Source organism: Paramormyrops kingsleyae, chromosome 10, assembly GCF_048594095.1.
Source record: "Paramormyrops kingsleyae isolate MSU_618 chromosome 10, PKINGS_0.4, whole genome shotgun sequence".
Lineage (NCBI taxonomy): Eukaryota > Metazoa > Chordata > Actinopteri > Osteoglossiformes > Mormyridae > Paramormyrops > Paramormyrops kingsleyae.
This window is the reverse complement of record NC_132806.1, coordinates 761,496-833,584: the sequence shown is the minus strand read 5'-3', so window position 1 is coordinate 833,584 and position 72,089 is coordinate 761,496. Positions and strand designations below refer to the sequence as shown.

General features: G+C 42.4%; 1 protein-coding gene and 2 long non-coding RNA genes across 3 annotated transcripts; 1 reads left to right on the top strand and 2 right to left on the bottom strand.

Annotated features, from left to right (window-relative positions):
- Positions 1–6,115: 6,115 nt before the first annotated feature.
- Positions 6,116–8,793, bottom strand: LOC111840027 (uncharacterized). The gene is made up of 3 exons (XR_011993399.1): positions 7,890–8,793; positions 6,699–7,318; positions 6,116–6,578 (listed from the first exon to the last, which is right to left on the bottom strand). It is a non-coding gene; the product is annotated as an uncharacterized lncRNA (long non-coding RNA).
- An 8,185-nt stretch (positions 8,794–16,978) lies between these two features.
- On the bottom strand, positions 16,979–18,615 carry LOC111840025 (uncharacterized). The gene is made up of 4 exons (XR_002837269.2): positions 17,790–18,615; positions 17,263–17,323; positions 17,115–17,165; positions 16,979–17,021 (listed from the first exon to the last, which is right to left on the bottom strand). It is a non-coding gene; the product is annotated as an uncharacterized lncRNA (long non-coding RNA).
- An 18,030-nt stretch (positions 18,616–36,645) lies between these two features.
- LOC111853640 (interleukin-13 receptor subunit alpha-2-like) lies at positions 36,646–68,609 on the top strand. The gene is made up of 10 exons (XM_072717119.1): positions 36,646–36,934; positions 37,432–37,574; positions 53,490–53,637; positions 55,374–55,476; positions 55,944–56,143; positions 57,885–58,024; positions 58,879–59,014; positions 61,847–61,946; positions 64,973–65,048; positions 65,368–68,609. The coding sequence occupies exons 1-10, from the start codon at positions 36,844–36,846 to the stop codon at positions 65,440–65,442; spliced, it is 1,212 nt and encodes a 403-aa protein (XP_072573220.1). The 5' UTR covers positions 36,646–36,843; the 3' UTR covers positions 65,443–68,609.
- The last annotated feature ends 3,480 nt before the right edge of the window (positions 68,610–72,089 follow it).

The window sequence follows — 72,089 nt, the reverse complement described above, 5'->3', positions numbered from 1 at the left end:
CTTAATAAAAGTCATTAAAATTTATATAATACCTGTACTTATTTCTAAATCATATTTATACATCTATAACATAACTATTTACAATTATTCATACTCTTTCAATGAGAAATAAAATAATTTAATTACGATAATTTGTCAAATCATTCTTTATTTATAGCCTAGCTATTATTCTTTTTAGCTAAAGAAATTCTGTACTATCGTCTCTCGCACGGTGTATCCACTGTTTTCAACTCCTTCCTCCCCATCCTCCTCCACATCTTCAGTGTTCTCCTGCTGCTCATCCTCCTCTACTTCACTGCCCTTAGATAAATTGAACAGAACTACACATGCTAGAATAATCCTGCATGCTCTGCCTGGATCCACACGAAGCTCGCCATGTAGGCAGTGGAAGCGTCGTTTTAGCTGCCCGTTGACCCGCTCAATAATTGCCTGTGTTTTACACAAGCTAAAATTGTAGCTCTCCTGTTAGAAAGAGGGAGGGGACCACATGGTACTATCGATTATTATCAATCACATTGAATAAATTGTAAATTAAGGTAAAACATGCAGCTGAACAAGGTAGGTCTATTTTACAATTTGGATACTTAGACTATACTTGCCTGAGAACTGTTGGCAGAATTTCTGAATGGTGTCATTAGCCATGAACGACACGGATAACCACTGTCCCCAAGGAGGATGCCTTTGTGCCTCCCTTCCTCAAATTCCCTTGCAAGGATGCTCTCATCCAATATTCGAGCGTCATGGGTACTGCCAGGCCATTGTGCTACAACGTTAGTTATTTTATTTTCATGATTGCAGACTAACTGTACATTGATTGAATATTGATTTTTTCTGTTAATAAACTGATCTTCGTGTTGTACCGGAGCTTGAATCCTGATGTGGGTCCCATCTATCACCCCGCACACTCTTGGGAAGCCGGCTACATTAAAAAAGTTTGTTGCTATTTCATCCTCTTCAGGTTTTGAGGGGAATTTCACCACGGTATTCAAAAGACCGGCAATGGCGTTTGAAATTCGGTGAATGACGCGGCACACCGTTGATTTGTGAACATGAAATACATCGCCTATTACAGCCTGGAACGAGCCCGTAGCATAAAACCGCAGAGCGATCATTAATTGCAACGCAGCTGGGAGAGCACAGCTTCGGTTTGTGGAGTGATCCAACTGTAGACGTTCGGACAAATCATAAATTGACTGCCGGTCAAATTTATACAGCAAAATCAATTGCTCATCATTGAGCGTATCTAAGGGATTCTCCCGGTCACGGAACACTCTTTTTGGGATGCGTTCATTTTCGTTATCTATTAGCATAAACTCCGCCATCTCGCAGTTAAGGTAAGGTTAGAGGTACCTTAATTTTTTTTCCTTAGTTTGGTTGCTAAGGTGTTTTGTGCAACCGTTAAGGGATTCCTTAAATATAAGGAGAAAAACTTAAATACTTAAGAGAAAAAATTAAGGAAACCTTAAGGGGGAGACTTAAGGGCGTTTTGTGCAACCGACTTTATTTTAAGGAGACCTTAACTCGGACTTTAAGGAAAATCTTAACTTAAGGTGTTTTGTGCAACCGGCCCCAGGTACTCGGCCGTTCGGGTGTTCTCGGCACCAGACTGGAGTCTCCGAATGCAAAAGTGACGAACATAAGAATAAACCTAAAAGTGATAAGACAAGCGCAGACAGAACATGAAAAATTAATTCGAAATCGTGGGGGATGCTTTTGGATGTTGAATAGCCGAAGAACAGTTTTAAAAACTGAGGGAATAATTTTATAAGGGGAAATAAAGGGAATGATTCTATAAGGCTGTAACTAATCAAAACGAGAACTGACTGGCGCGCCGGCAAGGTAAGGTTACCTAATCGGAACAGATAGGGGGGGCGACAGAGAACATAAGCGGCCCCTACGAATAAACCGGTGATTTGCAACTTCTCCCCGTGTCAGCTGTGAATCTCTTCTCATCCACGGACCCGGTGGAGACGGCGTACTCCAACAGAAAGTTTTAAAATAATTTTAAAAATCGTTTCGTTCTGACTTACGAATCGGTTCAACCCGTTCACTAAAAAAACCGAGTTTAAAAGACCAGAGTAAAGTTAGCAGTGGGTTCTATATGTGAAACCTGTAGAAAATGAGGCATATCATTTGATTTCACAAATTTTCTACAGGTTTCACAAGTGCCAAAGGCTATGATATGTGTAGCTTTACTCATGTCCTTTAACCACAGGCTAAAATTCAGTTGCTGGGCTCTTTGTTTTTTGAGCATTGGCATGCTCTATGTCCCACCTGCACTGAAAACAATGGATATGAGGCATATCATTTGATTTCACAAATTTTCTACAGGTTTCACAAGTGCCAAAGGCTATGATATGTGTAGTTTTACTCATGTCCTTGAACCACAGGCTCAAGTTTAGTATAGTCAATGTTCCACCTGCATAGAAAAATAATGGACATGTTACCTTATACCACTATTTACAGTTTCACGAGTGTTAGTGGGCCATGTATGTGCTTGTCATTTCTTGTAAGTATGTGCCACACTGGAATAGCATTTTAAAGTGTTTTATGTGTTTTGTAATAATCGTTTGTTGAGCTACTCCTTTTTAATATTTGGGACTTTTATTTTGAAATGTCACTGTCTATCAAAACCAAAGTGAACGCGTTAATTCACACCAGGAGCTGCATTATTTTGCTTTTTCACAATTTACTGGATATAATAATTGAATAACCAAGGTGTGCATGTGATTTCACAAACACACACGAATTTGTGAATGTGCAATTTACTTTGTTTTGTAATGTTTTAATAGGGTAAATTCAAAGATGATCTGTGAATGTCTGGCGAATATCGAATCCACTGCTAAATTTACTCCGGTGTTAAACCGAACGATTCGTTTGCGAATCGGCCATCACTAGTTGTCATTAGTCCTCTGTATTTCGTCTGTGTTTCAGTTTGTTTCCCCAGTCCGGTCATTGTATTGTCCGTCTGCGTTTTGCCTGCCTTACCTGTAATTGAACCCCGTATTCCCCAATACCCTGACGTCTGCGCCTTTGTCCCCGTTCTGTCCCCGCTCGGCACAACAATATTATTATAATTAAATGTATTAATGGTTTATTATTAATATTAAAATAATGAATAAGAAACCTATTTTAAAATGTACTTTATTATATAATAATAATTACTGTTACTGTCTATCTGTGACGCCCGGCTCGTCCGATCCTCGTGTGTGCCACGCCCCCCTCGTTACCTCGTGTTAATTCCTGATTGTATTCACCTGTCGCTAGTTTAAGTCAGTCTGTCTTGTGTATATTAGTCCACGTCTGCCTTTGTTTCCCAGATCCGTCATTGTAGTGTGTTGTTGCGTCGTAGTGTTTCATGTTTGCTGACAATAAACAGCGTTTCTCCGTATTCACGACCTGGCTCACCTGCTTCCGCACTCGCCCCGCACGGCCAGCGTCACACTATCATTGTCTAAATGTATTTTTCCTGTCTAAATACATGTATTCAGCTAGTGTAAACATGCACGATGCTATCACAGCCAATGCAAGGCTGAGACTGAAGCTTTACTCTTTGTTTCCACTCATTTCCCTGCGCATACAAGTTATCTTAGGTCGGCGTTCACGGTTTTACTTCTGAGATTCAGATCGAGCTCTATAGGTAATTTTTTTTCAAACTGGTTGCTTCGACTTTTAAGAAATTCGAGTTCTAATGAGTTCGACAACTGAGGTACCACTGTACTTAGTATACTAAGTATTTGTGACCTATCAAGTACCAGTGTTACCAATGATTTTTAATATTTTCTTCAGATATCTCCCTTTATTTAACTCTCTGGGGTCGAGTATGTCGTCGGCGACATCGTGTACTTTTCGCGTCTATTTCAGTTTATATCTCGCTGAAATCTTAATGTAGAATCATGAAAAAAAGGCTGGCTAAATCCGTAATCTGTCTTCTTTTCAAAACGTCCATTGTCGGAAGTATTAAAGTTTTTTTAATTAGGTTAAATCGGCAAAAAAGTAAACCATGTCATCTTACTTTGTTTTACCTGAATCGGGGGCGTGTAGTACCACTCTCACCCGAAGATCGCTATTCACATTCTAAATAGCTGCATTAGCGCGTATTGAAATCGCATTCGCATGGTAATTTGATGAACAGCGCAACGGTGAAACGCGATCCAGATACATCCCCTTCAGCGCCATAAAAGGGGGTTGGGGACATGGCCAGGTGACAATGGCTCATTCATACACATGAAAGTTGCTACATATTCAATGAAAGGAGCCAGAAATAGTGACATGAGTTAGGTTTTTCTTATTTATGAATGTTGCATCTACACCATTTAGTCATCTTCATGTAGCCAAGACTTTGGTGATCAGATATCTGGGATCAATACAAACTGCCAGCATTGCTTACTATGTACTTTTATAATGTTTCTGCAAGTGTTCCAAACTGCATTTTGCAATGTCTATACTTTGATGTCAAATTTCAAACTTAACAAAAATCTGACATATTTACAATATATATTAAAATAAAGATGAGTGTAATGGCAAAACAAATATATAAGAAATAATTTATTTGCCATGAATTAAGTTTATGATATTTGAAGAAATGTGTGATCATGCCCCAGTCAGTGAAAGTGTGTTTCCTACCCCTAGACCAGGGTTTCTCAACCCGGTCCTCGGGGACCACCAGACGGTCCATGTTTTTGCTCTCTCCCAATTCCCTGCCAATTGGGAGAGAGCAAAAACGTGGACCGTCTGGTGGTCCCCGAGGACTGGGTTGAGAAACCTTGCCCTAGACCCCAGAGGGTTAACAGATGTCATTTCACTTGCCAGTCATAACTGACAGTTTGACTTTTGAAATTCCATTCTTAATTCACCTGTGTCCCCTTGCATGAGGAACTAAGTTGCCACTTGTGGTTGTTCTGGTTAAACCTGTCAAAAAGGATTGTTTTCCTTTTTAGAATGAGAAGAATGCTGTGGTCAGGGAGGCATATAAAGGTTTAACTATAAAAACAAAATGGCGTTTTTTTCTGCAATGGTTAGTAGTCTAAGAATGACCGCATGATATAAAATATAAGACCTCACTGAGCCCTACTTGAGGCTCTTTGCTTCCTGGAATAGGCGCTAGGCTTCCTGTGATCCTTTACTGCAATAAGCAGTTATGATGAAAGATGTATGTTTGCATGTATGTACTGTGTGTGCGCGCGCATATATGTATAATCGTATATTAAGAAAGTTTTAGGATGCTTGCTTAATTCAGTAAAAATATTAGAAGAAACATAAATGATTTTAGTGAAATATATATAGTAGAGCTGCACGATTCTGGATAAAATGAGAATCACGATTTTTTTGGCTTGAATAAAGATCACGATTCTCTCACGATTCTGTGGAACTTTTTTATTTTAAATATTTCCCCCTGAACATTAGGTTATCAGCAGTAACATAGCAGTAAAATAAGAACATAAGAACATAAGAACTATACAAACGAGAGGAGGCCATTCGGCCCATCGAGCTCGCTTGGGGAGAACTTAACTAATAGCTCAGAGTTGTTAAAATCTTATCTAGCTCTGATTTAAAGGAACCCAAGGATTCAGCTTGCACTACGTTATCAGGAAGACTATTCCATACTCTGACTACCCGCTGTGTAAAGAAGTGCTTCCTTAAATCCAGTTTGAAATGTTCTCCCGCTAATTTCCACCTATGGCCACGAGTTCTTGTATTGGAACTAATGCTGAAGTAACTATTCGGTTGAACAGCATCCAAACCTGTTAGAATCTTATAGACCTGGATCATGTCTCATTGCCTCAGTCTCCTTTGCTTGAGGCTGAACAGATTTAGCTCAAATAACCTTTCCTCGTATGACATTCCTCTAAGACCAGGAATCATTCTTGTGGCCCTACGCTGCACCTTTTCTAAGGCCGCTATGTCCTTTTTAAGATATGGTGACCAAACCTGTACACAATATTCTAGGTGAGGTCTCACCAAGGAATTGTATAATCTTAGCATTACCTCCCTTGACTTAAACTCCACACACCTGGAGATATACCCCAACATCCTATTGGCCTTTTTTATTATTAAGACATAATACTCTTTTATTTAAATTTAAAGAAATGTAATGAAAAATAATGTAATAATGTAATGTAAAGAAAAAAAGTCACCATTAAACTTACAAAAAAAAAAACACACACAAAGGTATTATGTTAGCGTAAAGTGATTTAAAGATTCTTAGCTAGAAACACTAGCCTATCAACATTTTGTGGCTTCAGTGCAGAACGGCGACAAGAGACAATGTTGCCTCCTGTGCTGAAAACCCTTTCAGAAGGGGAACTGGTTGCAGGAATGCAAAGGTATTTCCTGGCCAGTAAAGACAATCTTGGATACTGCTCCTTGTGAGCCTTCCACCATACTAATGGATCAACTTCACTGTCAGCGTTGCTTAAGAACAGGTAAGACTGTAGCTCCATGCTGACGGATTGTTGTTGCTGTGAGGCTGGATCTGTTGGCCCTGTGTTTCTTTGTGCTGCTTTGAAGAAGCTCCCTAAGGTCTTTCGAGTCTTCTTTGCAGGACTGCTACTGCTAGTTGTAGTAGGGAGACTTTCCTGTGAAGGACAAATCATGTTTATTTAATCACAGTTTAGTCATGTTAAAAAAAATAACATATTAACAATTTAAACAATTCTGTACATTGCAATACATAGTAAATATATAGCTAGATTTACCTCAACTGTTGTTAGCTTTGACATCTCATCTTGTAGTTTGTTTTGGACAGTAGTTTTGTTATCTTCATTGACATAAGTCATCTTAAACCTGGGGTCGAGGGTTGTGGCTATGTCAAGGAGGTCTTGTGTTTTTTGGTCATGATATTTTTCCTCCAGATACCCCACAATCTTTGATTTGATTGTGCAAATAAGGTCAGAGTCATCTTCCTTAACAGCCAAAACAGAAGACTGGAAAAGGTGGAGAGCAGGTTTCACAGAAGAGACACTGACATACTGCTCTCCTGAAAGAGCATCTGTAAAGTCTGCTAGTGGGGTGAGAGTCTTGTCCACAGCCTCCAGGACCTTCAGGTCTTGCCATGTCGACAAGAGGTGCCTAGCCTTGCGGTCAGAAGACAGGACATGGGTGATGGCAGCTTGCTGCTCAAGTATTCTCCTCACCATAGCCTGCCTAGATCCCCACCTTGTCGAACACTCTGTCTTGAGCTTGCGGTCTGGTAAACAGAGTTGTTTTTGTGCCTCAGAAAGCTCCCTCTTCCTCCTCCAACTGTAGCTGAAACACCCGACAAGCTTTTTGCACAAACCCATAGCACGTTCAATTCGTGGGTCCTTCATTGCATTCTCTAGAAGAAGAAAAAATAATTTAAAAAGTCTGAAGTCTTAAACACACAAAATTGTTGCTTTGTTTCTTTTTTGCCAATTCTTTTTTGCCAAGACTTTGAATAAAATTACAATATTAATAGTGCAACACTGACTTTAAGTTTTAATAGCTTTTTTTTTTAAATAAGGTATTTTTTGGCAACACTTTACAATAAAGGCCACTTGGTTAATGGTAGTTAAAGTATTTACTAACATTAACTGCGTAAGAACAATGCTTGTACAGCATTATTAATAATAGTTAAACATTTACTAATTCATTATTCAAATTCAAAATTGTGCTTGTTAACATAGTTATGTGCTGTAAGTTAACATGAATGAATTGCATTTTCATTCACTAACGCTAAAAAACATGAATACATTTTGTAATGTTTTCATTGTTTGTTCATGTTAGTAAATACATTCTTACATTAACTATTATTATAAGCATTATAAAAATAGTACAAATGCCTTACTACTGTTTTTGAAATGGCTAAGCATTAAAAGTTAACAAAGACAATTAGAAAAGGCTATTTTCATTTTGTCTGTTAAACTCACCTATTGCAAGATGAAGCCTATGGCCAAAACACTGCAGTCGTGTCCACTCATTTACGGATGTTGCCTTTACAATGTTGCTTCCGTTGTCTGTAGTAATGCACACAAGATTCTCCTCCTCTAACTTCCAGTTTATGAGAGCATCCTTTAATCCTTGCGCCAAAGCTTCACCAGTGTGATCCTCAGGGAAAAACCCAGTTTGTAGGCAGCGACTTTTCATCTCAAAATCATCATTAATGAAATGGATCGTCATACTCATGTATGGTTCCATTGCTCTGCTGGTCCATAAATCTGAAGTTGCTGCAAAGTTGTGTACATCTCGCAATTCGGTCTCAACTGTTCCACGACATTTGTTGTACAGAGCAGGGATTGCAACGTGTGAAAAATAATTACGAGAGGGCACGCAATAGCGCTTATCAAGGGTTTGAATGATCTTTTTAAACCCGTCTTTTGCAACAGTGGTCACGGGAGCCATATCTTTAGCCAAGTGAAACGCGATTGCGTCCGTTATTTCTTTGTGTCTGGGTGAGGTTGTTGGGTACGGTGTTGCATTGAATAATGTTGCTTGAATTGACGTTTGCCTTTTCTGGCTGCAGGTACTTTGTGATTGAGCGGCTTTGTTTTTCCGTACCATTTCATACTTTTGTATATGATTACGTTTTAGGTGATCAAACAAATTTGTCGTGTTACCCTTTGGCGCAGAAACAATTGCTGAACATTCCTTGCAGTATATGGTTTGCTGAGCATCATCATCTGGTTTGAAACCGAAGTAAGCCCACACTTCGGAATAAGCGCCTTTTTTAGGTACGAAAATGTCCAGGTTGTTAACAGACTTACTTGTACATTGCTCTGCCTCACTCATTCTTCTCTGTTTAGTTTCTGTTTGTTTCGAACTCGAATGTCGCATTACTCGCATCCACTATTCTGGTGCAGGTAACAAGCACATCTGGCAGCTGCCCGCACAAAACCGCATGTGACGTCAGGCGTCATCACGCCCGCTGTGAGTGATTGCGTGTTATCTCGAAATCAGACGAGTTATGCTCGTCTCCTGTCCTTGAAAATATAATTGGCTGAATCGTATAAATGCAGGATTAAGATCGGGGGGGGGGGGGTCGAATTGAGATCGCGATCTTTTAACGATTAATTGTGCAGCTCTAATATATAGCATATTAGAAATAACCTGGAGTTTTAGGTAAAACATTAATGTCAAGTAATAATAAATTGAAACTCAAATTGTAATTCTATAATAACTGTTCTAAGTTTAAAAAGTTAGTTGTTAAGCAGTCTCATTAGGTGCTTTTTAATTAGTAACACTTTTGAAATAACATAAAACACCAAACATCCCTTTGGGAGCCAATGACTGCAATTCCAGTTAATAGCAAAGACAACCATTGAGCCCTTTTTAAAGCTGCAGTTCCTACCTCTAGTAACAGAAAATGCAGACATCGTTTTATTACTGAGTGTACATTGATTGTGTGGAGTGATGGCTCAATGGGTAGCACTGTGGCCTCACACGCCAGCGTTGGGGGTTTGAATACTGTCCCTGCTCTGTGTATACAGAGTTTGCATGTTCACCCTGTGTCATCTGGGGTTCCTCTGGACACTACAGAGACATGCAGTTAGGCTGATTTGGTCTCTAAATTGCTGGTAGTGTTTGTGGTGTGTATCTTGTGATGGTCTGGCATCCTTCCAAGGTGTACTGCAGCCCTGTGTAGCCTGTGATAGGCTCCCCTGTGACTATCTATGTAATGTTTAATGACCTGGACCGGCTTAACTTTGGACATGAATAGCCCATGTTGGTGTGAGGGAGGCTCAATAAAAATGTCCTGTGGTGTGATCCTGTAGATGCCACGCGCCCAGCGCTTCCCAGACAGCTTCCACCTGGCCCTGCAGTCCCTACTGCTGTCCATCTTGCCTCACATCACCATCCGCCACCTGGAGGTCTTCCTACTGAGATTTGTATGCCAAAAATTTGACCAAATTACAACCACAGGTGTAATGCACAGGTATAATCCAATATCACACGGAGCAGAGGAACTTAACATCCCCAGCAGGGCTGCCTGTGATGTGCTACACACCGACCTTCTGTTGGCCTTCTTTAGAACCATTTATGCATGATGACCTACGCCTGACCTCTTAAGAGCTCATTTGAGCGTATTGGCTGAAGGCAGGCTAGCAGCTGTGTGAGCATTGCTGGCTACCTGCCACAGCAGTCCACTTACAGGATGCCAAGGTGGGCAGAAATGCAGTGGAACAAGGTGAACGGCGCTGGGATCCAAAGCAGCGCTTCAAATACTTCTGCTAATTTACCTTTTGAGATAAACGTTGACCTTAATCACAAAACAAACTCACTGATGGAAATGAATAATGCTTTTGAAGAACCAGCGCTTCTATCAGATTCCTGTTTATTTGCATTTTGCGTATCGGACTTAGTCTTTGCGTGACAGGCAGCCAGCATGTTTCTTTCTTTTTCTAAGGCCGCAAAGTGAGCATTGCAGCTCTTAACAAAGGTAGGGAGATCACACATAAATCTGCAGTCATGCAGTCAACTACTTATAACTAACCTGTCAGACCAGTCAACTGATGTTTGTGTATAAGGGCATTTTTCAAACAACAAAGGTCAGGCAAGTTTCTACAAATCTCCATTTAATTACAGCTGCCGTGTCAAACTTTTGTTTTCACCTTGATTGTAAAAAATTTGATTGTAAGAAATTTTTGGATTTTATTTTGGTTGTTTTCGGAAATGGTGAAACATTGTTTTAGGTAAACAATGTTTCACCATTTCTGATGAAATTTTGTAATGTGGGTTCTTGCATTATTGTAAGGTCAGACATAGTTCCAGTGTACAAGGCAAGACTTGACCTGCTGTTGATCTGCTCAGAATGCGTGACAACACTTACACTAAGGTAAAATAACAGGGAAATTCCACTTGTGAGGTAGCAAGGGGAAGTCTGGGACTAAGGTAGATTCATTTATGCTCCCCTGACCTTCAGAACATCAGAGACCCAAAAAATAGAACAATAAAGGCACTGACAGATAAAAAAATGGCACAGTGCATGAAATGCTGAGTATATTGTTGCAGACTCTCAAGCTGCAGAAAGAATGTAGTAGTTAAGGAGGTGGACTGCCTGTCCTGGAGCCGACACCTTATCGTGATGGAGAAGTTTGCGTGTTCCAATGATCTCAGGAGCTAAGTTGCCGGGCCTTTATGCCCTTGGTAGGGTCACCCAAGGCAAACAGGTCCTGGGTGAGGAACCAGACGAAGTGCGGCTCACAAGACCCCTAATGATGAACAAAATATTGGATCCATGATTTCCCTTGTCCGGATGCGGATCACCGGGTCCCCCCCCTGGAGCTAGGCCTGGGGGTGGGGCTCGATGGCAAGCGCCTGGTGGCCAGGCCTACACCCATGGGTCCCCCCTCCAATGGGCTCACCACCTGTAGGAGGGGCCATAGGGGTCGGGTGCAGTGTGAGTTGGGCAGTGGCCGAAGGCGGGGACCTTGGCGGTCTGATCCTTGGCTGCAGAAGCTAGTTCTAGGGACATGGAATGTCACCTCTCTGGTGGGAAAGGAGCCTGAGCTGGTGCGCGAGGCTGTGAGGTTCCGACTAGATGTAGTCGGGCTCACCTCGACGCATGGCTTGGGCTCTGGAACCAGTCTCCTCGAAGGGGGTTGGACCCTCTTCCACTCTGGAGATGCTGATGGGGAGAGACGCCGAGCTGGGGTGGGCATGCTTATTGCCCCCTGGCTGGACGCCTGTACATTGGAGTTTACCGCGGTGGACGAGAGGGTAGCCTTTCTTCGCCTTCGAGTGGGGGGACATGTCCTGACTGTCGTTTGCGCTTATGCGCCAAACGGCAGTTCAGAATACCCACCCTTTTTGGAGTCCTTGGAAGGGGTGTTGGAGTGCGCTCCTCCCGGGGACACTCTTGTTCTGCTGGGGGACTTCAATGCTCACGTGGGAAATGACAGTGAGACCTGGAGGGGCGTGATTGGGAGGAACACCCCCCCCCCCCCGATCTGAACCCAAGTGGTGTTTTGTTGGTGGACTTCTGTGCTCATCATGGATTGTCGATAATGAACACCATGTTCAAGCATAAGGGTGTCCATATGTGCACTTGGCACCAGGACACCCTAGGCCGCAGTTTGATAATCGACTTTGTGGTCGTGTCATCGGACTTGCGGCCGCATGTATTGGACACTCGGGTGAGGTGAGGGGCGGAGCTGGCAACCGATCACCACCTGGTGGTGGGTTGGCTCCGCTGGTGGGAGAGGAAGCCAGTAAGACCTGGCAGACCCAAGTGTATAGTGCGGGTCTGCTGGGAACATCTGCCGGAATCCCAGTTTCAACTCCTACCTCCGGGAGAACTTCGCCCATGTCCCGTGGGAGGCAGGGGACATCGAATCCGAATGGGCCATGTTCCACGCCTCCATTGTGGAGGCGGCTGACCGGAGCTGTGACCGTAAGGTGGTCGGTGCTTGTCGCGTGGGCAATCCCTGAACCCGCTGGTGGACACTGGCAGTGAGGGATGTCGTCAAGCTGAAGAAGGAGTCCTATCGGGCCTTTTTGGCCTGTGGGACTCCAGAAGCAGCTAATGAGTACCGGGGGGGCAAGCGGAACTCGGCTTCGGCTCGGGCATCTGCTTAGGATGCCTCCTGGATGCCTCCCTGGTGAGGTATTCCGGTCATGTCCCACTGGGAGGAGGCCCCAGGGAAGACCCAGGACACGCTGGAGGGACTATGTCTCTCAGCTGGCCTGGGAGCGCCTCGGGATCCCCCCAGAGGAGCTGGAGGAAGTGGCCGGGGAGAGGGAAGTCTGGGTTTCCCTGCTGAGACTGCTGCCCCCGCGACCCGACCTCGGATAAGCGGGAGAAAATGGATTGATGGATGGGACATTAATAAAATACATGTAATGTATTTTTATTCTATTAAAGTTTAACGGCAACCATTAACACCCCCAAACCATATGTCCCCCTATCGGCAACACATGGCATAAGCATGTATGGTACCATTTGGCCAAAACTTTGGGTTACTTGACGTAATCCCTGGTTCTTTGATAACAGAGTGACGTGTTTCACTATGGGAATCACTTTGGGCGTGATGAACTACGGAAGCGCCAATGACACCACGTCCGTCTGTGATGGACAGGTCGACCTGCGACCAGGCTCTGCCCCTGCCCCATTAATGCGGTCGGCCTCCCTGACGGCTCATTCTAAAAGGATTTCTTCCCGTGCCTGCGCAAGACAGGAAGTGATGGTGAAACACCTCACTCTGTTTTCAAAGAACCAGGGATTATGTCAAGTAACCCAAAGTTCTTTTTCTAACTTTGCTCGGTGTTTCACTATGGGAGATATGGACCGCTCCCGGATTGCGCCGCAATCTCCCCAGACTGCAAACTATAAAGACGCGTAGAAAGATCAGTTCTGCAGCGTTAGCCTCCAGCCCCGCATGTGCCACGGAGGGTCCTGAGACATCCAGCCTGTAAAAACACACAAACGTGTGTGGTGTAGCCCAGCTTGCCACATGACAAATATCCTGGACTGACACCCCTTTGAACAAGGCCCAAGATGTGGCTATGTTTCTGGTAGAATGGGCCCTTAAACCCTCGGGAGGCTGAGAGCCCCTACATATATAAGCTAAATAAATAGCCTGTACAATCCAATGAGAGAGCCTCTGGCGAGACAGCGGCTTGCCCCTCCGGGGGGGAGCCCAGGACTCAAACAACTGATCGTGCTTCCTGAAGCCTGCTGTCCTGTTTATATACACATGTAGGGCCCAAACTGGACACAATGTGTTTAGCTTCTGTTCCTCAGCAGAGGAAAAAGGAGGGGGGTGGAGGGCTGTCGAGTCCACAACCTTAGGCACAAAAGCAGGATTAGGACGCAGGCACACTTTGGTAAGTCCCGGACCAAACTGCAAACAAGAAGAGCGGACAGATAGGGCCTGCAGATTGCTCACTCGCTTTGCTGTAGTCAGAGCTAAAAGCAGCACTGTCTTAAGAGAGAGATATTTGAACCCCACCCGGTCCAAATGCTCAAAAGGGTGATGAGACATGGCGCCCAGCACCAGAGACAGATCCCACAATGGGACTGACGGCTTGGAAACCGGGTGTTTCCGGCGGGCACCCTTCATGAAATGGCAGATCAGGGGGTGCTGTCCAGCCGGCTTCTCACCAAAGCCCACGTGACAGGCTGAAATCGCAGCCAGATACACTTTAACTGTGGAGAAGGCTTTCCCTTTTTCCAACAAATCCTGCAGAAAACAGAGGATTTCCACCACTGAACACTGAAAAGGAACAGTCGGCCTCAGCCCACACCAATCCTGCTGTAAAGCAAGCGAGTGGAAAAAGCCCTGGCACTCTGTATAGTGTCGATGACCGGTGGGGGCAGCCCTGCAGTGTTCAGGTTCCAGCGCTCACGGGCTAAGCCCAAAGAGCTATGTTGTCCAGGTGGGGATGGTAGATTTCCCCTCTCGCCTGTGACAGGAGATCCCGGCGTGGTGGGAGGGGCCACGGCTGACCCTTCAGCAGTTGAACTATCTCTGCCACCCAGTGTCTGGATGGCCAGAATCAATGACAGACCCTGCTCCCTTACCCTGGCTAATGTGGAGGAAATTAGACTCAGGGGAGGGAACGCATAGAGAAGGATGTTTGGCCAAGTGTGGGCTAGAGCATCCACACCCAATGGTGCATTAGCCCCAGCAGACGCAGGCAGAGTCTGTACGAAACCACTTTCCCTAACTGAAAGCAGCCGAGACATTGCATAAAAGACACTATCCTCCTCTCTGCAAACGTAACCCGATACGAGAAGAAGTCTATTCGGAGGCCCAAATATTCCGTGAGCTGCGAGGGGGTCAGACGGCTCTTTTCCATATTGATCCTGAAAACCAGATCCCTGAAATGAGTGACAACTATTTCGGAATCTGTGATCGCTTGCTCCTTTGAACGGGAGCATATTAAATAGTTGTCTATGTAGGACAATATCCTGACGCCGTTGTTTCTCAGTGGTGCCAGAGCCGCATCCACACACTTGCTGAACACCCTTGGAGCTAGCGACAATCCGAATGGGATCGACTGATACTCGTAGGCTGTGCCTCGGTATGCGAACCTGAGGAACTTCCTGTGTGCGGGATAAATATCTATGTGAAAATAGGCATCTGACAGATCGATCATCATGAACCAATCGCCTGGACGAATCGACTGACAGAGGATTCTGCGTGTCAACATCCTGAAAGTGTACTTTCGGAGGTGACTGTTCAACACACGGAGGTCCAAGATAGGGCGAAGGGAAGTGCCCTCTTTTTTTGTAATGACAAAGTAACGGGAATAAAAACCCTGTCGGCTTTCCCTTTCTGGGACAACTCTGATCGCTCGCTTGCGTAGCAAAGATGCGATCTCGTCCTCTAGGACCTGAGCTGAATTGCCGTCGGCTACTGAAACTAACACACCGTTGAACCTGGGTGGCCTCATAGCAAACTGTAGCCTGTAACCTCGAGAAATTGTGGACAAAACCCATGGGTGCGCCACACATAAACGCCACTTCATTACCTGAGCAGACAGCAGCCCCTTGAAAAGTTCTGCATCTGCGACGCCTGGTGATGATGTCACCACCACCCCGGGGGGGAGATAAACTCCAGATAGAGGAGCAAGAGCTCCCCCTGGTGATGGAGTTCGGGAAAGATTTTTTTATATCTTTTTTTCTGAACAGTGGGGAGCAAGTCGCCCTCGGCCTTTGGCCTGGCGAGAAGGGTCTGGCTGCAGACACTGTGGAGCTCCACAGTAAGCGGAAACACGTGACCTCCACAGTAGGCGGAAACACGTCACCGCCACAGTAGGCAGAAACACGTGGAGCTCCACAGTAAGCGGAAACACGTGACTTCAAATTTGAACACAGTTACGTCGCACGAGAAATGTTTTTGTGTTGTATCCCGTATTGCAATATATTGGAATAAAAAGTTAAAAAAATATAGGATGTACTTAAAATAGATAAATTAATAACAATAGACTTTGACAGCGAAAACTAAATTGCATTTTTGTTACTGTTGATGATGCTGAGAAATAAACATGGTTCTAATTAAGTGTTTTTAATTCGTAAAATGTATAAAAAATATTATTGATTACAAGCTAATACATTACTGTTAATAGCAACTAAGCTTTTTAATGTTACAAGTATAAACAATGCTGTTACATTTGCACTGTAATCTTTTATTTTAAATTGTAGTAGTATAATTTCCCCATGGGGATCAATAAACTTCAACTATAAGTATGAACATGGAAACAAGTGAACAAAATTTTGAAATAAGTTTAATTGTAATTTTTTATTTATATTGAAAAAAACAACACATTAAAAAAAACAAACAGCCTGTGCCTTCCTCCGTCCATTATTTTTCAAACATAGCATTGACCCTTAGCCCCTGCTCGTCAACACATGCCTGTAGAAAGAGCTCCATGTCCTCCGCACACTGAAAAACAAAGATGAAGAAGTCCCTTGCTTCAGTGTCTTCTTCCTCCAGCATCTCTCTTAAGACCCTCTGCTGGTCCTCTTTATTTAAGGACAGATATTTTGGCATGGTTACGTGTTCATGGAAAAGCGCCTTATTTTGGACAACCCACTGCACAGCAGTATGCAGATCTTGAACTCCTGTGTCAAGCAAATGGGGATAAAAATTTAGATATTCTCTGAAGCAGAACGGTTATTTTAACAGTGAGTCAAGTCACTAACCATTTAATTACACTAATGTTTAAAGTGAATACTGACCTGACTGACTTCCGGTAACTTGCGCTTTTTCAGTCTGAAAATGGGCACATGTTGTCCTTGAAGCACAACTTTGGTGTCCTCTCTCCAGTGTGCAAAAAGCTTGCCATAGCTTAACAGAAAATTTTGATATTGTTAATGTGTCTAAACCTTGAGACAATATAGCACAGAAGCCAAAATATAAATACCTCCTGAGATCAAAGTTCTCCATCAACAGCAAGCACCACCATTTCCGCAAGTAGGGCATGTCTGATTGTAAAATATCAATATGAAACTTGTTTAACAACTTTCAAAAGATTCAAGACTCCATTGCTCTCAAATGAAATAGGATACTTACTCTAGTATAATCAAATGGTGCATCCAGTTCCACGTAGAGAGCAGACTGTTTGGGACAAAAAATAAAAATTAAATTGTTTTGGAGCTTAATTTAACTTTTGTATAAATCTCAAGGAAAACTGAATAACAGAAAAATAACCATTAGCATGAAGATCCCACAGTCAATTCCAAAGTCTTGGCTCGGAAAACCCTTTATTACAGAGAAAATAAAGGTTCATTAATAAAATCCCTTAAAAGACGACTAGTGTAATTCATGTAATTCACCATACACTCACACCATTACATACCTTCAAGTCAAACCTATTTTTTTCTGACCACTGCCCTGGAATGATCTTCACTGCAAGATTCCTTTTTCCAAGACAATTACATTCACAAGTTAACAGACATCATCATGATGGGTGTGAAATGCTATTTGCTAATAGCACCAACTTTAAGTACACAAGCCTTAGGAACACGGCCTTAGGAACACGGCCTGGACACAACAAAATGTAAAAGTACAGTCACATGCTCCCAGTTGGTTAAAGTGTGTCATACATAGCAATTTCAGTTTTATTTTCAGGTTGGCATAATTTATAAACTGATTTTTAATGGTGCTTTATGTTAAACACTAGATTTTGAAAACCCTATTAATGTGTGAAACTCTCATCTAAAGACAGCATCGTTGATCTGTACACCATGTGGCACTGAGGACACAATCTGTGGTATGTTGAAACATCTGTTAAAGACAAACCACATTAATTTCAAAACATTAGTATAGAAGCAATTATAAGTCATAATTACACACTGAGATTTAATCTGATTCATTACAACTTACTCTCAATCATTCCCATCATGCTGACAATCCTTGCTTTATTAGTAATTAGAACAGCCTCGTCAAGTTTAGGGTAGTCTGGGCACACCTGGCACAGAGTTTCAAAAGGAATGAGCTGTCTCTGATGTTCCATTTTCTGTGACATGACATCTTCTGGAAGAGATTGAGGAATTTTTTTCTCTTTAAATATATAGTGGATACTCCTTTCCTTGCAGCAGCATTGTCCTCACAGGAAGAACCCTCCTGAGTCATCAGTGATGGGGGGCCTGATGATGGCACATTTGACTGGAAGAGGTCTCTCTCTGTCTGAAAGAGATGCCATTTAGCAATGCTTTTATGAGGGCATGATATTCGTGGCTTTGCACAAGCACAATGCCAGGTATTCCTCTGAGCATTGTAAGTCACAAATATTCTGCTAAGACGGCAGAAACTGTATTTCAGGCTCAAGTACAGAGAAACATATCTGTGAGGAGGATCCACCAAAATCTACCCTCACACAAAGTGGAACATGTGTCATCTGGGCAGCTTTCTGTCTCCTTAAGCATGCCGCAGCCTTGTCCTTTCCGAAGAATTTCAGGACCACCATTTCCATCAAAATAGCTTCTTGAAGAAATACCTCTTTCACAGTTTCTCTACAGTAATCTAGTGAGCGAATGTGCTCACATAAACTGTAGCCTAGTCCGCTCCGCTGAGCCAGCAACTGATATTGCTGACATTCCTCCAGCTCACATCTGACATTGTGAGATCTCCCCCATGTTTTCCTCTGAACGTGAACTGGCACAGAAAACCCATGGCCAGTTCTCTGCACAGCAAATAAGCCAGTAGTCTCATCTACACAAACACACTGCAGATGACAAACAGGTAAACATCCAGTGATCTGTTTGAATGCCTCCTCATCATGTGAGCCTTTAAGTTTTTTTTAAGAAGACTAAGACCACAGTGAGGGCATTTCATTCTTATTGACTTCCCATAAGCCATAGTTTCATTAAGCACAGAGGGTAGAGCATATGAATGTTCTACCAAAGGTTCAGAAGACTGTTTAGACACTGGACAGAGGACATCGGGAGGGAGACGGGGCTCCTCGGAGAGTGCAGCGGGAGGAAGACGGGGCTCCTCGGAGAGTGCAGCGGGAGGGAGACGGGGCTCCTCGGAGAGTGCAGCGGGAGGGTGACGGGGCTCCTCGGATAGTGCAGCGGGGAGTAGTCCTGACAGTGGTGGCTGACTTGGTATTGAAGAATGCTGACATGATAATAAATGTCTTGCCATATCCCAGCGCCGTATAATTGTCCTGTTACAGACAGGGCAGTGAAAGTGTCCTGTCCTCCTACATGGCAGCCTGCACCGGCATATAATTTTGTCTGTAAGAGAGAAAAAAAAACACATGTAATTTAAACGTAGTTATATAGAATGCAATCAATTTATCTAACAGAGTGTACATGTTAACAAAAGCATAAATAAAATAATGACCATCCAATCCTCTATAGTAAAAGCAAAAGGGTATGGATCACATGTGCCATCAAGCAATGTGGTGAAGAGGAAAGAAAAATATATTTAATAAAAACAAGCTTTTTCTTGCTGATGAATGCACTGAACGGTACAATGTGATAGCAACTTTTAAGTCAACAAAGACACTACAGAAGTTCTGAAAACAAGTGCATATAACTATTTTTATAACTATAACTATAAACTATATTTAATACCAACATACCTTTGAAAGGCAAAGCATTTTTAATGTGTCCATTTATATGTTCCTCAGTCTTTGCCCTGACTGTAGGGCTGAAAGTAGGGCACAGAGGGCAGTGAAAGAGTCTCCTGCAACAGGCTTTGAGGCAGAATCACAGATTGATATGTGCATCTAAAACAGAGAGAAAAGAAGATAAACACCATATACACATTTGAACTATTTTGATGCTACTTTATGCTACTGTATGTTCTTCAAAGTGCCGAGACCCTTATTCTTCTGACCACATTGAGGGAGCAGAGAAAATGTACTAGACAACAGATTAAGTTGAAATTATGAGATCAAATACATTTTGGATGTAAAAAAAAAAGAAACCAGTTCAGGTTTTAGCAGAAATAACACATTACACTTAGCATGTAATAGTGATTTCTCAATGTTACACTGGTAACAATTACTGTTTAAAACCACTGTGCTTCGTGATAATTAGATTTAGCAGAATAACATGAAAGAACCAAATGAAGATTTGGGGAGAAAGGTCTATACAAAAAGATACTTTACAAGACTTTTAATTGTGACATACGTATGTATTGACATACAACACATACAATTTAACAAAGGCCAACTAAAAACTGGGCAATAAAAAAGCGTTAGAGAAAAGAATGAAGAATAGAAGTATTTATAAATATATAAATCTCTTTCTGAAGCACTTTACAACGTCGATGCAGGTGGAATGAGAGACATGAATAAAGCGCAATATGCAATAAATGGAACAATATACATTGATGTTACAGACAATGAAAAGTAGTGAAGTGAATTTGTTCAATAGGAAACAAAAAACAAATACATTTGAAACTGACCACTATATTCCAACAATAACTCATTCTAATGCAAAATGTGGTTTAGAGATATTTTTGGTAATGTCGCTCACAGAAGCCCTTAATCCAGCTCTCTTACTTAAACCAGGGCCAGGAAACAAACATCGGTGTGTTTCTCTGCCATGGAGCATGATAAAAAAAAAACAAGTTTAAAAAGGACCTTCGTTTGAAATATTCCATGTTGATACGCATACAAAGTGCCAACATGATCAGTTTAAGCAGACTAGTTGATTACTAGAATTACTAAATTACTAACAGCACATTTGTATATGAATGACTCTGTACCAACCTTTACGATCCACTTGCGCGGTTTCCACTGAATCTATGCAGATCACGTGTTTCCACCTACTGTGGAGGAGGTGACGTGTTTCCGCTTAGTGTGGAGGTGACGTGTTTCCGCTTAGTGTGGAGCTCTACACCTACAGTGTCTGCAGCCAGGCGCTCTTGGGCCTGGCTGCGACAATGCACACTTTATTTTTGTTTCCCCCGAACTGAAAAGTGCTTGGTGACACAAAAAGAGTGCTTGGTGACACTTTGCCACCGAACTCTCGCTTTCCTGAACTCGAGGAGACCCTGAATGAGAGGGGCCACTGAAAGCAGAACACAGGGGTTGACTGCCCCCAACCTCATCCTCTTTGAAGGAGGGGGTGGGTGGGGCCAAGCAGGCGGCCCGCTTCTTCTTCCCTTGGCCGGGGTGGGGCGTACGGTTCCTTGCTGCAACAGCTGCAAAGGAGTGCTTCCCCCACGGCCCTGGGTTAGCCGCCCTTGGCTGCTCAGCTGCCTGCTGTCCACCTGGAGCTGGACGCTGGACTCTGGCCCCAGCCTGCTTCCCTTTCGCTGCAAAGCTGGATCTGGCTGTCTCAGGGGGGCGAGGTAGCTGTTTGTGAGGTAGACAGAGGTTAAAAGCCTCATCCTCCTGCTTTCTGAGAGAGCTGGTTTCCCTCATTCTGTCCAGGGCTGGGCCAAAAAGACCTTTGGTGGGGTCATAGGCTGATATGCAGATAGCAATGTAACTGCATTCAGAGAACTGTGCAGCATACAGTAAGTGTACATCCTCTGGAAGGTGGATGCAGTCACGCGGTCATCTTGCTGGGCAGAGAAGTGTGGGATGAAGCAGAGATAGAGTGGCGGTTTGGGTGGAGGTGGTAGGCCACTGAAGGCTCCACCGCTGGGGGTTTGGCCAGCCCCAGCTCCTCCATCCCCTGGATTTCCAGCTTAGAGAAGCCCTTGGTGGCAAGCTTGCTCTTAAAAGGGCTGGACCAGTAGCGACTCATCTCCTTCATGCAAGCCGGAGCTGCAGGAAGGAGTTGACGTGCTGAGGGCTGCACAGGTGGGAGCCTCTGCCCATCGTACAGGTCCCTCTCTGCCCCCCCAGCATCCTGAGCTGCGGGCCAGGGTATACCCAGCATAACTGCTGCCCGCTTGCAGACCTCATACAGGTTACAGTGTGCCTGAGAACCTGTATCTGTCGTGCTAGGGGGTTGGGACTGATGGGCAGGGAAGGTGGAGTCATCCTCCTCCTCTTCCTCTATATCACCCATATCGAGGAGGTCAGAGTTGGCGTCACCCTCTGCGTCCTCGTCACCCAGTTCTCCGGCCTCTAGGGAGGGTAAACCCTCAAACAGAGGAGTCAAGTCCGGGGATTCAGTCTCCATCATATCCGCCCAGCTCGTAGAAGCTCACGGGAGATGGGTAATAGTGGCCTGGGGAGTGGCTTTGGACGGGCCCGGGGCCTGTTTGTTAGCCACGGCCACTCTCAGCCTCCGCTCACGGATTTTCTCCGGCATCGAGGTACAGTGGACAGTCTGCGGGTCCACTAGCGATGCCTGAGCATGACTAGCATCCATGCACACTATGCAAAGAGGGTGGTGTAGGAATTATTAGCTCAGGTAAATTTTAATATCTCCACCAATATGTTTGAATTAATTAAAGTTTAATTAATTATTATTTAATGCTGATTATTAACCAATTGTTATGCCGAATGGTCGGCTCCTCCAAACTCGATTGAAGTATCCCCGTGAGTCTGTTAATGTGAGACTTAAATGGAATTCACTAATTACCAGTATCACTTAGTAACCTGGGTTAGAAGGCTCGTCCACCGAGCTGCGTCACCAGGTAATGTAAACGATTAGTAGCGAAGCTCCCCTCACGGCCGATGAGAGAGAGTCTCGGAATGTTTCAGGCGAGTTTGAGGTTCAGAGCGTGTAGCAAGATCGCACAGCCTTACCTCTGGTGCCAGTGCCCACTTCTCAATTTTAAGTTGCACATAGACATTGAGGGTTTTGGGGAGGGGCCGAGCTGACACCAGCTGCTGATTGGCAGAGGGTGGTTAGCACCAGAGGTGTAAAGAGTACCTGAAAACCATACTTGAGTAAGAGTACAGATACCTTACTGTATAAATTACTCCATTACAAGTTACAAGTCACCAATTCCAATAAGACTTGAGTAAAAGTCGTAAAGTATCCAATTTTAAAAGAACTTAAGTATTTTACTCGTACTGAATGTAGGCTCAAAGAACACCAAGAAATGTGGAAAACAAGGAACTATTTATTTATGAGGCTTTATTTCCTAATATAGACATTAAATTGAACACCTCAATGTTTCAAAATGGCAGAAGAAGAAAATAGAACAAAAAGTCAGTCTCAGTCAAACTCAAATGTTCAAAAAAAAGGTAAAACAATAAAAAAACTAATAAAAAAACAAATTCAGAGCTGACTTTAATGGTGTCTTAAGGGCAATTCTTAAGGGCAATTCTTAAGGGTATTTCAAGCAAAAATGGAGCACTCCTAGTAATAAAATAATGACTTGAATTACACCATGATAATTATCAATATCGTTTGATATGATCATGATAAAAATATTTTTGCTATATCGCACAGCCTTAATGGATGCTACCACAGTGGCTTTGCTAACTAGCTAATAACTAGTAACCCATAGGAAGCAAGCTGAACAGTCGTTTGAGCAGACCGTAATATCTGATGACGCACAAAGTCTTTAAGTGTCAAGTCTTGTTAACTACATGGAAGCTATATTATCAGCAAGAAGGTCTTTACCTAGTTACCATAGTTTTGGTAGTGAGTCGGCTAGATAGTCAGCTAACTGATGGAAACGTTTAACCAGCAGCAAAACAACCACAAACAACCATGCGGGTCCCACAGTAAAATCTTTGTGCAGTAATTGACAGTCAATAGTGTGTCTAGCAGAAACATTAACAAACAAAATAATAAATAATAGATAGCACTGTTATTACACTGGGATACTAAAGATTTTTAACTTAATGACATAACAGGTACTACAACGATTCCGTTCTGCGAGTTCGCTTTGGCTTCCGCTTTAAGACGTGTTGGACAAGGGCGTGGCTTTCGCGGTACGAATGGGCCGGGTTGGATGTGGGCGGGGTTGGATGTCCAACCCCGCCCTCCTGCAGGCTGCAGCCAGACATACTTGAAGAAATTAGCCGTGGTAGATAAAGATCCTGACTTGTCGCACGCAATCACAATGTAGCGAGTAACGGTAAGCGTCCGTTCAAATGTAGTGGAGTAAAGAGTACATATATTCAGTCACAAATGTAGTGGAGTAGAGAGTAAAAGTTGCTTATATTTTTGATACTCAGTACAAGTACAAAGTAGCCAAAAAAATACTTAAGTACAGTAACAAAGTCCATTTACTCAAGTACTTTACACCACTGGTTAGCACCATGCCCTTCCCCTGTTTTAAAGCACTTTAGAACAACACGCACGAACACCACATATGAGAGGGCGGAGGGAAGCATGGGGTCTTTTCACACCCCCGTTCTCTGTTCACCATCTGGGGCCGGGGGCTGGGAGGAGCTGGCCGTCCGGTCGGGGTCTGGGCTGGTGGGCTTTTTGGCTGCTGTGGGGTCCGGGGTGGTCTTCTTGTCCCCATGCCAGAGGAAAAAAGGGATCCATCTCCGAGGTCTGGTGGCGGATTGCCCCTCTGGGGGCGGTGGTGCCTAGATCTCGGAGTATAGAGTATATATGGGGAGTGTGAGTGTGTGTACGGCGTTCATTTCTGTGTGTCTACATGTTGGGTGAATGGGTGAATATTTGTTTACGTGTGCATGAGGGTATGCTTGTGTATGTGTACGCCTGTTTGTCTATACGTATGTGTCAGGTTGGGTCTTAGACTCCACCTGAAATAACATCTCAGGCTCTATTCCCCCCCGCCACACTCCCTGCTGGTGGATGAGGCCCCCGGCCGCCGATGCGTTGGTGGTTCTCGATGTCCGGGGCTGGATGCTCTGGTGTGTGCTGGCTCACTCTCGGCGGTTGCCTGCCGGGGCCTGGCCCTTCCGGCTCTGTCGGGGCCCTGGCTGGGGGGTGGGGGGGCCCTTGGATCTCTGGGCCCGGGGTCCGGTCTGCCCTGGTGTGGCCGGCCGCTGGCGGGGCCTGCGTGCTCGCTGCCACGGCCCCCTGGGGCTCCTGCGATGTGGCTGCCGGATGGCCCCCCTCCGGAGCGCTCCTCTGCCCTTTTCTCGGTGGGGGCTGCAATTGTCCCTGCGGTGGTCCTCCTGGGGTTCCCGTGCCCTGGGGGGCCTCTGGATATCTGGGGCCCGGGTCTCCTCCGTGTCGACTTCATGTCCTGGGTGGGCGGGGCTGTGGCTCCCCACACACACTACTAGACAATTACATGGAGAAACCTTAGGAACACCAGCGCGCTGACACACAGGTGTACACACAGGTGCTCACGGACACATGCTCACGGACACACACTGTCTTGATCGGCTGTTGCTTCTGGGCATGTGTTGTAATGCGTGTTGTGTGTGCTGTTCAACAACATTTAACGTTTGATGGTCGTTGTGATTAGTACAGATGTTGTATGTTGTCTTTCTCTTTTCAACAGACATGGAAGCAGATTATCTGTTTTGTTTTATTTTTTATTTTTGATTTTTTTTTTCTTTTGTTTTTTTTCTGTTTTCTTTCCATTCCTCTCTCTCCCTCTCTCTCTCTTCCCTCCTTCTCCTTTGTCCCCCCCCTCCCTCTCCTTCTTTTGAGGAAGTAAATAAAAATATAAAATAAAAAAATAAATTAATAAATAATAATTAAAAAAAAATAAATAATAATAAAAAAATAATAATAAAATAAATAAATAAATAGATAGATATAGATAAAGTAGTCCCCCGCAGAGGGGGGGTGGAGGAGGGAATATAAAACAAAAAACAAAAAAAAAAGATCGCACAGAGGCAGGGACTATTGTGAGCACTCAATGAACAAAGGCTGAAGTTGTGTAAAAGACATGCATTTATTCCTAGCTAACACTACAACTAACATAAGACAGACATTACACCTAACACAAACAACAAACACGAAATAATAGAATAAAAACAAACAATGTAATTATGAAAATCCAATAACCGGATTTAAATGAGTAACCTTAAAAGGGAAATACTGTTCTGCAAAGCAAGCACAGTTTGTGGAAACTGTCTTATAGCAGGCTAACAGAACAGCTTAAGTTGTTAGAATAAGAGGAAGTTGGTTTACTTGGTTGAAGAGTGGGGGGGGGGGGGGTCTTGGCAGTTGATGGCAGAGTTGCTGAGCTGATGGCACTCAGGAAGGCGCAGCGTTTGGAGCAGTGGAGTGGAGCCCCTTTGGATTCTCTCTCCTGGTGAAGCTTTGTCTTGGGTGTTGTTCTCTGTTCAGCTGGGCCTTCACCGGAGGACTTCTTGTGGGCTTCTCTTCTCCCAGGCTGATGGTCTTTTTCTGCGCTGCTGATGGTCGTTCTCCGCCTTGATGATCTTTCTCTGCCCCTTCGGCTGATGGTCTTTCTTGAGCTTGATGATCTGTTCTTTGTTCTGAGGTGCCAGGTTTTTATGGTCTAAAGTTCATGAATAGGGATGACCAGGAATTCGACTCCTGGCCCAATGGCTGGCCATCCATTTGGCGGGCTTTCGGAAGAGGGTCTGTATCAGTCCTTTTGGGATTTATGACCCAACTGATTCTCCGTTTACTGATGATTTTCATTAAGCTGGTATAACTTTTGATACATCCACTTTCATGGTAACCACTGACCAGATTTGGAATCAGGAGTGATTTTCCATCAGTTTGACACCAAACATGCCATACTAGCTTCACAGGTTCACAGCTCATACCATCTGTATTAATTGATTAAACAATGAATTATTTTATGTATGTGACTGATTCACATCAGTATACACTTTGTGCAGACATTACATCAAATATTCATATTACAAACAGCACATCTTATCCATTGCACATCTGGACACAACATATCTTGATTGGTGTGACTTATCCCAATTGATCTTCTCCAGAATGGATAAGGTACACCTTAATTCAGTTCTTTTAACATAGCATGTTACAACAAAGAAACTTGGTAACGGTCCACCAAGATCAGATAAGTACCACAAAGGAATGTTGGAAGAGAAGGGGGGTTGTTAAACAAAGAAGACTCTCTAAAAGTTAGGACACATTGGTTACACTAATTTTCCAGATTCTTCTGGTATACCATGAGAACATATATACAATGGTAGCTATGCCTATCTATTTATTTAAATTTATAGGTGTTCAAGTGCAAAGGGGTAAAATAGGTGATACTAAGGTAAGGGTGGCACACAAATCACTAAGATTGTCTAAGGACACCTTAGAACCTATCTGTATATTGAGGCTAGTAGTCGTGAGTAAATCAATATACAGGGTATACAAAAGCCAAACTTAAATGACACTTTCTTTAGGGTGTTGGTCTGTTCGGTGAGTGGTATGCAAAGCAGGATATCTGGGGAGGGGGTTGTGTGCCAAGTCGAGGGACCCCTGTCCTTGAGGTCCACTCTGCTTGTCTGTAGGTCCCTAAATCTTTGGGCAATAAAAGTTGGAGTGCTGGCCTCCCTTGTTATCTGTGTGTGTTTGTGTGTGTTTATGTGTGTAACCCCCCTTTGGTACCTCTCGTACTAGGCTCGGCCTTGTCTCAGGCCACCTGAAATTTAGGCCCTGTGATATGTGCATGTGTGATCCTACAGTGGGGATCCCTTCCCGAGATAGTGGCTCCACATGAGGCGGGACACGGGCGGGATGAGGTTTCACCGTCTTGCGGCTTATGTCCTTTGGTGGGGGTAATGGCCGTCGACATAGCTCACTGAGGGGAAGGAGGCAGAGAGCGGGAAAGCATAGAACCGAGAAAGACTCGCCACGACATGTTAGTCTGTCGGTTTGTCGCGCATCCGGACGGGCTGAAAACGGCATCCGCGAGGGGAGTCACTCAGAGCGCGCGCGAAATGCCGGTTAACCCGCAAATCTAACGGCACAGAAGGCTCGCCTTGACGCGTTTAGTCCGCGCAACAGGTGAATACAACCGCACCAGTAGCAAAACTGGAATGGAGAAAAACCTGTGCTTACCGAGTGGCTCGACGGATAGCTCGCTTTGACGCGGTAGCCGATCCGGCAATGCTGACCGAACAGCGAGAACTTTCTCAACGTGGGAATAATTAAATACTGAAGTTTTTTTCAGTGGAATCTCAGGTCTTGAGTCACTGGGAGAGTAAAATCAACAGAAACCTCAATGAGTCACTAAATGGTAATGATCAGGAGCAAGAACAGTAATGTGGGCCAGGTCACCAAGGCACGCTCACACACACATACATTCTCAGACCCAACATTCACATACATAAACTGTAAATGTTCTCTGTTTCATTTTATTAAAACCCAATGGCCGTTTTGCTCTGTGCACAAATGTAAATGACTTTTTTAATGCTTTCCATCAGGTAAATGCCAAGGAGCTGGACTCAAAGTTTGCTTACATCCAGGTCACTTTCATGAAGCCTTACTTTGATGAGAAGGACCTGTCTGAGAGGAAGACAGACTTTGAGAAAAGCCACAACATTAACCGTTTCGTGTTCGAGACGCCCTACACCCTGTCTGGGAAGAAGCATGGTGGTGTAGAGGAGCAGTGCAAAAGAAGGACAGTGCTCACAAGTATGTGTGGCGGGGGCAGTGCTAAGCTTATGAGAACCCAGGTAAAGGAGGACATTGTCAATAGGTCAGTTAAAGCCATCAGGACCAGTCATCCAAACCTGATGAGATATACATAAATATGGCATTCAGGTTCAGTCTAAGGTATTTATAGAACTCAAAATTAGATAGTCTATTAACAGACTATCAGTGTATCCATCCATCTTCCAACTTTTATCAAGTAGGTCACAGAGAGTTCATAAAGGGATTGGACATGTTATCACATAGACAAAGTAGCTAAGTGCCAGTTAATTATTTTTTTCTAGGATTAAGCATGTGATTTTATTGAACAAATATTTGCTAGTTATTTATCCAGTTAAAAGTACGCATATCATTCTTCAAGATACTGTGCTTCTCCTTACAACTGTCAAGATGTTAGCTAAAAATACACTAAAAAACCATTGCGAGTGTCTTTAAATAGTCATGTGTGCAACATTATTTAATATGAAGGAATGTCCCCTTGTGTCTGTGGCTTTTTTAGTAGTTTTGGCAGTATTTGTAAGTAAGTTATTCCACAGATCGAGTGTTCCCCAAAAGAGGAAAGCACAATAAACTCTGCTTACTGAAGCAATTTTATAATTTTTTTGTAAATGCATTGTTTTCATACTGTAAACATCTTAAAGAAGGGAAGATAAAATAGCATTCAGTAATTAAAAAAGTGTACACAGGCTATTACACGGTGCACAAGGCTATAATTATAATCAACTTGTTTAGTACAGTTCCTTCCCCAACAGACCCTACAGGGGGATTTAGGATGGGGGTGGGGATGAACCAAACCAGCAAACTCGGCCAAAGAATGTCCATGTCGACTCCCTTATTCTTACCCATATCTAACCTAACAGAAAACGTTTCTCTCAGCTAGAAGACAAGAATGAAGAATGGAACCAATCAAAATGAGTTTCTCTCAAAATTATTTTTTTTTGCAGCAATTTCTTAGGAAAGGATTTTCATCCAAAATCATCTTGATCTGTAAATGCTGTTAAAAATGTATCATGTGAAATACCTGTAGAAGCACCCTTAGCTTTCACGTCTGCGGTATTTACCATGACTGAGAAACTTCAAGGAATCTGTTAAAGTCACGGACCATGCCTGTCCCCTCCGTCCCCCAGATTTTTCAGAAATTAAAGCACGACCCAGAACATGCCCAAAGCATTCATTCGCTGCACCAGCACATGTTGCTTATCATTATGAAGCCTGACACTTCATAATAAACTTTAGCCTAAAACTAAGGCCTGACAAAATACTTTGAATCAGAGTTTCAACCCTGTCCTTGCAGACCCCCAGACAGTCCTTGTTTTTGCTCCTTTTCAACTCCCAAAAATTTGGAGCTATGGTGGAGCAAAAACATGGCCTGGCTGGGGGTCATCGAGGACCAGGTTGAGGAGCACTGCTTCAATTAAACAACATCACTACGCATAGATATGTACGAGAAATTATTTTTTAGTTTTTATTTTCCACTACTATAAACAAATTAATATTCAAGCCATTGTGGAACAATGTGATTTTCTATCTGTACCCTTTACATTAAATTCTAACAAAGATATTTCAATTGTAAATAATGCAAAAAGTTTTTTCCAAAAAACGTGTTTTATTTTGATATTTACTTTTCATCATATTGTTCCTCATGACTGTTCATGATGTCTTACCACAGAAGCTTTGTTCAGTCATGCAGTGTGGCCTTGGACATCAACGAGTGCTTGATCAAAGAAGATCAGTTTGAGTACCACGAGGGCCTCAAAGCTAACTTTAAGGACATGGTGAAGGAGCTGTCGGACATCATCCATGAACAGGTATGCAGTATCTGGCCTCCAATTCCTCTCTTAATGATTCCCATAGCCAGGGGTTTTGTGCAGGATGCATTTCTCATTGCTGATGATGATACTTTATTTTTCCATCTGTACGAGTACAGGGAGCAGAAATATAAAATACAGACGCTCCTCTACTTACAAAATTTCAACTCTCAGACAAACGAAAAGGACTGTAAGTCCAAATTGTGTTCCTTGGGCTCCCATTTCCTGTCCGCAAAATCAAGTTTTTTTTCTGCGTGCCAGTTCCACGTAGTTTGACTTCTGGCCACTAGTCCTGCCACGCCAGCAGCGTAGCGTGCGTACTCCCAGCATCCTAGTTCTTTGTACTTACCCTTTGTACTTAGTTCTTTGTATACCCTTAAAATGATGTTGAATAACGACTTATGAACATTTCAAGTTACGAACGGCTGTTCGGAAGTATCTCGTTCGCAAGTAGAGGAGCATCTGTACAGATATTTTATGGGTTCCACTGAAATAAAGGTAGCTGATTATGAGAAAGATCTCGGTGTGTATGTTGATGCTTCCATATCCCAATCTCGCCAGTGTGAGGAAGCAATAAAAAAGGCTAATAGGATGTTGGATTACATCTCTAGGTGTGTGGAGTTTATGCCAAGGGAGGTGATGCTACGATTATACAATTCCTTGGAATGACCCCACCTAGAATATTGTGTGCAGGTTTGGTCACCATACCATAAAAAGGACATTGCTGCCTTGGAAAAGGTTCAACGTAGGGCTACAAGAATGATTCCTGGTCTTAGAGGAATGTCTTATGAGGAGAGGTTAGCTGAGCTGAAGCAGCAAAGGAGACTAAGGGGGGCCCTGGATGCTGTTCAGCCAAATGGCCACTTCAATATTAGTTTAAATACTAGAACTTGTGGCCATAGGTGGAAATTAGCAGGAGAACATTTTAAAATGAATTTGAGAAAGCACTTCTTTACACAGCGTGTAGTTAGAGTATGGAATAGTCTTCCTGTTAGTGTAGTGCAAGCGAAAACCCTGAGTTCCTTTAAATCAGAGCTAGATAAGATTTTAACAACTCTGAGCTATTAGTTAAGTTCTCCCCAGATGAGTTTGATGGGCCGAATGACCTCCTCTCGTTTGTAAATTACTTATGTTCTTATGGTACATTTTGGGGTGTCAGTGAATATAAATCTACATACATGAAATCTACATACATGCTAAGTATGTGCATAAATGTGATAACTTTATAGTTAGGGTCATATTGTTTTTTAGGATGGGTGATTAATGGAATTTTAATTTCTGTTACAAGTTCCAACAACTGTCAAAACAAAATAGTCAAGATAAAACGATTATTCTGCCGCATTTCATTTCACAATGATGCTCCCGTTCTGTCTTGTCTTATGAATCCAGTGAACCCCTTTCCAGCCCTGTTTTATTTCTTTCGCATCTGCAAAGATTTTTCAGCATTTAAAGCACCACCCAGAATGTGCCCAAAGAATTTATTCGCTGCACCAGCACATGTTGCTTATCATTGAATTATATTTACAGTTCAAGGAAACCCACTGTTAAAAAGATACGTTTTTTTTTATCAATAAATGCTTGATATTTCAAAAGTCAGTGAGTAATCATGTTAAATAATCGCAATATTGGCCAAAATAATTGTGTTTATGAATTTTTCCATAATCGAGCAGCCCTGTTTGCTTTCTGCAGTGTTCAAGCTGTACAGTTGAACAGATAAATTAATGGTTAGTGTCTTATGATAAGGTTATTGTGTCCTTATTTATATAGTAAGTAATTGTTATGCTTCCACTTTAGAGCAGTACAGTTATGCTGTTAGCAGGAGGCCATGTTATTAACATCAACCATGTATTGCAATGGCTGTAAGAGTTCCTGGGAGGAAAGTGCAATCGAGAGAACAGGGCAGGTCCATGCCTGGCAAGGTATGAAAAGTATGCTGACCCTTAGGAGAGGACACAGTGAAGTCAACTGATAGCAGTTCAGGGAATTGAGGAAGTTGGTGAGTTTCAGGAATATCAAAACCCAGCAATTGTTGTACAGGGAATCGTCACTTTGCATGTCTGTTAAACAGAAGCACCGACGTCTTCAGGGAGATGGAGCAGTGTTGCACACATTCTCTGAGCATTTGATCATCGCGCTTCTCATCAGTTAAATAGAGAGTGGATGTGAACAAACAAGCTCAGAAGTGCTTCGAATACACAGATCCTGTCTTTCAGTGGAGCATAAAGGGTGGCGCCAAACAAGTTAGATCTGTTTTTGCCAATCTAGCTTGACATGCATTGCCACTCTGTAAAGAAAGACAAAGTTAGGAAAGGCTGAGAAACTGAACATCTACAAAAGTCATTCTGAGTGCCAAAGTCTTTTCCCTTTGAAAAAGTGTTAATGTCACTTTTAATAAAACACCACAAAGCTACTGTATATTTACATTTTGCATGACACTGTTTTGACGTGCGTCTTGGCAAGCCACACCAAGGCATGTTCTCCCCATCCAGCAGGATGAGAGCCCAGCTGTGTCTCCTCTACTGGAGTAATGGACAAAGAGGTCAGGATCAGAATTAGAATAAAAACCACTTTCCAAATCTAGTGGGGGGAGAATGCACTTCCTGTCCATTAATCTCTCCTGGAAATGGTGAATAGGTGCCGACCCTAGTATGTGTCCCAGGTGGCTTCTTCATCTGTCGGGTCCCACTGTGGGAATCCCAAGGCGAGCGGCCCTGCTAATGCACTGTAGTTACTTACAATTAGTAGCTAACCTGAATATTTTATACAAATCAACGTAGCTTTGTTGAGTATTTATTTTATGTCATTGCTGATATTATTGAAAAGCTAATAGACAAGATTCAAACTGGACCAAGTTGGCTGACAATATGTCTAATTACTCACTGGTTATTTACCAGCATTTTGGTCCTCATCTCATAAGAGGGGAGATGTGTGACAGTCTGACATTCATATATACTCAAACGTATATTCCCAGATATGGGTGCATCCATATTATCAGTCTGGGGTCCAGTACAGTGCTCTTGTCCCAAGGCCTATAAATGATACCACGTGACAATGTATCAGTGATATTGTTAACAAACAAAATAAACGGGACCACACAATGTCTAAAGAGGTACGACAACAAGTTCATACACCTCAAACTAGTTAAACATCTAAAAACTTAAAAAGAGAGAGTGATGAAATTTCTCTGCAACATCCCACAATGCAGCAAACACTAGGATGGAGAGAAAATAACAGAAGCTCTTACCCAGTAAAATGTTCTTGATGATCAAGCATAATGTACACTGAGGGCATAATACATTCTAAGGTGGTTCGTGTGTAAAAAGTTTTGCATTAGATGGTTTTAGATGGCCTGTTTTTAAATAATAATTAAATCGGCCCCATTATTCCATCATTTTCCACAGAGACTAAAATGATAATCAGAACTGCTAATCAACTCCCCACCCCGTCAGCAAGTTCTAATGCTGGCTGTTTAGTGAATTATTCGTATATTGATTTTGAATACTTTCATATTTTCTACTACAAAATATTAAGTGCTGCACTTGGTGCCAAGTGTATGTGTGTGTGGGAGGGCAGGGACTTCAATATTATCATTTATCCCAGTATTTTTAAATTCAAATTTCAAAATCATCTATTATGTCAGTGAATACTACAATGTGTATAGCGTGATTGTTTACATTGCATAGATGTCCAGCCATCTGCATGTCTGTCCTCTGTACTGTATGTCAGTACAGGGTGAGGGTAAGCCTGGTGCTGATCCCAGGCAGTGTAGGGGCAAGGGAACACCCTGCATGTGATGCCAGTTACAACACACACCCATAAAATGCACTTTGACCAGTAACGTGTTCCATAGAGCACAGGTCTACTGAGCAGTGGGGATATAAAACTGGTAAAACACCAAAAGAACCTACATACCGAACTTACTTCCTGTGGTGGAGAGTTCTGGTGTGGTGCTGATGTAATTGGAATGACAAATGATATTTTTCTTAGTGATAGCATTCACCTTATGTAAAGCATTATGTCCTTGAAGGAGCAGTCCCTGAGACAGCATTTTGTCAAGCAAAGGATACACTCTTGTATACCAGGCTTCCTTATGTAATCTAAGCCGAGATGTTGTTCTAGGAGCTCAAGGTGGTCCATTAAGAAACATTATAATTGTATTTTTATTTGCATAGTTGCCTAGTGATTTATATTTGATATATAATTTAATATATGTGTTTATGTCTTTACACTTTTTGCAGCTGCCAATCACTGATCTTGATATTAAAATATGGTTGTAAAATCATTTAAAAACTTGTGTTGGATAGTGAACCTAACAACTTTCTGACTCTGCTGTCCTTTTTTCCATTCTAACATGCTGTCAGGTTCTTCTGATGTAAAGAAGGCTGATTTTTAAGGAAGGTCTCTGCTTAGCTTTCCATATTTTTCTCTTGAAACTGCATGAAAATTGCCCACATCCCTGTTGCTGCTGTGTCTGCCGTGTGTGTCGGGTAATGTTTTGTCTGTATTATTTAACTTGTCTAGTGGTCTTTCAGTGTTTGGTCTTTCTCAGTTGTATTTTGCAATTTTGAGTTTGTTCACTTATCTTCTTTCATTTTTGGTTTGCATGACTGTGTTGTTGCAGCTCATTTTCCTGGTTGAATCTATAATGCATTTATCTCCCTCCGTTCTCTGCAGATCCTCCAGGACGACATGATGCGTTCTCTTCTGCAGAACTCCTTGCATGTTTTCCGAGTCATCAGTGGGACCTCCACTGACCTTAGCTAGCCCTCCTCCTCTGTCCCTCTCTGTGTTCTACAAATGCAATGGAGTGATCACCCTCATGTTTTAATCACATCTCCTGTTAGTGACTCATGGTGAAGTTCCCAGCGTGATCAGTCCATCTTTCTAGAGAACACGCCTCATCCAGATGCACTCTTTTCCCCGGCTCCTCTCTGATTACTTCCCAGAGTACAGTTCAGATCTGCTGCCTACCTCTAAACTTAAAGAACATTTGGAAGTGTCAAGGAAGCTGTCCCTAATGTTCTCCTCATGATTGAGACATCAAGGACAAATCCAATAAGGGGTTGATGGACCACTAACTGCAACTCAGTGGTTTTCTGAGAGGAGAATGCCTTCTTCTAAGTTATCATTCCTTTATGGCAATTTCCTTTGGATAAAAAAGAGAGAATGTCTGCAAGATTTGTGTTTCTGGAAGGCCCATATAATGCCAGTATAAATGGACAGTTGGGTGTTTGGGAAGGGCTCTTCTCTTGTTTGCCCCCCTCCACTTCCTGAGCGCACAGAATAAAACAAAAACAGCAGCACAGTTGTGACAGCCCTGTTGAGCAAGCCACCCATCAGATATACTTGTAGCTGCCAGTCTCCGCCTGCCATTATCATTCACCTGCAGGAAGCAGGGGAGAAGCTCAGAACCAGGAATCCACAAGTGGTCACATGACTGCGTCTCTGGGCAAGGGGATGGGTGTGGTTATGTGGTACTTCTGTTTCTGCAAGGCACTATGTGGTACAACTTATCTTGCTCGTAATTGCCATTAATGATGCACTTTTTAATAGGCTCACTCTAACTGAGCTCGGCACTTGGGCAGGGGCCCAGGCACCCTGCAGACCGCCTGCCAGCTGGCACCTCCCAGATCCCTCGCTGGCTGTGCAGGGCCACTCAAATTCTTGTACATTTTTTCTAATTATTTGTCATTGTCTTATTTTCCTTTTTTATATATCCTTATTTTTGTTTCAATGACAGTGCTTAAAAAATCAGTTATTGCCTATTTAATATATGTTTATATATGAACAGTGATGGCATAGTTACATATATTAAAATGGTTCTTTATATGCCTCTAAAAGACATTTGAGTTTTATATTTTATCAAATATACCTTGAATTTTGTTAGGGACTGGTTTGTCCAGAATCTTTCCTATCTTACTCAAAAACCAGGTCATTGAAATACTGCAAGAAAATTCACAGAAAAGACAAGAAGTGTTAGTGGTTTTGGCTTTTCTGGAAATATGTACACTGCTGCGTCATATTAACATGCAACATGACATGAAACTGTCCTGCTTGTACTGGGTATTGTGGGAATGTGATTTACACCCTGCCCACTACCATATAGAAAGACAATATTTCCTGTCTGTACAAGAGTTTTGGTGCCATCATGCCTTCTGTCCATTTATGCACATATCTGATGCCATGAGGTAACAGTTTGTCACATGCTGTTATACAGTATTTTTTTGCACTGAATAAGCAGAATATGCAAATTTATATTATAAAAAAACAAGCTGTAAATTTTTAATGAGCTGACCTTCTCATTAAAAAATTGTCTAAATAAAGGGCGTTATTTCATCTGTCTATACAAATTTGAATTGCCCTTCTGGTACCTAGTTTATCAACTCATTCACATTAATATTCATAATTGTTATATTACTTACAGCAGTCAGACGTTTATTAATGTCGCTTTCGCATTTGCCTTAGACGAGGAAGTGACACATAAAGAGTTAAGAGCCAGTAACTATACGAACAGATCTGGTGGATGATGTGGGAGGTGTACAGTACACGCCTCGTTCGTCCTTCCTTGTCTTCAGTTGCTGTGAGAAGCCTATTCGCACCCAGAACACTCAAGCATTAAATGGTTTCCTTAGTCCTATCTTTTAAGTAGCATTTCGTTTTTGGCTAGCCGACCAAAGCAAAACAGGGCGTTCAGAGCATTCAAACTGCGAGGTCGGAACTCCCCAAGCATAAATGATGGGTCGGGAAACTTTCAGTATGCATCGGGAATGGTTACTGATCTTAAACTTTTGGATCGCTTTTGCCTCCGAGACCAGTAAAACGGGTAGGTGCTACCATTGTTATTATTCTAGTTCTTTTTTGTCGAAATCGCTGTTTTCAGTGTTGGTCGCTTTTTTGATTAAAGTTTACTCGGTACAGAAGGCGGTTCTGTATAATACTGTGAAGTAATCCAGTTCAAATTCCTGCTAATGACGTCAGCACACCTTACAGTAAAACAATTTCCCAATCCCATTTCCCTGTGGATTTTTGTGAATATGTTATGAAAACAATCGTGTATGTATTTTTTAAGTTGTCTCAAAATGGGAGTTACTTTTACAATGGTAACTAATAAGTGAGCGCACTGAAAACAGAAATATTCTCACGCAGTATTTTAAAACTTGACTGAGGGAAATAGACTTCCTTAAGTGTTAATGAATTTACTGTTAGGAGAGTTTCGGGTACAATGTGGGGCGGATCTGGATTTTTTATGGAAATAGGAAACATTCATGGGTACGGTAAAGGGAGCGCTGCCATTGCCATTGACTCATTGCTTGTTAACAGGTATGCTGCCACCTCCGCGTAACTTATCCTTGGAAAGAAGGAATCACAATTTCTGTCTGCGTCTTTCGTGGAGCTCACCGGAGGGCCTAAACAACAGCAACAAGTGTGCGGTACACTACGAGGTGGTAGAGAAGGTCGGCCAGGTGAGTTCGGGCTTTCTGGGACCTTCGATACAGTCCGGTGCGTCAAAACCGCGCGAACAGATTGATGCGAAAGTATCAGAAAAGAATAAATCATATATACTAGTCTCATTAGAGATCATCATGAATATACTGCTATTGTATATGAATTTTTTTTTTTTAATCACAGAGAGTGTATGTGAGATCCGTTTTAATGGTTTAAATAGAATGGGTAAAATAGATATTAATAATAACATACTGTATATATATGTATGAAGTAGGCCTCGATTTCATACAGCGATAAAAAAAAAAAACGGGTTAAAATCTAGAACTTGTGCGGAAAGAAAATTACTAGTATTGATAGACATGTGATAATGCTACTTTGTTGCTTTGCTATCCTGGAAAACCACGGAGAAACACCAGCAAACGGCATGTCAGACTACCCCGAAAGTGGCCGAGAGGCTTCAGACTCCAGAGGGTTAACGAGAACAACATATATAGTACTCATATAGGCAAATGACTGACTTATTGTTCAACATGTTTTATCTTGAATAGTCCTTTAAATAAGTATTACAGATTGTTAGAACAAAAGATAATTGCTGTCACTGGATACAGCAGAATTTGGATATAAATCTATAAAATATTATACAGTATGCAACTGTCCAAGTGAGACTTGAAAAACGAACAAAAAATATTAATATCAATAATAACACAATATTAACTATAATAAATATAAAATTAAGAATAATAAGAAACGCACATATAATAACAATACCACCACCAACCCCACCCTAGTGGGGAAATTCTATCTTCAACTACCCTATCTTGCTCTCAGTGACACAGATGTAGGTGAGAGCAAGCTTGGCAGTGAAGGGCGACCACCTGCAGAGGTCCCCATGGAGCTGAGGGTTGAGAGCTTTTTCTGAAAAGCCCACAGATGTGATTATTCTGCTGAGGCCAGGCTTGTACCAACAACTTTCCAATCGCAGGCACGGAGACTTAGCCCGCTGAACCACACTGCCCCCTAGGGAGTAAGTTATATTAGAAGGTCTGTACAGTGAATTAATAATAGAAAACCTAAAAAATGGATTCTAAGTCTGTCCCTGGCTCTGTGCATGAAGATTGCTTGTTACCTCATGTTTTCACTGGTTGCCTCTGGATTTCTGGCAGTTAGGTGTCTCAGATGTGTGATTGGTGTGTGATTGTGCGTGTATGTGTAGCTGTACGCCTGGCACCAGACTGCTGTCCAATCCAGGGTGTTCCCTGCCTGGAATAAACTTCTGGCTAACCCTCATCCTGATTTCAGTAACCAGTCAGAATACTGCTGGAAGGAAAAAAGTGGATGAGGTTTTCAGAGAATTACATTTGCTTTATTTATTTTGTGGAGCTTGTAATTTAATTTGTTTTTAATGTTTTTATTAGAGATGTGCTGATCCACATTTTTTCAGTTCCAATCCGACTCCGATACACAACTTTACAAAGATTGCAAATAGTTGTGTTACTGCTAGTTAAAACCGGAAAATACTTCCAGATCATCACTGTGTTTTTACGCTTCTCCTACTCTAAAGGGTATGCGCATGACGTCACAGCAGGCGGAAGTCACCACACACACATGCACTGACAGGGGCGCCATAAGTCGGGGGAAAGTTAGGGTGATTCCAAGGGCCCCTGAGTGACATGTTCAGGTTCAGGTTACTTTATTTGTACCTGTAGGTAGATTTGGGGCGCAGTCATGAGTCATACATCCTACATACACACTTCAACACAGGAACTGACAACAAAACAGATAAAAAAAACGCTATGATCTATTTATCAGAGTGACGGCTGCTGGAACAAAGCTGTCTTTAAATGTTTTCGTTCTACATTTTGGGACACTTAACCTTCGTCCAGAGGGAAGAAACAAACTCACTGTGCAGAGGGTGTGAAACGTCAAGAAGAATTGAACCAGCCAACTGCTGTAACTGTCTGGTGTACAGGGATGGAACTGCTGGATTCAACTGCGGCTCACCAATCAGCCATTTCACATTTCACAATCTGATTGAGTTAGTTTCTGTTCTTTAAAGATAAATGTCCAAACCATGACACCAAGGAAAAGGATAAAATAGATTCAGTAAAAGCACAATAAAATACAACCATCATAGTCTTACCAATGTGGATTGTTCCAACATATTTATAGGATTGAACACATTCCACCATCTGACCCTTAATGGACGTGTCCTCCTGTGTATGGGTGCCTGTTCTAAAGTCAATTCACATACCTTTTGTCTTAGATGTGTTTAATTGAAGTTAGGAATCATCACACCATTTCACAAAGACATTCAGGACTGGACCGTAGCTTTTCTCATTATCCTGGAGCAAACTGACAATAACAGTGTCGTCTGCATAGTTTTCATACCTGCTCTGACACATATTTGTATACAGGATTAATAATAGGGGTGTAACGGTTCAGAAAAATCATGGTCCGGTTCGATACGACACAGTTGTGTCACGGTTCGGTATGTTTTCGATACAGCAAAAATAAAAAAAATGCCAGATAATTTCTTTGATTTTTTTCACCTTTTTATTTATTAAAACATCAAAAAAGTATGATCTTGTTTTTTTCTTTTACTTTAAACAATGATGAAGCTATTCTTCACCCATCTTCTGAGGTTTCTTTTTAGCAGCAAATAAAACAAAACCTCATTTATAACCAAAACCAAAAAGCTCCTGATAAAAAAATGTAATGTAATTTTGTAGTAGTTATAAACTAATAGAAAGAAAAGAACAATTTTGTTTTTATATGGAACTCAGTTTCAATCAACTTTTAAGTTTTTTTTCCAGAAAGATGAGTGTGTCCACATTTTATCCACCACTCTCTTGTCATCACCCTCATAACTTACAGGGAAACCAAAGTGCTCCAAAACTCCAGACCTGTTGGTTATAGGAGGATCCTCTATTTCTGGTCTGATAATTGCATTAACGTTACTAGCCATTTTGCAACGAGCCAGTGCAGCAAATGCCTGACTGACTGGAGTAGTGTTTGGGGGTGGGAGGGGCAGTCAGCACGTTGCCTGTCACGTCGTTTGGGCTGCCTTGTTGAGCGTAGTAGCACTGAAAACATTATATTTTACACACTTTATTCTCTTTTATTTTTTTCAAATATAACCCTCTGGAGTCTAGGGGTAGGGAACACACGTTCACTGATTGGGGCATGATCACACATTTCATTCAATATCATAAACTTAATTCATGGCAAATACATTTTTTCTTATATATTTGTTTTGGCATTAAACTCATCTTTATCTTAGTGTACTTTGTAAATATGTCAGATTTATGTTAAGTTTGTAATTTGACATCAAAGTATAGACATTGCAAAATGCAGCTTGGAATAATTACAGACACATAATAAAAGTACATAGTAAGCAATGCTGGCAGTTTGTTTTGATCCAAGATATCTGATCAACAAAGTCTTGGCTACATGAAGATGACTAAATGGTATAGTTGCAACATTCAGTTGGATAAATAAATAAGAAAAACCGAACTCATGTCACTATTTCTGGCTCCTTTCATTGAATATGTAGCAACTTTCATGTCTATGAATGAGCCATTGTCACCTGGCCACGTCCCTCCCCCCCCCTTTTATGGCTCTGACTGGAACGTTTCTGGATCGCGTTTCACCATTGTGCTGTTAATAAAATTACCATGCGAATGCGATTTGAATACGCGCTAATACGGCTATTTAGAATGTGAATAGCGATCTTCGGGTAACAGTGGCACTACACACCCCCAATGCAGGTAAAACAAAGTAAGGTGACATGGTTTACTTTCTTGCCGATTTAACCTAATTTTAAAAACTTTAATACTTCCGACAATGGACGTTTTGAAAAGAAGACCGATTACGGATTTAATCAGCGTTTTTTTCATGTTTCTATAATAAGATTTCAGCGAGTTATGAACTGAAATAGACAAGAAAGATACTCGGCATCGATGCCGTCGACTCCAGAGGGATAAAAGTATTTTTCTGAATCGTTCGGTTTGTAATGCGTACCGAACCGAAAGCCTCATACCGAACGGTTCAATACGAATACGCGTATCGTTACACCTCTAATTAATAATAAGGGTGAAAGCATGCATCCCTGTGGGGAGCCAGTTGAGGAGCAGGACAGGGTTCCATTTATCCAGACTCTTTGAGTCCTGTTTGTCAGGAAATCAAGAATCCAATCCACAAGATTTTTACTAAGCTCAAACTGCTCTAAAAGCCTTCTGACTAAAATATGAGGTTGAAACGTATTAAATGCTGAAGAAAAATCAAGTAATCAAGCATGAGAACCTTTCTCCTCCAAATGTTTAATAATTAGGTCCAACAGGGTCACTGAAGCATCTTCCACTCCTCTCCGTGATCTGTAGGCAAACTGCATTGGGTCAAGCACATGTTCAGTTTGCCTCAAAATCTCTGACTTCACCAGTTTTTCAAATACTTTCATTACAATCAATGTCAGAGCCATTTGACTTTTCACATAACTGGATTTAGGAACAGGCGCTAAGACAGCATCTTTTCATATGTTAGGTATGTGCTGTGTCTGCAAGGACTTTTTAAAAATAAAATGAAACACAGGACTCAGTTGCTGGGCACAAGATTTGAGTAGACAACCACAAATATGATCAGAACCATAAGACTTGTTTACTCTTATAGAATGAAAGGCCCTTGCCACCTCTGATCAATGTTAAAATGCTGACCATGTTTTAGGTTACACTTCAGTTCCTGAATCTCATTACTAAAATGAAAGGTATTAAAACGATTATAAAAACCATTCAAAGCATTGGCTATGTCACGGTTGGGCAGAAGGCGATCCGGGAAGCAGGGATACGGAGCCAGGAAGTAGGGCAAACAGGGTTTATTAACCCTATGGAGTGAACCAGGGGCCCCTTGCATGGGGGGGGGGGGCATTTCTTCCCTCTTTGGAATAATTACCTTATAACTTCAGATATAAAAGTCACAGACACATGCCTGATACCTAAAATCAAAGTTGACCCCTTTACAATTGATTGTAGGAAGTTCAATAACGAAATGAATAACCTGTGTATAATTTATGGACATGCGAATATAACAAAAACAGCTGGAAAAATACAAAATCTGTCTTTGTGTCTTGGATTTTTGTAAATATTTCAAAAACTACATGATGGAATAGGTCCAATTTTAAAAATCTGGTTCAAAAACTTGTTTTCTACATGTGTGCCCAATTTCATATCATTTGATGCAGCCCAACAGGTTTTACAGAGGAAAGAGCAACTAGTGCAACTGGGAGCCTTTCCTATCCAAAACCTAACCTAAACTAATCTGAAACCTATCCAAAATGGCAATAGTGTAACTAGCAGTGTTTTTTGGGGTAGCAACTTTCTTTCTAAATGCATTACCACTTATAGGTCATAAGTAACAATTTGTCACACATCATCACCACACATTTGTAGGAAAATCTATATTTTATTCACACGACTTGTGCCAAACCTATCCAAAACCTATCCAAACTGGCCACAGTGTAACTAGCAGTGTTTTTTGGGGTAGCGTCTTTCTTTCGAAATGCATTACCACTTATGGGTCATAAGTAACATTTTGTCACACAACATCACCACACATTTGTAGGAAAATCTATATTTTATTCACACGACTTGTGCCAAACCTATCCAAAACCTATCCAAAATGGCCGCAGTGTAACTAGCAGTGTTTTGGGATAGCGTCTTTCTTTCTAAATGCATTACCACTTATGGGTCATAAGAAACATTTTGTTGGGGATTGCTGGGATTGCTGCGAGGATTGCTGCGAGAGAGTGGTGTTGAGCTGCAGCGATTGTTTGGGATTGTTTTTTGGAGTGTTTTGAGTGTTTGTGTGCTTTACCTGTTTACGTGGGTGGCTGTTTATTTCTATTTATTGTTCTTATTTCGGTCAGCGTGAGTGCTTGTCTGTCCTGTCTGTTAATTAACAGCGCGATTTTTCTGAGCGGCGTTTTTCTGTCCGCGTTTAAACTCCGTAGCAAACACCCGCGGGGCGATAATAACTAATAATATCTAACGTCGGTATCTCTACCCAGCGTCGGAAAAGGACAGTTGCTCCTGAGCTTTGCTCGGTCGCCAGTCGGGGCCGGGAGGACATTTTCCACTTTTTTCCCGCTCCGGCAGTAGCCTGCTGTGAGGGGGTTTTTGTGGTTTTTCGACCTCCCAAGAGCAACTTCGATTTCGCCTTGTTTTTAGTTCATACTTGGTTCAGGCAGAAGTTCTTCTGGTAAGTAGTAGTAAATTTATCAGGTTTAAAATTTTAAATAAAATAATAATTAAGTTCCGTTTTAACACAAGTAATAACTTATTTTAGTGTACTCCGCACGTTACTGCATTTATTGTTACGCAAATTAATCTTTATAGTTAAATACACTATATAAATTTACTGGGCTGGGAGTACGGGGTCATAGTGAGTTAGTTAATTATGGGGCCGGCTCAGTGTTGCGTTTGCAAGATGTTTGCCCTTCTGGACGTTAGTGTCCAGTCGGACTTCATCTGCGAGCGATGTAAGCTAGTGGACTCACTCATGGTCAAGGTTCGCGACCTTGAGGAGCAACTGGCTCTCATCCAATGCAACAGTGAGTTAGATGAGCTAGTTGATACGCCGTTTAGGGAGATGGTGTGTACGCCACTAGCGGGGGGGAGGGAGAATAAAGAGCAGAGAGGTCGAGAGAGCTGGGTGACCGTAGGTCGTAGACGCAGGAAAAGGCATACACATGTTACAGAGGCGGCATCACCTGAGGTGTCTGTGTCTAACAGGTTTCAGGTGCTTCCAGCTTTAGAGCCGGAAGGGACTGGGGAAGCAGGTGGGCCCTTGGGCACTGAGGAGCCCCCTCCCCCCAGAAAAAGGGAGGTTGTGGTAGTGGGGGATTCAATTATTAGGGGAGTAGACAGTTATGTGTGCACGCGTGATAGAGGGTCCCGTACGGTGTCTTGCCTGCCTGGTGCCCAGGTAGGAGACCTTCCAGATCGTGTGGACAAGCTTTTGGCCCCAGCTGGGGTGGATCCAGTTGTCGTGGTGCATGTTGGCACCAATGACATAGGCAAGGGTAGAAGGGCTGTTCTGCAGGATAAATTTATAGAAGTCGCCAATAAGCTTAGAAGCAGAACGTCCATGGTGGTATTTTCTGAAATACTCCCCATGCCACGCGCAAGTCAGGCTAAGTTAACTGAGATAAGGAGATTAAATGCGTGGCTAAAAGGATGGTGTAGGAAAGAGGGGTTTAGGTTTATGGGGCACTGGAGGACCTTCTGGAACAGGTGGGACCTGTTCAAGCTGGATGGGTTGCATCTGAACCGGAGGGGAACCAGTGTACTGGGAAGGCGTATTTGTAGAGTAGTTGAGGAATGTTTAAACTAGGGACTGGGGGGGCAGGGAGGTTAGTTAAGTATGTAACTGGGGGGAAACGGACAGCCCCAAAAAATCATATTATAAGTAGGCACTGTAATAGGCCTACCCTTTGTTGTCTGTATTTAAACGCCAGGAGTATTAGGAATAAAATTCATGATTTAGAGGCTCTTATCTCATCGGACTCTTATGATATTATAGCAATAACTGAAACGTGGTTGAGTGATAAGGATGGACAAGAATATAATATGGATGGTTACACGTTGTTCCGTAAAGACCGTATAGGTAAGAAGGGAGGTGGTGTTGCAGTATATGTAAAGGAAAACTTGCAGGCAAGGGAGCTTACTGATATAAGTAAAAGTACAGAAGCTATATGGGTAAAATTAGATGCTACAAACTCAAATAGCCTAATTGTCGGTGTTTGTTACAGAGCACCCAATGTAGCTGCTGAGGAAAGCAGATTGTTATACAGTGATATTAGGATTATGAGCAATAAAAATGATGTGGTAGTTATGGGTGATTTTAATCTACCGGGGATGCAGTGGGACATTGTTGCTGGCTCTTCTGAAAATGAACTTGACATGGTGGAATTAGTACAGGATTGTTTTTTTACTCAGTTTGTTAACACCCCTACCAGGGGAGATGCCATTCTTGATCTTGTTTTGTCTAATAACCAGGACAGGATTGGTAAATTAGATGTTTTAGAACCACTTGACAGTAGCGATCATAACATGGTTAAATTTGAGGTTAAGTTTAGTGCCCGAAGAGCAAAGTCCAAATCAAAAATATATAATGTTAGGAAGGCTAACTTCAATTGTATGAGATTAAAACTAGAAACTGTGAACTGGATGGAGTTAATTAACAAAACTGTTGAAGAGGCATGGGAATTTTTTAAAAGCACATTATTGCAAGTACAAGAGGACTTCATACCTGTTTCTAGCAAGAATAAATCTAGGAAATTGCAACCTAGGTGGTTTAATAGGGACATAAAGTATAAAGTAAGGAGGAAAAGGGCTTTGTTCCAGAGATGGAAAATAACTGATGATGACATAATAAAGCAAGAGTATCTAAATCTACAGGCTGAATTAAAAAATGACATTAGACGAGCTAAAAGGAATGTCGAAAGGAAGATCGCATTGGAGGCTAAGGATGACGTTAAAAGTTTCTTCCAGTATTTTAACTCTAAAAGAGCTCTAAAAGCTGAAATCACTAATCTGCAGGATAGTAAGGGTCTTATAATTGAAAACGACATTGACATAGTAAATGAGTTCAATGATAGTTTTGCACGGGTATTCACTGTTGAGGACACTAGTAACTTACCAGTTCTTATTACTAATCCAACATCGTCTATAACTAATATATATATAACTGAAGCTGATGTTTTGCAAAGCCTAGCTAAGCTCAAAATAAATAAATCACAGGGCCCTGATGGCATCTTACCTATAGTGTTAAAAGAGATGAGGGATATTATTTGCCAACCCTTAACATTACTGTTTCAAAAATCCTTATCTGAAGGTGTGGTACCTTCTGATTGGAAGCATGCCAACATAACGCCCATTTTCAAAAAAGGGGATAGAAGTAATTTGTCAAACTATAGGCCAATCAGTCTAACTTGTATAACTGGTAAAGTTATGGAGGCTATAATCAAAGAGAAAATGGTAGATTACCTGGACTCAAATAACATTTTGAGGGATAGCCAGCATGGATTTAGGAGAGGTAGATCCTGTTTAACAAATCTGTTGGAGTTTTTTGAGGAAGCTATTCAGGAAGTTGATGATAAGAAGGCCTATGATGTCATCTATTTAGATTTCCAAAAGGCTTTTGATGTTGTTCCCCACAAGAGGCTCTCACTTAAACTCAAAGCGACAGGTATTTTAGGAACTGTAGCGACTTGGATTGATAACTGGTTAACGGTTAGGAAGCAGCGAGTAGTTATAAGAGGCTCGATGTCACAGTGGGCCAGCGTTCATAGTGGGGTACCGCAGGGTTCAATTTTAGGACCACTTTTGTTCCTTATTTACATAAATGATATATACACCAATATATACAGTAAACTGGTGAAATTTGCAGATGACACCAAGGTGGGTGGTGTAGCAGATACTGAACTAGCGGCTCAGCAGCTACAGCGGGATCTTAATTTAATTAGTGACTGGGCTGACACCTGGCAGATGAAATTTAACATAGACAAATGTAAGGTACTCCATGTAGGGAGCAGAAATATAAAGTACAGGTATTTTATGGGACCTACTGAAATAAAGGTAGCTGATTATGAGAAAGACCTTGGTGTGTATGTTGATGCTTCCATGTCTCATTCTCGCCAGTGTGGGGAAGCAATAAAAAAGGCCAATAGGATGTTGGGGTATATCTCCAGGTGTGTGGAGTTTAAGTCAAGGGAGGTAATGCTAAGATTATACAATTCCTTGGTGAGACCTCACCTAGAATATTGTGTACAGGTTTGGTCACCATACAGTATCTTAAAAAGGACATAGCGGCCTTAGAAAAGGTGCAGCGTAGGGCCACAAGAATGATTCCTGGTCTTAGAGGAATGTCATACGAGGAAAGGTTATTTGAGCTAAATCTGTTCAGCCTCAAGCAAAGGAGACTGAGGGGGGACATGATCCAGGTCTATAAGATTCTAAAAGGTTTGGATGCTGTTCAACCGAATAGTTACTTCAGCATTAGTTCAAATACAAGAACTCGTGGCCATAGGTGGAAATTAGCGGGAGAACATTTCAAACTGGATTTAAGGAAGCACTTCTTTACACAGCGTGTAGTCAGAGTATGGAATAGTCTTCCTGATAACGTAGTGCAAGCTGAATCCTTGGGTTCCTTTAAATCAGAGCTAGATAAGATTTTAACAACTCTGAGCTATTAGTTAAGTTCTCCCCAAGCGAGCTCGATGGGCCGAATGGCCTCCTCTCGTTTGTATATTTCTTATGTTCTTATGTTCTTATGTTCTAACCCTGCATAACTGTGCCCAAACAAAGCCCGACAAGTGCCCCGCATAACTGTGCCCAAACAAAGCCCGACAAGTGCCCCGCATAACTTTGCCCAAACAAAGCCGACAAGTGCCCCGCATAACTTTGCCCAAACAAAGCCGACAAGTACCGTACATAATGTTGCCCAAACAAAGCCGACAAGTACTGTACATAACTTTGCTCAAACAAGGCCGACAAGTGCCCCGCATAACTTTGCTCAAACAAAGCCCCGCGTAACTTTGCCTAAGTGAAAGCCAAAAGCGCTGCATTACTTTGCACACTTCAAAGCTTGACAAAGGCGATGCGGAACTTTTCCCAATATACCACAATACAAGTGTTACCAAAGCAAATGTTAATTGTAATTTGCTGAATCACGGAATTATAAAAATCTATAGAATAAAAGAGTAAAATGTAAACTGTAAATAAATGTACTTATGTCGAGCGTTGCATCCTCTCCGCGCAAAAAAGCGTCCTCCTCCATCGAATCAATGGATAAAAGCGACACTTTCTTCCCCCGAACCACTCTTCAAAATCAGTGAAAGTCATCCGAGCCATTTTTCTTCAGTCAAAAAAGTTGTTGTCCGAAAATAACTGGGTAAACTCACGGAGACTACGTGCGCAATGCGTACTCGAGACACTCCCACAAATACTGCACCTGCAGAGAATAATTTGCGCATTCATGTCCCCAGCGCGAAAAACAATGCCCAATCAGCACATCCCATACCATTTTGCAAACCTTAGACACACCTCTATTGGATGAAGCAAATGACACTGTAATTTGATGTTCATGTAAAAAAGTTTATTATGGTGAAACATAACCATGGGCAAAGGTTCAGTGCGTAAAAAATAATGTGCTAGCAGGGAAGCAGAGCATATATCTGAAAAAATACTTGACAATGAAGGATTGCAGTGATTGATTTATGTACATAAGAGATCAAGCTTTCAAACAAGGGTAACTTTGTCATTTTATTAATTGGTTTTCTTCTAAAACTCCGAAGATAAAAAACATTGCACGAATGTACAGAATGCCGACTGACATTTTTCCACGATGAGTGAGCAAGCTATTTGAGAGCATTACAGTCATATTTATGGAAAAATGCGTGTTTTGTCTTAATACTGTGACGGTTTATGAATTATTGGCCGTGAAAGAAATAGTTTGAAGTGCTTAGTTTTCATTTTATTAACACTTATTTTTTACTTCCTGACACTCGACCCGTTTAAAGATGGCTACCATGGTCATTTTATTTTTACTTGTTACAAAAAAACCATGGCAGAAAAAATTGCGCAACTTTCTACAGATATTATCTGAAAGGTTTTTTGTAGTGTAACAAGCCGTTTTTGGTTGATTTAATACATTTGTTTCTTTTATTGAACGTCATTTTTTTTTGTTATTGAAAATTTGGACGTATGCGTCCGAACCACTAGGCGGCGACAGTGAAAGAGTTAAGGCAGAATCCACAAGACGGGGAAGAACGACGGGTAACATTAATGACAAGTCTGGGGAAGACTGACTCAGACGAGGACTAAATACAACAGACAAGCTACGGGTAACAAGCCACAGGTGAGAACAATCAGGGAGAAACAGGAGGTAATGAGGTGGACGTGGCACACATTAGGAGCGGACGGAGCGGGGCGTGACATAACCCCCCCCCAAAGGCGCGCACACGACGGATGAGACGAGACTGGGGAACAGGACCTGGAAGACAAAAACCAAAACCCATCAACAAAGGACCGGGAACAGGACAGAGACACAGAACAGGAACAAGGACGAAAAGAAAGACAAGACACGACAAAGAACAGGAAACGCAGACAGGCAAACAGAGAAGGGGGACACAGAGGGAACACCCACAGGCGACACGAAGGGGCCAGGAGTGAACAGAGGAGGACCAGAGGGACGAGGAACAGACACAGGCGGGACGAAAGGAGGAGGAGCAGAGAGGGGAGACCAGACAGGAACGGAAGGGGGACAAAGGGGAGCCCGATGGAGCCCAGACAAAGGGGAGCCCGATGGAGCCCAGGCGGGCGACGGGCAGCGGCCGGAGGGGCCGCAGGCGAGAGGGAGGAGGGAGCAGGAGGGGACCACCCAGGGGCCAAGGGAACGGGACGAAGGAGTGACGGAGGGGACACGGAGGGAGGTGGAGGCACACCCGGAGCCGGGGAAGGCGCCGTCCAACGCCCAGCCGGAGCAGGGGGGCCCGGAGGCGGCCGACATGGAGCCGGAGGCGGGACCGAGGACCGGCACCGAGGAACCAGGGGGGGACCCGGCGGAGACCGCCGACCCTGAGCCGGAGGACCCGCAGGCAGCCACCGAGCCACAGCCAGGGGCCGAACGGGCGAGCCAGGGGGCAGGGTGGGCGGGACCCGGGCCCGACGCCTGTGTCCCCGTCCCTTACGGGAAACTGACAGGTGGGGTCCTGGGGGGTGTCGGCCTCGCTGAGGCAAGGGTGAGCGAGTCAAGAGGGAGGTCCCTGAGGGTGGAGGCTCAGGCAAAGTAGGGGGCGTGGCCGCAGGTGGTGCAGCCGGAGCCACGGGCGTGGCCGCAGGCGGTGCAGCCGGAGCCGCGGGCGTGGCCGCAGGCGGTGCAGCCGGAGCCATGGGCGGTGCAGCCGGAGCCGCGATCAGGACTGGCTGGACGGGAGAGGCGGCCTCAGGCAGGGCCGCGGGCGTGTGGCCAGCAGGGGGCGCCTCGGCGGGCGCCGCCATCACTTGGCCAGCAGGGGGCGCCTTGGCAGGGACCTTGGGTGTGTGGCCAGCAGGGGGCGCCTCAGCGGGCGCCACAGTCACGTGGCCAACAGGATGCACCTCGGCAGGTACCTCGGGCGTGCGACCAGCAGGGGGTGCCGCCGTCACGTGGCCAACAGGGGGCGCCTCAGTAGGTACCTCGGGCGCATCAGCAGGCACCTCGGGCGTGCGACCAGCAGGGGGCGCCACCGTCACGTGGCCAGCAGGGGGCGCCTCAGTAGGCACCTTGGGCGTGCGGCCAGCAGGGGGCGCTGCCATCACGTGGTCAGCAGGGGGTGGAGGCGAAGCCGGGACCTCGGGCAGAGCTGCAGCGGGCATCCTCAGTTCCTGGCCAGCAGGGGGCGCCCCGGCGCAGCAGCAGCAGGCGGTGCCGCGGGCAGAGCTGCAGTAGCAGCAGCAGGTGTAGCCGCTGGCAGGTCCGGAGCAGGCAGGTCCGGAACGGGCAGCAAGGATGGGCGCCGGGCGAGAAGGCACTGCCCCTTTAAGGGCTCTAGGGACCCGAGGAATAGCGTCCCTTACGGCGCGTATCCCGCCTAGACCCAGGCGCTCCGGCCAATAAAAATAAGCCTCCAGCGGAGGTGGCTTCTCCGCGTGGAAGCTCGCCAGGCGGGTAGCGGCGGTGTCATCCCAGGCGGGGTGCAGAGAGCAAGCCCCCAAGAAGAGAGTCGGGGCGGCTTCTTCTCCCGTTCCCCTTCGCCTCTTCTTTTTCCAGTTATATTCAAGCACTCTAATGGATGCCACTGAAATATTTATGAAACATTTATCTGCTTTGTAATGTTTTTTTTCTGAACCACTTCTTATTTTCCTCTACCCTGATTTTGATTCACTATGTTTAAAACCCTAATTAGGTCTAACATATAGAACCACAAGTTAATCAGGGATGTGTATCCTACCCATGATATATTTTCTGTTTTCCATCTCAGACTACATGCGTTGGACTAGGGAGGTGAACAATGCAAGATGTTTATGTGCTGGCTGTTTCTGTTCAGTCTCAACAAATAATGAGTTGTTTTTACAAGTGTCTCTTTGTCATTGTATCATTTTAGTGTTTAAATTAAATAAAACACCACAAATAATGACATAATAAAAACTATAAGTGTTGGAAGAAACTGGAGCCTATTCCAGGAAGTACAGGGCACAACACAGCCCTAGGTGCCAGTCTAGGTCAACAAATGATCTAAATGTCATATTTACATTGGTTTCAGTTTATCTTTTTCAGGGTTACAGCATTGTGGAAGACAATATGCAGTCCACCATTTATAAAATATGTTTTAAATATTTTATAAATAGAAACTAGATGTTAAAGCAAAAGGAAAAACTTTTCTCAGTGCGGGAGGCCAGAACATGGCATTAAGCTTCTCACACCTACCGTGGTTTATGTTCATTCACTTCAGTTTGTTTTACTGTGGTACAGTATACAGCAATTTCACTCTGATCAGGTGCAATAAATTGCTCTGCATTTTAGTGTGAAAATTTGATGTGCCAATAATGTGCCATTAAATGAGCATAAATGATAATGCATCAATCTTCCTTAACCACCTATTTCATACAAGGCCGGGGAGAGCCTGGAGACTAAACTAGGATACACAGGACACAAGGCAGGCAACACCTTGTATGGGATGTCAGTCTATGACAAAGCCAGTTTAGAAATAACAGTTAATTAACTGTGTTTTTGGACTGGATTGCCAGATGGAAACCCCAAAGAAAAAACATGAAACATGAAAACTTTGCACACAGAGCAAGGGGTGGGATTTCAGCCCCCAGTGGTGTGAAGGTAAAATCACTCAGCTGCTATAATGAATGGTCTTCAACATTCTTCATATAAAATATTAATAATTAAATATTACTGTATTTTCTAATCACAACCACAAATGGTAAATCAGCCTCATAAAACACATTCCTTTTTTTCAAATTCAGTTTAAGCATTGGCTGACATGCAAAGTCTTAATAAGCAGTACAGTGATCCCCCGCCTATCGCGGAAGTTACGTTCCAGACCCATCAGCGATAGGTGAAAATCTGTGATATAGAAAGACCATATAAATAAACATTATTTATAGTTTAAGCCTTAAAATACCCCTCCCACACGCTTTAAAAGCAATAGGTGAAAATCCGCAATATAGAAAGACAATATAAATAAAAAAAAATTTATAATTTAAACCTTAAATCGTAGGGCTTAAAACAAAACGAAAAGTTCACAAAACTTTGCTCTCAACAATCAGACCACAAGCAAGGTACGCAATACACAGAGAACTGTGATGTGTTGGGGAAAAATCTGCGATATAGCAGGGCGCGATAGCTGAACCGTGATATAGCGGAGGATCACTGTATTTATTACGATGATGCTGCCTATGTATATATAATAAAATAATTTGTATTTCCTCATGGTAATAAATAATACAGTCCTTGTCTGATTTAATTTTAATAAGTCTATGCCGCTTAAACATACTTTCTTTAGTGAAAGTCATATTATCTTTATCTCATGAGGTCTAGATACCACCCAAGTTTATTTATGGTTAGCAGCAGTGCTGTCAACTGTAGAGGGGTGGGGGGGGGGGGACCGGAAAGTTCTCCCGGGCCCTGGGTCAAAGGGACCCAAAAGGACACTCCAACCTTTAAATAATCTGCTGGATTAATTTGCCAAAATTGCGTACAAAATTGCATTTGTGAAAACTTTATAATAATTATGAATCACATAAAAGCTTGTTTTTTTTATCTTTCTCAATTGACATAGTGGTCGAAAACAGTTATACTTTCTCTCCCGATAATGCAAAACATAATGTCCGCTGTCCTGGCCATATTTGTGCCTTCTAACCACTGTACATTGGGATTTTTTTTTGCAGAATGAAGAAACACAAACAACCGAAAGACTATTTTTTGAAAGATGTCCTAGCCTGGAGTCCGGAGTGATGTACAGCGTGAAAGCCAAGTGCACCAATGGGTCTCACATGGAGAGCAAATCTGTAACTCAGGGTATCCCGGCTCCCAAAGGTAAAAACATAAAATGGAAAAGGTGATAAGCGATTGTGCAAATGGGCTCAGGTACTGCGTGTTTGCGTGTCAGTGCATGCAAACCGCTAAACCTCTGTGTCTGTGATTGGAAAGTCAGTAGTTCAGGCCTTGGCAGAATAGTCACATGCCTGTGGGTCCTTGAGCAGGGTCTTAACCCTCAGCTCTCTGGGTGCCGCAAGGTGGCTGCCCCTTTACTGTGACGCCCAAGCTTGCTCTTACCCATATAGGGAGCATGATGGGGGAAAAAGAGAGTTTCTGCTCAGAGATTAACAAAGTATCTCTATTCTATTAGCCACAGCTCATGATCATCCTACATTCCCTCTTACCTCCACTCTTGGATGAGATTCTGAGGTACTATTTCATTAAGGGCAGAATCCACTTCCCTCCACTTGAAAGGATAAAATTGTTTTCTGAGAGGATACCATGACCTCACATTAAGAGGTGCTGATTTTCATCCCTATACCACCAATTATGTGCTGAAGGTTTTGGCTGGATGACACTAAAAGCACGACATCATCTGCAATTAGCATAGATGTCACTTCAAGCCCCCTGTACTATGGCTAGCTGGAATATACCATGCAGCTGTCTCAGGAAATGCCCTTGATAGCTTTGCCCTGAAAGCCCTCTGCTTCAACTTGACTACTTATTTCACCAAAGCTCCGAGGGTTATTACAAGGACTACAATGAAGGCAATGACTTCTGGCACAGTTCTTTGCAGACACTTAAACAACCGAAGCCTCGAACATGGCACATTCAGAGTCAGTGTTCACAATCTCACTTGACGTACTGGGGAAGTGTTTCTGGAGGTGTGGTTGAATTTATGTTGCACAGACAGAATTTTCCAGCAGACCTTGACTGCTGGTCTGTGTCATTCTGGTCTATCCCAAGTCCCACTCACCACCATGTGGTTCTCTGTGGATAGTTCTTCACTGCTCCTCACCTCAGTTCCACACAGCCTAAATTTAGAAGAAATGGCTACAAAGTCGATCCTTGAATTTTGGTCTAGGGTGCTTTGGCTCCATCTATAAACATCCTTGTGTTTGAATATGGCTGTAGGGAATCCACTTCAGCAGAATCTCATTTCAGCACACCGGTGGTTTATTGAACAGTAAAAATAATAAACTGTAATACAGTGTAGACATACACCGGGTCCTGAAAGGCAGCTCATTTCATTCAATATCATAAACTTAATTCATGGCAAATTCTTGCTGACCTGCATGCAGAACTGGTGACCAACTACTGTACAAGAAAATTCTGACAGCTGTGCTTGCGAACAATAGTTATTCCACCAAGTACTAAAGCATGTGTTGCAAGGGATGAAATACTTTCCCTAGATAAATGACAATTTGGTTTGTAATTGTTACATGATGATTTCTTGCTTGTTTTGTTGATAATCTATTGTTTGCTGTTAAAGTAAACCTTCTAGTGAAATTATAGACTTCTCATTTCTTTATTAATAGGTCAACTTAAGAATTCAGCATAGGGTCAAATAATTATTTCCCTCACTGTATGTGTTATGTCAGAATTTTGAATTAATTTAAAGGTGAAATGAAATTAATTTAAAAGAAATATTAACTTTGGATTGTACCTGGGGCATTAGACTGAATTTGCAGTTTGTCAGTATTTAAGTTAACAAAAGATAAATCTTTCCCTGATTATTGACCTGACTCTTTTTTTAACACAAATTTTTTTTTTCATTTTTTTGTTGGCTACAGAAGAATTGATACGGAACTTTGATTGTATTTACTATGCGTCTGAAGCTATGAACTGCACATGGAAAACAATGAATGAGACAGAAGATCTTCAGCTCTCCTACTGGTGAGTCCTATGTCTAACTAACCTCAAGAACTGCCATGCCATTTCTTAATAAGGCATTTCCATAGACAACCACCAAATTGCATCAGTCAATGTATTTTTGCAATGATATTTGCACAAAAATGCATATATTTATATTTATAAAATGTCCCCCCTGTGGAGAAATTCAAAGCAACTTTAGAACACAAAATAGGGGGATGAGCTTACATTTTGCTGGGAATGCTGGTTAAATGCTGACAGGTGAAGGGAGTGTTAGGTAAAGGCAGTATTAATGCCAGGAATAACTTGAGACTGCAGGATGTAAGGGATACCTGGAGCCTGCATCTTTGTGTGTAAGGGCCTGATTGTCCTTTTACATGCCTGCAGATGTTTCTGGGATAGTTAGAACAGCTGTTATATCCATTACTTAGCAATGGATATTTTCAGGATATTCCATACAGGTAAAGACTGTAGTTGCTTTAATGTCACAGGTATGAAGACCAGCCAGCACCTGAGCCCTGCAAGTTGTACCTATTTGAACAAGGTGTGAAGATGGGCTGTCACCTAAGTGGAAAGTTCCTCAACCACAGTAATCTCAGTAATCTGTCAAGCGCAGTCCACTTTGACCTCAGTGGCACTCAGGGCACTTCCACCCTGAATAACTACTTCCAAAGGATGCCTCGGGACAATGGTAATGTCAACGGTGTATGCTGTTTACAAGACGATAACTCACACTTATTACATTCAACATTCTTGTGACATTTACATTCCAGGCTCTTTGTCCATTTTCTCTATCCATTTTCAAACATAAAATATCAATTTGTGCTGAATTATTTAACAAAAGTTGTTTTGTCAGCCAGCCAAACTGAAAATTGTTTGTTTACAAATCAGGACATGTTTCAGTATATAATATTCAGTATATAATACATACTTCAGACAAACTGGCAACCAAAACCACATGAAATTTGGAAGGTAGAAGAAACAACGGCTAACTTAAGCATAGGAATGGAGATTAGTTGACAAAAAAGTGGGAAGATACAAAAACAACTGGCAGCCATTTTATTTGATGGATAAAAATATACAAGAAAACAAATTGGGGCTTGAAACTGAAAAGGCTCAGGAATGGGTTGTGGAGTCAGGGTCTGGGTCCTTGTACAAATGTGAAAATGTTGTATAGTAGAGACGCTCCTCTACTTACGAACTTTCAACTTACGAACTTTCAGACATATGAACAAAGAGAACTATAAGTGCAAATTGTGTTCTTTGGGCTCCCATTTCCTGTCCGCACCATCAATTTTTTTTTCTGCATGCTAATTACAGGTAGTATGACTTCTGGCCGCTACTCACACCGCACAGCAACGTAGTGTGTGTACTCCAAGCATCCTAGTTCTTTGTACTTGCGTATACCCTTAATAACCCTTCAATAACAACTTATGAACATTTCAAGTTACGAACGGCCGTTCAGAACGTATCTCATTCGTAAGTAGAGGAACATCTGTATTTTATATCAAGGCCCCTGAAAATAATCTTTGCCAGGTCATGAAACTGTAAATCTAACCTCTGGAGACATAAAATACAACAAATTCCACTATGTCATGATTAAATTAACAACAAATAAGGTATCATGCAGAAGGTATGCAAGTACACTACATGATTTAGTATTTGGTAGATCTGCCTTTAACAGATATAGCTGGAAGTAATCATTTTTGTATGAGTTGTTTCATTTTGTTGGAATCTTGGCCTATTATTCCTTACAGCATTGCTTCAGTTAATGGATGTTTCAGGGAATTCATTTGTGCATTCTTTTCATCTTGCTGCAGCTTTTCAGTGTGGTTAATCTGTCCTTGGCTTGATTCTTTAAAAAATAAAAACATTCATTTGTATATAGTGGTACCTTGGAACACAAACTTAATTCATTCCAGAAGACTACTCCAGTTGCGATTTCGTCGAGGTCCAAGTCAAATTTCCCCATAAGAAATAATGTACATGAATTTAATCCATTCCAGACCCCCAAATGATTGCCTATTTTAAGTTATCTACCTAGCTAATGATAAAAAAGCACTCATAATCAATAAAAAGTAATGTCACATATGGGTTAAATGCAGAGGACACATTTCCTTGTTATGCACTGTGTGCTATGGTGTGTGAACAATAACTAATCACTTCACCTTTATAAAGCACAAAAAAGTCACCCCAATCACAGGAACACAGCTTTCGCATGTCAAACTCAGTCAAGAGGTACTGTGAGACTGAGAGCGATTCATAGGCATAAGCATTTCAGTAGGTTGGTTTGCTTGTTTCAGCCCATCAGAGACGCGGCTTGATCCATACAAGTTTTAGCAAGTCTGTTTTGTTTTGTCGCGTACTTTTTTCAACCTTTTTAAAACAGCTGTTGGATAAATAATGAGCTGCTCCATTTTATCCTCCAACAGTGAGGCCCCCACCCCTGCAACTGGATATTTTCCATGAAAATAACTCCCTGTATTTGAAATGGAAAGACCCTGGTCTGTTCAATGCAAATTGTTGGGACTACCTCTACCGGTTCAAGACCAGTGAATCCCGGGACTGGAAGGTGAGTGCAGTGGAGAGGGTCGCAAGAGGGGGTGTTTATACTGAAAGTGTAGTTCCAGTGATTTGGAAACATTGGCATGAGTATACCTATCACCAGCTATCATAAAGTCAAATAAAAAATAACATATATCACTTTAGATAAAAGCATCTGCTAAAGAAATAAAAAGTAAAGTAAATAATGGATAGTGGCACAGCAGAATCATCGAACTTTGCTCTGATACAGAACTTCCATCATAGGCAGAACAAGTACCAGGTGAATAGAAAAAGAAGGAAAGAATAAATGATTTATAGGATATAGATGGTGAACACATCTGGTTCTCCCACAATATGATAGGGACATATCGCTATCATCTATACCCAACATCCCTGTATTTGGGTAATTATGGTTCAAAACCTGGTTATTGCCACGTCAATCACACAATCATGTTTTTGTGCTGCTAATTACTATGTCACCTTTAAATTTTTAATGTAGTTCATTTAGTTTGCTATTCTTGAGTCTTCCCTAATGCTAAGTATCTATTCTTACCACTTATCGTAGTCAGGGATGCAGGGGTTACTCAGGGCACAAGGCTGGGGTACACCCTGTATGCTGTGATGTCTAGCCCATGCTAACTAACTAAGTACAACTTACTTTTGCTGTCAATAAGTGATCCCTATAGGTTTTTTTTTTGGGGTTGCAGTTTTTCAAAGGTAATTTTATGTTGCCAAATTGGGATCCCTAGGTTTTTATGGGGTAGCAGTTTTTGACACATAGTTTTATGCTGGCAAATAGTGATCCCTATAGGTTTTGTTTTTGTTTACTGATATTGCTGATGTTTGATCAGGTTCATTAAACGCTGTGCTACCTGTTGGCAGATGGGTAATGTTTCCAGGACAACCAATGACACACTGGTCTACGACGTCCGGTATCAGTATGTGGTGCAGGTGAAGGCCAACTTCACAAACAGATGTGGATTTGGAGCCACGGACTGGAGTTTGGAGAAACGCTATGGTAACATCTTCTGGCTGGCCATAAACCCACAGTGATTCTTCACTAGCACCAAAATTGCAAATGCTCCTTTTAGGGATGCTCATATTGACCGTTAACCGTTAAACGAAAGAATTAATTTTGACCGATTATTACGGTTTAAAATGTTTTTATATAAATATTTTTAATTATTATTATTATTATTATTAGTAATAGTAGTAGTATAAAGTTTTGCGGCATAAATATGCTACACATACGCTATTTGTTAACTCATGGGGCGTTATCACGTGCAGCCACACGTGCCTTCAGACGTATTTTGCCGGGCAAGCAAAATGAAGTGAGCGAAAAGAAGTACTTATTCTTTTTATTTATATTAATTTGTTTTTCTCTGTTGTCGGAAACGCTGCAGGTGCGTGAAAATTTGACGATGTGTGGATCCAGATTCTGTTCTTAAGAACATAAGAACATAAGAACATAAGAACTATACAAACGAGAGGAGGCCATTCGGCCCATCGAGCTCGCTTGGGGAGAACTTAACTAATAGCTCAGAGTTGTTAAAATCTTATCTAGCTCTGATTTAAAGGAACCCAAGGATTCAGCTTGCACTACGTTATCAGGAAGACTATTCCATACTCTGACTACACGCTGTGTAAAGAAGTGCTTCCTTAAATCCAGTTTGAAATGTTCTCCCGCTAATTTCCACCTATGGCCACGAGTTCTTGTATTTGAACTAATGCTGAAGTAACTATTCGGTTGAACAGCATCCAAACCTGTTAGAATCTTATAGACCTGGATCATGTCCCCCCTCAGTCTCCTTTGCTTGAGGCTGAACAGATTTAGCTCAAATAACCTTTCCTCGTATGACATTCCTCTAAGACCAGGAATCATTCTTGTGGCCCTACGCTGCACCTTTTCTAAGGCCGCTATGTCCTTTTTAAGATATGGTGACCAAACCTGTACACAATATTCTAGGTGAGGTCTCACCAAGGAATTGTATAATCTTAGCATTACCTCCCTTGACTTAAACTCCACACACCTGGAGATGTACCCCAACATCCTATTGGCCTTTTTTATTGCTTCCCCACACTGGCGAGAATGAGACATGGAAGCATCAACATACACACCAAGGTCTTTCTCATAATCAGCTACCTTTATTTCAGTAGGTCCCATAAAATACCTGTACTTTATATTTCTGCTCCCTACATGGAGTACCTTACATTTGTCTATGTTAAATTTCATCTGCCAGGTGTCAGCCCAGTCACTAATTAAATTAAGATCCCGCTGTAGCTGCTGAGCCGCTAGTTCAGTATCTGCTACACCACCCACCTTGGTGTCATCTGCAAATTTCACCAGTTTACTGTATATATTGGTGTCTATATCATTTATGTAAATTAGGAACAAAAGTGGTCCTAAAATTGAACCCTGCGGTACCCCACTATGAACGCAGGCCCACTGTGACATCGAGCCTCTTATAACTACTCGCTGCTTCCTATCCGTTAACCAGTTATCAATCCAAGTCGCTACAGTTCCTAAAATACCTGTCGCTTTGAGTTTAAGTGAGAGCCTCTTGTGGGGAACAACATCAAAAGCCTTTTGGAAATCTAAATAGATGACATCATAGGCCTTCTTATCATCAACTTCCTGAGTAGCTTCCTCAAAAAACTCCAACAGATTTGTTAAACAGGATCTACCTCTCCTAAATCCATGCTGGCTATCCCTCAAAATGTTATTTGAGTCCAGGTAATCTACCATTTTCTCTTTGATTATAGCCTCCATAACTTTACCAGTTATACAAGTTAGACTGATTGGCCTATAGTTTGACAAATTACTTCTATCCCCTTTTTTGAAAATGGGCGTTATGTTGGCATGCTTCCAATCAGAAGGTACCACACCTTCAGATAAGGATTTTTGAAACAGTAATGTTAAGGGTCGGCAAATAATATCCCTCATCTCTTTTAACACTATAGGTAAGATGCCATCAGGGCCCTGTGATTTATTTATTTTGAGCTTAGCTAGGCTTTGCAAAACATCAGCTTCAGTTATATATATATTAGTTATAGACGATGTTGAATTAGTAATAAGAACTGGTAAGTTACTAGTGTCCTCGACAGTGAATACCCGTGCAAAACTATCATTGAACTCATTTACTATGTCAATGTCGTTTTCAATTATAAGACCCTTACTATCCTGCAGATTAGTAATTTCAGCTTTTAGAGCTCTTTTAGAGTTAAAATACTGGAAGAAACTTTTAACATGTTGATATGTTCTGTTTGCTGTTGTTCGCACATGTTAAAATAAAACTGAAAAAAATGTTCGCATATTTAATCAGACACTCCTCAGTTCTATTTTCATTCAATTCTAATTTAATATTCTAATCTGATCAGTTAACGATTAATGTTCGGATAACGAACGGCAGTTGTCGGTTGGGAAAATTAATCGAAATGAGCATCCCTAGCTCCTTTGCTAATAAATTGCATAGAAAATATTACAAACATGTTTGAAACTATTAAAATATATCTCTTAATTGTTTTCAGTGTTCTTTGGGAATATAAAAAACACAAGTCATTTCAGATTGTGGTTATATTTTACGTCCACCGGACTAAACTGTTTTTTATTTTTTATAAAAAAATATATAAGTTAGGGTATTAGTTTGTGTGACAATATTAATACATGCAGACTTTGTTTAATAAGAATGTTTGAGCCTAATTAAGCATAATTTATATATTAAAAATACTGAATTAGTTCCTAACACCACAGATATAAATCTGATATGAATTCCAAGATAACAGTATCATGTTGAGGATTTTGAAGGTGTTGCTGAAAGAGGATGTTTCTACATCTGGTTTTCTCCTTTAGGTCAGCCCAAACCACCGAACTGGTCCCCGCATGTTGTTGTTATCACCATTCCTGTCCTGTTCACAACTGCTGTGATCATTTGCCTAATCTTCATTAAGAAGTAAGTGCTCTTGGACTGAGAAAGAGACATGAGCCGTGTTGGAGTCTCATGAGTGCCTGAAATGCAGTCATGTTGTCTTGTGTTCTTGGAATCGTATTAGAGCAGAACGCATTTAACCTATATTTAGCAAGGAGAAATAGTCAAAACAGTTTTCTTATTTGCTGATTGGGCATCCTGTCTCAAAATTATCTCCAAAGCAGCTGGTCTGCTTGAAGCTGGGGCTGTTTTTCTTCCAAACCACACTTGGAAGCAGTCACAAGCATTAGCTGCTCTGCCAATGACCCTTCCTGTTGGATTAAGCCTCTGGTAGTAACAATCATCTCTCAGGAATATCTGGCCTTTTTGTACTTTGTACTTTGCTGTCTCATAGTTAGAGTTGCCCATCTTTTTTTACAATAGATTGCATTGTATTGTCCTATGTGCTCATAATAGTGCTATACATACAATTTTTCCTCTTTTACTGTACTTAAGGGAGTTTAAAACTCAAGTTTTCCATTTTAAACAAAACCTGTCAGGCCTCTGAATTAAATAGTATTTTACAAGTTTCAAAGACACTTCAAAATAAAAGGTTTACATGGGATTCTGAGAATTTCTTTCACAGTTTCTGATATTTTACAGCATAAACATATGGTGCTTTTCCACTGACATACAGGAACTGAAACATACCCAAGCTGTACTGTGAGGAGAGAGTAGTTACAATGTGGGGTTCCAGCTTGCTTTGGTTTTCTACTGCAGAAGGGTCAGCTCAGTTGCCAGTCTGCCAGGTTTGGAGAGTGACAGCGACATAAAACTGAAGAGATGCTTTACTGTTCACACGGTGTACATCATGACTTACCATGCTAATTTCCTAATTTTCTAGCACATCTGTGAGAATCACCATGTTATGTTAGCTATGTTATGTAATCAAACACTAGTGGAATTATCATTCGGTTGTGTAAATTTGCGCTACAAATCCATTTCGTTCAGCTGTTCTGTGGTAGTTTTTGAAGAAGGAGGTTAGATATTTTCAAGTTCAAAGTTATAGAATGCATTAATACATCGCAATGTGCGATACTACTAATAATGAATATGCCCTCTCTGGAGAGTCACCACCTTGTCGTGGTGGAGAGGCTTGCATGTGCCAGAGATCCTAAGAGCAATACCGTCTCGAGCCACGCTCCTGGTAGGGTCACCCTTGGCGGCAAGGCTGAGGGGGAGGTGCCAGACAATAGCGCGACTCAACAGACTTCAACAGCGGAGCAAGCGGAAGATTCTGTCCAGGCATGCAAGTGGATCACAACAACGGCTGTGAAGGCTGCAGCAGAGAGGGACCTTCAACTGTCTTGGAGTCCATGCTGTTTATAATAGGTTTGTCTCTGTCAAGGACCGTGTGGTGGGTATTTGTGCCCCAGTCTCCCCACGTTAAAAGAAGCCACGCACAGGGGTCCACCTGTTTGGATAATCCATCAGCACACTCCTCTCTACAGACTTCTCGGCCTGACTATGAACATCAAACGACAAAGGTTCTCCATCAGCCCCCACCAGACCATTCTACATCCCCACCAACAATAACAACTGATGGTGAATGTCTTGAGATCATGGATAATTTTCCATTTTTTGGGAAGCCACCTCTCCTCAAGAGCAGACATCGACCATGAGATTCACTACCGTATCTGCTGTGCTAGTGGGGCCTTTGCAAAACTTCATAGGAGAGTCTTTGAAAACTCTGATCTTTCAAAAACCAAGTTACTGGTATATAAAGCAATCATTTTACCAACACTCCTATATGGAGCAGAGACCTGGACAACATATAGCAGGCATTTAAGAGCCCTGGAATCCTACCACCAAATGTGTTTGCGTAAGATTCTGCGTGTTTCTGGGGAAGAGAGGCGGACTAACATCAGCATCCTAGAGGAGGCAAACTGTGACAATATTGTCACCACCATCATAAAACACCAGCTAAGATGGACAGGTCATGTAATACTCATGTCTGATACACGGCTTCCAAAACAGGTTCTCTACTCAGAGCTTTCTGCCAGCCAGCATGCACCTGGAGGACAGAAAAAGTGCTAAAAGGACATCAAAACCAACTTGAAGAAATTTCAAATAAACATTTCAAACTGGGAAGATATAGCTAAAAACAGAACCACATGGAGAAACAGCCTACATAAGGGTGCCACTCTACTTGAGGACAATCTCCGACAGGCTGCCAAAATCAAGTGGCAGCAAAGAAAGGAGAGAGTCACTGCCAAACAGGCTACCCCCAGCACCTCATATCCATGTCCACATTGTGACAAGGATTGTGGTTTGAGAACTGGCCTCTTCAGCCATCTGAAGATCCACAATAAGGACCCCCCAGGTGGACCATCATGCTCGACTCCAAGTGATCGCCGATGATGATGATGAATAAATATGCATGATATACATGTTTTTCCTTCAGATAGTACATGTGTAGAACACCGGTATCTCCTTGCATTTTGACCAGTCAAATAGTGGCGCCTAAATCAACTCGGTTTGATCACGCTTTCAGCCCTGCTAGTAAGCAGGGTTATGTGATCATGGTTATGCCATGGGTACGGCTCACATACTTTACAATGTAAAACCGGCAATTTGAGGTATGGCTCGGTTCTTGGTAGCAGGGGAAAAGCCCCAGTACTGATATGTTGTCAGCAGGCTTTCTTTCTTTGCCTTACGTCTATTTTGTGTATTATTCTGTAGAACTGATGTAATAATGTATTACAACATACCCAGGTAAAGTTGGGTTGATTCTGTTGTGAATGGTGCTATATAAAATTAATTGAATTGATACAAAATTATAGAATATCATACAATTTAGGTATCCATTTGAAGGGCACAACAGAGGCACTTCTTCACCTCAAACTCATGGCTGATCCAAGTTCAAATGTCAGCCACTGCTCTGGCTGTAGCTAAATTTTTCTTGTATCTATTGTGGTTCTGACTGGTGTCCTGCATAACAAGAAGTGATTGCAGTTTGATAATATTGTGCTCTATCCACCTTCTAATCTACCTTTCACTTCCTCATGTAGACTCCGGAAGCTGATCCTGCCAGAGATTCCTAATCCTAGAATTATCAAGATACCATGGAAAAGTGGGAAGACAATGGTAAAGATTCAACCTCTACCATTTCTGCTTCTGCCATGAGGTTTTGGAGAACATCTTTGAGTTCTCTTGTCTGCTGGATTATTGTAAACCAGATGTGATATATTATGAAAAGGTTTACAAAACTCTCTGCAGCAACCCTCAGGGAGAAGCTAATTAAGGGCTTGAGGATTATTTGGGTAGTTGACCTTAATGGAGCAGTGACGGAGAAAAGTTTTAGAAGTAATAGTATATTGCAAACGATAATGCACTCTGTCATCCCAGACATATTGGGTTTCTGTTTGGTTCACTGGAATGTCAATTCTTATTGCTCCTCTCCTAGTTCCCAGATCACTTCATTCCACCTGAGGATGACTATTCAAAGGTAAAAATCCTGAAGGAGCCTCTGCAATTGTGAACCAAGCCATGGGGATCCAGGAGAGGAGTCACCTTGGGCAGCCATTTTGCCGAAGACAGAGCGTACTGTGCACGTGGATGTAGGAATTATTAGCTCAAATACATTTTTATATTCTCCACCAATATGTTTGAAATTAATTAAAGTTTAATTAAGTATTATTTAATGCTGATCATTAACCAATTGTTATGCCGAATGGTCGGCTCCTCCAAACTCAATTGAAGTATCCCCGTAAGTCTGTTAATGTGAGACTTAAACGGGATTGACTAATTACCAATATCACTTATAACCTAGGTTAGAAGGCTCGTCCAGCGAGCTGCATCATCAGGTAATGTAAACGATTGGTAGCGAAGCTCCCCTCACGGCCGATGAGAGAGAGTCTCGCGATGTTTCAGGCGAGTTTGAGGTTCAGAGCGTGTAGCAAGATCGCACAGAGGCAGGAACTTAGTGTGAGTACTCAATAACGGAGGCTGAAGTTGTGTAAAAGACATGCATTTATTCCTAACTAACACTACAACTAACATAAGACAGACATTACACCTAACACAAACAATAAACAAGAAATAACGGAATAAAACAAACGATGTAATTATGAAAATGCAATGACCGGATTTAAATGAGTAACCTTAAATGGGAAATACTGTTCTGCAAAGCAAGCACAGTTTGTGGAAACACGACCCTAAAGTCTTATAGCAGGTTAAACAGAACAGCTTAAGTTGTTAGAATGAAAGGAAGTTGGTTTACTTGGTTGAAGAGTGGGGGGGGGTCTTGGCAGTTGATGGCAGAGCTGCTGAGCTGATGGCACTCAGGAAGGCGCGGTGTTTGGAGCAGTGGAGTGGAGTCCCTTTAGATTCTCTCTCCTGGTGAAGCTTTGTCTTGGGTGCTGTTCTCTGTTCAGCTGGGCCTTCACCGGAGGGCTTCTTGTGGGCTTCTCTCCTCCCGGGTTGATGTTCTCCTTCGGGCTGGCGGTTATTCTCTGCGTTGGCTGGCGGTTGTTCTGCTTGCCTTTGTTTTGAGGTGCCAGGATTTTATGCTGTAAAGTTCATGAATAGGGATGACCAGGAATTCGACTCCTGGCCCAATGGCTGGCCATCCATTTGGCGGGCTTTCGGAAGGGGGTCTGTATCAGTCCTTTTGAGATTTATGGCCCGACTGATTCTCCCTTTACTGATGATTTTCATTAAGCTGTTATAACTTTTGATACATCCACTTTTATGGTAATCACTGATTTTGGAATCAGGGGTGATTAACAATCAGTTTGACACCAAACATGCCATACCAGCTTCATAGGTACATACCTCATACCATCTGCATTAATTGATTAAACAATTAATTATTTTATCTATGTGACTCATTCACATCAGTATGGGATACAGGTGTTTTGGGTTGCACCTCAACAGATGTTACACTTTGTGCAGATATTACATAAAATATTCATATTACAAACAGCACATCTTATCCATAGATAGGCGTGGCCGTTAGTTTGTGGTAATATCAATATAAGTTGCACATCTGGAAACAACATATTTTGTTTGGTGTGGCTTATGCCAATTCATCTTCTCCAGAATGGATAATGTAAGGCTGGAGGCCTTGCAGGCCCCCTCGGTCTGAGCTCTGGCAAGCCTGTAATGCTCCACCCAGTGTCCTGAAGCAAAGGTCCACCGGCTCCGACAAGACTGGACCCAAATCACTTGATCACCACATCAAAAGGGACACCTCACCCCCACTGGGCGGCCAGAACCCCGCAGCCAAATTCCAGTGATAAGGCCTGGCCGCGTCAAGACACAGATGCATCCTACATTCACTAACTCACACTAACACAGGAGGTATACATTAGAGACACATACACCCATGTTGGGTCTCGTTTGAATGGTCACAGTACGACGGGCACAATACTCTCAACCTTAAAGCGGCATGTTTTCACATAAGAGAAATATAGAAAGTAAGACTAAACCCACCAAAGTGGAGGATCTTATCACCTGGTAGAACAAAGGAGTTGTCACATTCCCCCTAAAGCAATTTGAGTGGCTGAGGGTCTGAGAATTGATAAGATCAACAGTTCTCCAAGACACACACACAAGATCAGGGCAGGCCCTAAAATAATCAATCACAACCTTTGATACAGCCTGTCACCTGGTTTGGAATACTTAAGGAAGAGCTCCAGAGCAACACGGGGAGTCACTCTGTAATCAGAGCTCCCACATAGTGCTGTATGAATCTTCATCTGCAATCAGATATTTTCTGCAGTTACTATGTGTCCACTCAGCTGAGATATGGAATTGTTGTATACTTTTAATTGGATTATCTAATTTAGGAATTGTAGCCACATGTTAAAATTATTGCAACGCTATATTTGTTTCAATTGGTGTAATGTATATTAATTGTGAATAACCTGGGTTTGATTACTTCTTGGCTGTCTGACTTTGCTGAACCTCTGCATGTTCCTCAGAGACTGGTGTTATTCTAACACTCTCTTGCAGCCTCTGAATCAACCCCGTTTCTCCGAGACCCGATGCGGCTGCCCAAGTTGAGTTACGGTGTATGCCGGCTCAGCCTCTGAGGTGCGCACACGCTGGGTTACGGTAAAAGACCGGCTCAGCCCCTGAGGCGCGCACAAGTTGGGTTACGGCGGGTCCGGCCCAGCCTCTGAGGTGCGCACACGCTGAGTTACGGCACAAAGTCCAGCTCAGCCTCTGAGGTACGCACACGCTGGGTTACGGTAGATCGTCCCAGCCTCTGAGGCGTGCACACGCTGAGTTCCGACTCAAAGTCCGGCTCAGCCTCTGAGGTGTGCACACGCTGAGTTACGGCACCAAATCCGGCCCAGCCTCTGAGGCGTGCACACACTGAGTTACGGCAGACATCGGCTTAACCTCTGTGGCCCTCACTAGCTCGGATTCGGCGATGGTCAGCTGAGCCTCTGGGGACGTTAAGGGCCGCCGGGTCAGGACGGGTATCCAGGCTAGCATTGTATTACCTTGTAGTGGTTGTCCAACATCTAAACCTACATAGCAGAGTCACGGATCGCCTTATCGGCCGAGGCGAATCCGATGCGCCCCATCGTCCGGGATTAGTGGGAGTTCAGCAATAGAAGGCACAGCCCAGAAGTAATCTAAATAACAGACATGTCATGACTAAACTTGCCAATAAAGATCTTTACTTAAAATGGAGTCAGATGTAATTTGGTCTTTACCTACAACGGGTAAGTAACTTTACAGAAGCGCTCGGAAGGATCCACACGCATTTCAAGCCTTCGGCTGTCCTATTGGATTCCGCCTTTGGGCCAGTGGACGGTTCCCCTACAATAAGATACACCTTAATTCAGTTCTTTTAACATAGCATGGTAGAAACAAAGAAACTTGGTGACTGTCCACCAAGATCAGATAAGGACCACAAAGGAATGTTAGAAGAGAAGGGGGGGTTTTTAACAAAGTTAGGACACATTGGTTACACTAATTTTCCAGATTCTTCTGGTATACCATGAGAACATATATACAATGGTAGCTATACCTATCTATTTATTTAAATTTATATGTGTTCAAGTGCAAAGGGGTGAAATAGGTGATACTCCGTGAACATGGTTGTAAGGGTGGCACACAAAACACTAAAATTGTCTAAGGACACATACAAACATAACGTATCTGTAGATTGAGACTAGTAGTCGTGAGTAAATCAATATACAGGGTATACAAAAGCCAAACTTAAATGAAATTTCCTTTAGGGTGTTCGTCTGTTGGGTGAGTGAGATGTAAGGCAGAGTGTACAGTATGTGGAGGGGGGTTGTGTGCCAAGTCAAGGGCAATAAAAGTTAGAGTACTGGCCTCCCTTGTTATCTGTGTGTATGTGTTCGTGTGTGTAACCCCCCTTTGGTGCCTCTCGTACTAGGGCTGTAGCGATAAACTAATCTCACGATACGATACACGATATTCAGCTCACAATATGATATATATCACGATATTTAGCCAATGATACGATTCGATATAATTCGATACGATTCTATATAATTCGATACGCTTACATCATTTTCTGATAGATTTAAAAGAGACAGAGTGATTTTGGTGACATCTTGTGAGTGTTTCATTTACTTGGATTGAATTAATTGAAATAAACTCAAAAAACATCAGACAGCTTGCAAAATAAATGCTGGACAAAATTAATCAAAGATGTGTTGAGAAAATTAGTTCCATTTATTGAAACAGTGCAAACTGTAGCTTACAAGCCTTTGAAAAGTAAATAAAGTGCAACATTGCAATTTGCAATTAACAATGGAGAGTTAAAGTGCAAGTGGCCTGTTCTGAACAGTTTCTTTGACATCTTTTTAGCTTGACAATGAACATGAGGTAACCAGTCTAGCTGCCATGTAAGTAAACATAGTAGTACCATGGCTTCTCCAAAACATCAAATAATTCAAGTCACTAAGAACATTTAACTTAAAACTTAGCGGAGTATTTTATGGCCTGTAAGCCTACACGTATGTGAGGTAGCCAGTCTAGCCAGCAGAAAAAATAAACCATGGCAGCCAGACAATAATTCAAGTAGAAAAAAATTGTACCCATCATAGCAAAGTAGCTTAAGGCCTTAAGTGAACACTAAACAAACTCTCCTCTCCACATAACTGCAGACCAAGTGATCTACATTGTCTTCAGATTTTTGTTCAGGAAAATAATTTGATCCACATGCTCTGGGAGAAGTGCACTTCTCTGAGCAGTGATGATATCTCCGGCGGTGGAAAAGACCCTCTCAGAGGAAACACTAGTGCCAGGGATACAGAGGTACCTTTTAGCTAGTTGTGACAAGAGTGGATACTGACACTGGTGCTCCTTCCACCAGACCAGTGGATCTTCTTTCACTTCCAGGAGATCTGCCTCCTTGTAGCAGGTCATCTGCTCCTTGGCCTCGTCCTCTTGGGTATTTTTCTTGGTTCGTGCTGCACCACCACCGTATCGTTCACCAAGAAGGGCAGCCAGTGGACAAGACGGCCTTGGATTCCTGGGTGGAGGACGCTGACCTTCAAATAAATAAACAATAAAAACAAAAAAAACATTACTTATATTTATATATTACTTTATAGTTAAGCACATTCCATAATTCCTACACAGAAGTTCAGACAACACAGTGCGCTTCACTGGATAACAATGGGTAATACTACTGACCGTGACTGCTCACTCCTTCCATGAATTGCTCTCCTTCATCCACAGCGTCTTCATCATCTTCTTTAGATGCCATCCCCTCATCATCAGCATGAGCATTTGCTGTGCCCTCTTCATCCACCACTCCAAAGTGACTAAGTCAACATGAAATGAAATTCATGAGCTTTTATTGTATAAATCTTTTAATTACTATATTAAATATGCCTTTAAACCTGTTAACATTATAGTATTTAATTATGCTTTTAAAACTATTTAATATTTATCTATTTTAAAATGATGTAGGATTTGCCTTTTAAACTAGCAGTACCATCACTGCCTTACCATACCTCTGATGGCTGCATGCTCAGTCTTGCAGCCTCTACAATCAGTCCATCATAAACTTCCTGTCTTTCATCTTCAGTCAGGAAGGGAAGACTTTTGAATCTGGGATCCATCGCTGAACATGCATGGAGAGTTGCCTTGAGGTCAATGTACCTCTTCTGAAGATCCCCAGCCATGGCAGCCTTCATCTCTTTTATGACTGCAGATTCACCTTCGATTGGTTTCAGTCCGTTGATCAGTGTGTCCTGGAGGGGTGCGACGACTGACAGTGTGGGGGTCTTCTCCTTGGACATGTACTGTGTAGCCTCTTTCATGGGCTTCAAAGCGCTGACTACTTCTTCAGCTGTTGTCACGTCCGACTCAGTCAGTGTGCACAGATCTTTCTCGGTCTTCCTGACTTCACTCGAGAGCAGGGTTGCGCAGATGGCCGGTTGTTGCTCCAGGAATCTTTCCAGCATGTCATGCGCACTATTCCATCTGTAGTTAAAAGAAATATACTTTATTTATGTTTTATTTATAGACAACAAGGATGCTTTACATAAAAGACTAAACAAATTAAATAATAATGTAATTAATAAATTAATAATTAATAAAAAAACTAAATAAACTATTGAAAAGTAACCACACACTAACCTGGTAACTACATCCGTCATCAACTTGTGCTCTGGTCGTCGTAGAAGCCTCTGTTTCTCTTTCAGCATGTGGTTGGCTGTGGTGCTCCGTCTGAAGAAACTCACAATGCGTCTCACCCTTCCCAGCAGGCGTGCGACTGCTGTGATTTTGAGGGCATGTTGTGCAGCTAGATTTAGTGTATGAGCATAACATTTGACATGAAGTGTGAATGCTGCCTCCTCAGCTGCGATTGTCATATTTGACGCATTGTCAGTGACGATTACTGGATCCTTTTCTGCGATTCCCCACTCAGCGATGGCCTTTCTCAGATGTTCTGCCAGGTTGTATCCGGTGTGGCTCTCGGGCATGTCCCTGGTTTGTAAAACATACGTTACGAGCTCCCATTCCTCGTTGATAAAGTGGGCCGTGATGGTGACATATGCTTCAGTTGTGTGCGAGGTCCAGCCGTCGCACGTCAGGGCAACTCTCTCCGCGCTGGCCAGGGAGGCTTTAACGTGTGCCCTTGTCTGAGCGTACAGCCGGGGTATGCAAACCTTGGTGAGGTGT

Excerpts from the sequence above, each read along its gene's own strand:
- LOC111853640 (XM_072717119.1), top strand. The coding sequence starts at position 36,844 with ATGATGGGTCGGGAAACTTTCAGTATGCATCGGGAATGGTTACTGATC. Across the intron at positions 58,025-58,878 it reads GTGAATCCCGGGACTGGAAG|ATGGGTAATGTTTCCAGGAC; the intron begins GTGAGTGCAGTG and ends ACCTGTTGGCAG. Across the intron at positions 65,049-65,367 it reads GGAAAAGTGGGAAGACAATG|TTCCCAGATCACTTCATTCC; the intron begins GTAAAGATTCAA and ends CTCCTCTCCTAG.